Source organism: Crinia signifera, chromosome 1 (genome assembly GCF_055691185.1).
Source record: "Crinia signifera chromosome 1, ASM5569118v1, whole genome shotgun sequence".
In the NCBI taxonomy this organism is placed as follows: Eukaryota; Metazoa; Chordata; class Amphibia; order Anura; family Myobatrachidae; genus Crinia; species Crinia signifera.
The window spans coordinates 254,667,274-254,738,514 of NC_139217.1; the positions used below are offsets into that span (position 1 = coordinate 254,667,274).

Below are 71,241 nucleotides of genomic sequence, written 5' to 3' on the forward strand. Positions count from 1 at the left end.
TTCTTCCCCCTCTGGCAGCAGGGAGTGATGATGGTGGTAATGCACCAGAAACGGGTGACATTAGGACCCTATTGGTGGTAACTAGCTCCACCATAAGTTCATTATGGCGGAGGAGGAGTTCATTTTGCCCCAGGGCTTGATCAGCCAGCACCTGCAGGCTAGCAGCAATAGATTGCTGGCTGGCACTCATAGCCTGCAGGCTCGCAGCAATAGATTGCTGGCTGGCACTCATAGGCTGCAGGCTCGCAGCAATACTCTGCTGGCTGCTGGTCAAGCCCTGCAACACCTCCTCGGCCCTACGCACCCGCTCTGATGCCGACTCTCCCTGCTGCACAATATTTTCAAGCACATGCCCCCACGTGGCCAATTCAGCCGTGGACATTGGCGCCTGCTGCTGCACGGGCCTGCTACTGGGGCCAGGTGGCACAGACTCCACAACCTCCTCAAGAGATTGTTGCCCAAGCGGTGGGGATGCTGTTGAAAGAGAAAATTCCAATTACCACACATTCCATGCAAAATTCGAAACATCTACTTATGGCCTGGCAAATAATTACCTTCAAGCAAAGAAGCCATGACTTCCGCTGGGGCCTCGCTGTCCATGGTGCTCACCCCCCGGACCTCCTCCACTGCAATGCAGCACTCTGCCATCTGTTCCAGGGGGGTGAGCTTCAGCTTTGAAGGCATGGGGCCAGCCCCAGAGGTGTGGCTGTGTTCCCACCGCTGGGTCAATTTCTTTTTGAGGTTTGTTTGGAAGTCGTGCCACCTGCAATCAAAGTGTACATCTTAATACATGTCACTCCTCATGTTTGCTGTAGCACCCATTGCAATCTGAAACATAATAAAACATGTGCCTCCTGACACCAAAATTACATTATATTAATTTTTAAAAACAACCCTTAGAAGATACAATCACACTCACCCTACAATAACTATCAATTCAATGACATGGCAAACATGTCTGTGGCTTCAAGCAACGTCACCGGCCATTGGCCAACTCCATCTAATATCTAATGTAAACATTACTGGACTTGTACTGCTCAAATGTAACACACATGAACTTGCCTCTTCTTAACGTACTCCGCCTCACGAACTTGTGGAGCCACCGTATTAATCTCCGCCGTTATGTCCTCCCAGATCTTCCATCTCCTTGTGTGTGTCAACTTTTCCGGTGGGCACTCTATCAAATCCCGTGCCCGGGTCACCAGGATGGCAAGCTCCTGCGGTTCATATGCCATGTTTCTGGTGGTTGGTTCCTCTGTTGCCCGATTGCGGCCATGGCCACGACCACTGGCACCGCCACTGCCACTGGCACCGCCACTGGCACCACCACTGCCACGGCCCCGGCCACGGCCACCGGTTGCTGTACTTGAAGTGCTGGCCAGGCTACTCTGTTGGGAAGCCACCTGCTGTGTTCCCAATGATTCTGCTGATGCTGAGGATGGGCCAGCTGCCGATTGGCGTGATGTCGATGGCCCATCTGGCTGCTCTTCCCCCAATGGCTGGTCTGGGTTGAGGGGGACATAGGTGGTGTTGGACTCCATGCGGGCCAAGAGGTTCTGCACCACCTGTTCTTCCTCTGACTCTGAGCCAGCCATGTTTGCAACAACTTTTTGCCTTTCTAGCACAACTTTAAATACTATTTCTGTAATTGGCGTAAATCAGCTACAACCTGCGTTCCGTACGGCCGTGTTCCGTACGGCAGCGTCAACCGTGCGGTGCATAGGCCACGCCCCTTGCTGAGGAAAAATATTTCAAAAAAACCTGGCAAACTGAGTAAGTCTGATTTAGTAGGTAAATGCAGATTTGAACACCAATGACCAAATAAAACTGAGGTCACACATGAAATGTATATTTGAATGCACATCTGTACTGTGCACTTGTTTGGTATGTAGTACAACTGACAATACCCATTCCATATGTAAATCCAGTCCACCACTTAGGCACAAGTAATCAGTGCTAGCATCCAAATCACATGTGAAAGCTCTCCAAATTCAGCCTTGATGCTAGCTACTTTTCATTCCACCTCTCTAGTATGGCCCAGTAGAAGGTAAATGTACACATGGCAGCATGGCCTAATTTTGGGAAAAGGTCTGGCACTACTTGCTATGTTTCTGCTGCATAGCTTTCATTATAAAATAGCTGTTTAGTACCTTGTTGAGTTAGGTGTAAGTGTCTAGTGATGCAGACTATTTCACCTGTTCCCATCTTATTTGACACTGTCTGTTTAGGATGGTCTGCTAAACTATGCAAAGGTACAGCAAGTGTGGGTGTGCGATGCAATGGGTTAGCCGTCTGTTCGGGCGCATACACGCTGTTAGTGTAAAAATGAACAATAAAGTTAATACCAAATATCACTCTGATCAACCAATGACAGCACATGATTGCTTGATTTGTGCCATTGCTAAGATGGCGGCATATGGAAGAGCAGCACCCTTTTCTGCTGCGGAGCTCAGGACTCTGGTCTCCGTTATGGAATCCAGGCTGGGGTGGGCGGGCCCATTCATAACCAACCGCCAGAAGCGCAATGCGTATGCGGTGGCCCGCCGCCGCATATTCGCACGCACACAGGTGCGGCAGACCAGTGCTCAGCTGGAGCGGCGGTGGTCTGACCTGAGGCGTCGGCAGCCAGATTTGCTCCAGCAAATCAGGGGCAGTATTGCTAGATGTGAGTGTTTCTACAGTAAATGTACATTTGTACCTGATTGCTTACCTGACATTATTTAAGCCACTAAGGTCACCAGCCTGATCATGAGTTAAACATGGCATACACTATATGTGTGCTACTTCCTGTTTGACACCCTGTAATGGTCATAAAATATGTTATTGGGGAGGATTAATGCTTGTGATGCTTACAATGGGCCAAATGTCACAGCATACCTGCCATGTTACAGGCTGTGTTTTGTAAAGGCCACTAAGGAGCTGTTTGCCTGAACAATTATCAGTACTTATAACCTTTGCATTTATAACTTGATAAGGCTTAATACAAATGACCACTATTTGGCACTTTTTTGATTTTTCCCAAACACAGCACGTGATCGAGCAAGACAGGCCCGGGAGGAGGCAGAGGCGTCCCAGGCCCAGGAGGAGGCGGAGCCAGCTATGGCCGAGGAGGGTGAAAGGGAAGAAGGGGTGGTGGAGGAAGTCGAGCCAGAGGAAAGGGAGGAAGTGGTGGAGGATGTGTGGCCAGTGGAGGCGGAGGTGGTGCCTTTGGATGACGAGGTGGCAGCCAAGGAGGAGGTCGTGGCAGCCGAGGAGGGCCAGGAAGAGGGGGAGGATGAGGAGGCCTGTGAGGTGGAGCAGGCGGCCGAAAGTGGTATGTATACATAAAGAAACATTATTCCTTTTGTCATCTACTATTTGATATGTAGCACTGGTGATTCAATTGTGTTTGAAAATACTATAAAGTCAAACAACAAATTGGGTAGCAACAGACACACTTTGGGGTTAGATCGGTGGCCAAACCATCCCTTTCATCCTGGACACATATTAATGACACAGGTTGTGCAGATGGCTTTCAGGTTGATTTTAAGTGCCACTGAACCTGTGTAGTTAATCTGTATCCTGGAAGAAAGGGATGACTTGCTGATGTAAGGGTTACATGTCCCTGCTGCAAGCATACAATCTGTAGCCTCCTATAGGTGAGTAGAGTTTACTGGTGATTGATCTTTGTAAACTAGATTCAGTATGGCATAAATGGAGTATGGACAGGCGTGGCTTAGACTGGAGTAACAAGTGGTCAGTGCCCCTGGGCCCTCCTGTAGCTAACCACCCCCTGCGGTCTGCATGTATGTTTGGCACCATAATTGTTTGTTGATTTTGTGTTTGTAATGATTTTGTGCATGGGAGTGGGTTAGTGCTGCAGGTTCACCTACCTGGCATTATGACAATGATTTCTGGAGCAGACCATCAGCAGGCAAGCCATGCTTGATTGCACAAATGTACTGAGCATTCCTGAGAGTTGTGTAACTCCCCTGCCACGCTCCATCATATAACAGACTGAACTTTGTTTGCAGAATTGGGATTGGTGCAGCGCGTGACATGCTTCTCAGAGCTTAGTCATGGGTGGGTTTGGATTGAGAAGGAGCACTATGACTGTGAGGTGTTGTACAGAGTAAAGGGTAGAGGGGAAAAACAGGCTTTCCATGTAGTATGTATGCATGTATGTATAGCTGTGTGTGTCATATATATAGTTATATATGTGTCTATATACATATATATATATATATATATCTATATATATATATATATATATAGATATATATACACACACACACCTGTCACGGTGCATGTTTCAAATTTAGGTATGACTATGTAAAATGTATGCCTGAATATCATTAATAATTTTTCAATTTTGATTTGGTCCACAGATGAGCCAGCAGAAGCACAAGAGGGTCTCCGTGGGGCCCTCTTACGGATCAGAGGCCACGTGCGGCAGGTGCTGATAGAGCTGGACAAGCTCGTTGAGGGGGAGTTGTTCTAGTTAATGTTTTTGCACTTTAAACCTATAATTTGTATGTAAATAAATTGTTTATTACACTTCGAAGTTGTCTGTGTGTTTATTTAAAATGGGAAAGTATATGTGTAACTTGTTTAAAATCGTTTAAATAAGCAAAATGTAAATAGTGTATATAGATGTATGTTAGGGTCACATGCTGTAAGGGTTAATGTGTGTAATGAATGTACTAGGAATGTGGTTCAGTATAGATTAGGATTTAATTGATTCAAATAGTTAACAATCCCTTTTTAATGAGGTTGCCTAATTGCCTAAGTGGGTCATGTGATCGCTGTGTGTACTCAGTAAAAAAGTGTTGTATTGAGCGGAAATACTCCGCATCGGTGCGTACGGACAGCTTTCCGTCCGTTCTAACGCGGTAAGCCCGTGCTTACGCGGTAAGACCGTGCAGAATCTGTGCGTGTCCACAGCACACGCACGGTTTGTATGTCGTCCGTACACACGCCCTGTTCTTAAAGAGTGAGTCCGTCCGAATGCGGAGGACCCGTGGCGTTTCTACGGACGATGTCTGCACAACACCGCACAGCGTTGCGTGCGGACAGCACCGTAGAAATTCGTGAAAGTACGCACCGATCAGAATAAGGGCCAAAGTCCAGTAGCACTGCCATAAAGTCCAGTGGTACTGCAGTTAAGTCCTGTGTCCAGTGGTACTGCCATTAAGTCCAGTTGTAGTCGACAGCTATATAAGTCCAGTGACAGTCCAGTGGTACTGCCGTTAAGTCCTCAGAAAAAACTTGATAGTGTATAGATATAAAGTAAATTACACAGATAACCAGGATAAGTACAAGTAATTTAATTAAAATACAAAAAATCCATAAAGTGATAAATTACACAAACATTCTGGAACGAAGGGTGTCAGTGGGATAAATGTACAAAGGGGGTTATTCACATTTGTTCAGTCCTCCATGCATTCACACCTATGTTGCACGTCTGTGCATGCGCACGCCTATTTTCTGCGCATGTGCAGACACCCACAGCAAACTTTCGGTTTGCGGGGGGCGGAGAAGGGCGGGGGAGGGGGTGCTGGGCTGCCCCATTACCATTTGGCAACGCCCAGCGTTCCATGGGCGTTCCCATGAGTAATAAGGCGGTGACGCTGGTGTGGGAAGCGGGCAGCTGACATCATCGAATGTCAGCTGCCCGCCCATATCCGGGCCAGCGTGCACGCATATGTAAGTGACTTAAAAGTCACTTTTATATGCATGCACGCACCACATCTTTCGATGGTCGCCGATCATCGCAAGATGTGGGCGTTTACCCGAGGCATAAGAATGGATTTTTATGCAAAACATAATACTGCTACTAGTTCCCATACGCCGCAGGGACCCCCGCTGCTGACAGCATATCCGCTGCTGGGACCCCGCTGCCGTGGGTGCTCGGGCCACGGAGCACCCACGGTTTCGCCGCCTATGGCCACGAGGGTGTGCTAACATGGACATTAAATAATATAAAGTTCAAGGAAAGAAAAGAATGTCTGCTGCTGGTGCACCTCAAGAAATGATACATAAAATGTAACTTTTATTTTATTTGTTTAAAAGTTTTGCAAAATAATACAAACAATACACAATACAAACATATAACAACACACTAACTCAGTGGGACCCCAGTCTAATTTTTCCTTATAATAATATATCGGTGGATCTGATAGTCTTCTAAATCTCCTGGTGTGTAGGTGCAACAGAGTGTTGAAATTACATTTGAGAAATAAAAAATCGGTTAATACGCAATATTTCCGTGTCCCATGTTATCCTATGGGTAAACCATTGTAGCTTTGCCTGGCGGTACCTCAGGTTCCATGTTGGCTTGCGATACGGGGGCTAGGCTCGTTGGAAAGGCCCAGTCCTCAGCTAAAAAATGACAGAAATTACAAGGAGGGCACGTGCCCAGATGCCCCCCCTCTGAATCCGCTCATGGTCCTGTGCTAAACAGCTCAGCACCACCGCAACTGTCATTTCCAATAGCAGTGATAGGGATTCAATCCCAGATGGCAGGAAAACCATACAGTGTGTTTCATATTCAATCATTCCTCAGGTATTGATATCCGTACCTGAGGTATCTGAAATGCATAGCAAGGTTATCGTTACCCTCACACCCATTGTTTTATTTATAAATGTCTAATTTAGCCTATGTTTTTGGTTTAAATCATCTGTATGAACATAACCAAGAACATTTTACTATGTGTTCTTCCATTGCTTTATCAATGTTCGGTTACCTTTCTCCTGGGAAAATGACTTGTGAGCCAATAAACAATTGGCTAAGGCAGAGATATGCTAATAACCCAACGTCACTGGGAAATGAAGCATGTGTAGCTCTCTCCTCAGTAGTGTTCGGAGGTGGGAAAGTAATTTTGCTTTTAAAGAGGAATCAATGACTGCATTTACAGGAAGGGCTTTCATTCTATTTATAGTCATCGTTTTCTTTCATTTTTGCTAATGAAGCAGAAGCAAGTGTGCTGAAGCGAGCCTGGATATCATTGATTAGAGCCAAGTGAACAGAGTCAATCTGAGCAGGTGAGTGGAACACCACCACTAGTAAGGAATTAAACAGTGCACATAGAAAACAAAGTCATAAGTAATTGCACAGTATGAGGGGGAAAATGGGTCAGCATTTATGACAGTGGATCCGCTAATTGGAAATAACAAGGAATAACTGGAACAAAGCGTCTGCTTTTACCTTGTCTTATGTTACCATTGTCATGAGCTGAAACTGAATATCTTGCAAAGTTTATAAAGTAAATGTGCAACTCTTATTCCTGTGTTACCTAAATTATAAGCAAGGCTATACATATTTTAAAAGATTCACAGGTGGAGCTGATTATTTCACTTGTGATTCTGTGAGGAGACATGGAAAACATGCACTTTGTGGGGTCCTGAGGACCGAGTTTGAGAACCTGTGCATTATATTCACCTCAGTGTCTAAAATTGGCAATAAAGGAAGATTATTATCAGACTCATTACTAACCATATGTCATTTTCTGATAGTTAAAATAGAAAATTAAACTCCGTATAAACTGAAAACCCTCATTACCAGTGGCGATTTTTTACCTATGGGCTGCAGCCCCCCCAGGTAAAATCCGCCACAGTAGTGAAGCCAGATGCAGTCTGTGAGACTGCACTGGCTTCACTGTGACTGGCAGTGACTTCCTATTGGAAGTCCAATTGGTACTGCGCATGTGCAGGTCCCAGTGCCTGTCATTTATATTGTACAGGCGCCGTGACCAAGATTCCTTGGACTGTTGCCGAAGCAGCCCATAGAAGCTGGCCGCATGTGCAGTACATATGTTTGACAGGCGCCTATGATGACAGGTGCCGGGGACTGGGAGGAGAGCGGCAGTGGCAGCAGGGAGAGGGGGATGTCTGCATTGCGGTACCCACGCTGCGGGCAGAGACAGCCCCCCTCCCCCAAGAAGGTAGGAGCCGCCACTGCTCATTACAGTGCCCTTGATCTATTTACTTCTAAATATAAAATATAAATATACTGAAAACTTGACTTTTTAATAAATAGATTTAATTTAGTTTAACTTCCTTAGTTAGTATTATTCCTATATATTGTAAGCTTCTGAGAAGGGCCCTCCTACATCTATATCAGTCTGTTATTACCCAGTTTGTATTATAACTGTTGTTTCCAATTGTAAAGTGCAACAGAATATGCTGCGCTATATAAGAAACTGTAAATAAATAAATATAACCTCTATCAGTAGCTTAAGGAGGCCACACACGCACCGATGCGGGCGGTGCGATGCTGTACGATGGGGTGCGCGCTCTCGCGGCACCTCATCGTACAGTACAAAAAGTATATGCTGCACATACTTTTTGTACTAGCTTTTTCTAGCACAGCATCGCATCGCATGCACAAGGCATACGATGCGATGCTATGTGTGCTAGTTAAGCCCACAACGCACACCGGGATCGGTGCGTGTGTGGGCTGCATTAGTCTTTACTGTACCTTCATCTGCAATGGGGATTTAATATTTTATGCATATCATCATTTTTCCATTTCTGCAGGTATAAGTTAGTACATGGTAATTTCTCATGTAAAATTATTAATAAATTATTATTTTTTATTCCATAATTTAAGGTTAAGTTCATTTTAGTAACACCAGTAATAGTTAAAAGAAACCTTCCTAACAAACCTCATTGTGATTAATGAATCCTCTGGGATACATTGAGATCTGATGCAAGAGTTGTTTTACAGCACTTTCCTTACCATCTCCAGGTGAAGCTTTGATCAGGAGAAAGGGTCTCTGTATAGGATAAGACTGAAGATAACAGGGACGCACTAGCTCTCTTGTGTCTACATTAGTTTCTTGATGGCGTCTGTATATATTTCCCATTGGTGTGCAATTTCCTGCAGAATATATCAATAATATGTTTCAATAAAGTGCAATAGGCCTAGATTAAACAAATTTTGACACCTGTTTTATATACTTTTGCATACACGTGGTGAGATTTTGGCTATGCATTTCCCTTGAACTCCCTGGAGCCCAGAACAATCTGACTATATTTACTTGAGATTTTGACAATGGCCAATTTTGACTATGCTAGAACACTAGACTATACACATTGGGGTATGTTCAATGCAGCCAGCGATGGGATTTTTATGGCGAGGATGGCTTGCTTTCAGCAAGGATCAAAACAAGCCACCCTCACCGTTTAACCCCCTGGCCGACCGCTCACCCTATTGTATGTTCCGGGGAAATCCTGTTTATGGCCTACAAGTAACAAAGAATAATAAAAAAATGTAATACATTTTTATAAAATAGTTGCTTTAGTGAAATATATTCAAATTCATAAGATATGTGAAAATAAAATAGTGTGATCAAAATTAGGCTGTGTGTTGTTGCCTTAAGCTGTGTACACACGGGGTGATTTCAGCACATATCGCTGGCAATTTGGTCGCTGAGTGACCATATTGGCAGTGATTTGTAGTGCTGTGGGCGATAAATCGCCAGCTGTGCGCTCTCGTGTGTAGCCCCTAATGGTCGCTGGTCGGCTTCCCCCGGCACTGAACAGAAGTCAGCGGCAGATGGATAACCATGCCCCGGCGGAGGTCAACGGTGGATGGACACCCATCCCCGGCGGAGGTCAGCACTGGGCGGGTGAACGTACGGACCCCCCCCCTGCTGGCTGTGTCCCCCTTCGGCAGTGTCTCCTTATCATCGCTGATGTAAAGGAGACACTGAGCAATATGATTGCTGAGCAATATATTGCTAGCAGGTAACGGGCCGGGCCAGGCTATGAATACTGCGATGGGATCAGGCCAGCAGAGGATGACTGACAGGTTAGGCTGAGAGCAGCAACAGGCACTCGGAAAGTCAGGAATCTTCCCAAATGATGCAACCAGCTCAGAAGACTTTTTGCACTGACCCAGATCAGCCTAGGCAGATCCCATATATACTTATACCACTTTTACACCAGAATACCGGGTAGGACCCGGGAAATCGAACACGGGAAATTGTCAGGGCATGCCCTGCCTCAGACCCCATTTACACTGCAATTCAATCCGGGTTATTCCCGGGTAAGGCCCTTTCACACTGAAAACGGATCAGCCCTGTCTTTCCTTGCTGGTGTCATTAAAAATGGACCTTTGGGCTGTTTGAGATGAGGTCACAAGAAAGGGAAAAGGGAGGGAGTGGGTTCTGCTCCCAGCATTGCAGCAAAGATGGCAGACGGAGTAGCTGTGTTGCAGTTTGTGCTGTACTTTTCAGCAATTGAGAGTTTGAAGCAGCTTCCCACCCTGTGCTACTTGCTTCACACTTGGAGGAGGAGAGCACAATTCTTGGCTGAGAGGTCTAGATCTCGACACCAATATTTGTGCCGAAGGAGAGAGCGTGGTAACGCTGCTGCTGCGCTGCTACTGCGCTGCTACATGCGCCCTGTGCGGGTCTCCAGCAGACAACATCATCTGCCAGAGCCGCAGAAGCACCAATCAGCTCTTCGCGCCCCTCTACCCACCAAATAACCCGGATAATGACCATTTACACCACCCTGAGCCCCGGATAAGCCCCGTGTCCGACCCTGAACATTTGCCGGGTCAGATTCCCGGGGAACAGTACCCGTGTTATTTTTTTTTCAGCCCATTTACACCATGCCCTGCCCCGGACTGGAGCGGCAATATCCCGGGTCCAACCTCTGGTGTAAAAGGGGTATTAGTGGGTGGATGCCATTGACTGACAGGGCAGGCAGACAGGAAAGACCCTCACCTGGTCCCATAGCTCACTTGCCCTAAACCAAGATGGCGACACCAGCCTCACAGTGTCGTCAAGCAAAATCAGACTTCAGTGCTGCTCAACCTTCACCCTGCCACCGCTTCACAAGCCTGCTGACCCCCGCTGCCTCTCGCAGACCCTGGACCCCCGGTGGACACATGCTAGCCAACGGCAGACACGGACAGGTGAGTAGCGTGCCCACTGTGTACCGCTGCGGTGGAATGTGACACATTAGTTTGCAACACAAACTGTCTTTTGAAGACAGGAGCTTGCAAGCCACACTCTGTACATAAAGTTAGTCTTCAATCCTGCCAAGCACTTTCCACTGGTCTAGACCACATTATCTTGTCTGGGGACTGTTTTTAAGATATTCAGATAGTGGCAAAATCCCATATGAACCTGCGATAATATCCCACCAGACCAAGAAATGTCCTGAGTTGCGACATACATTTGGGGTTAGACCAAGTGAGGACTGTTTCTACCTTACTAGGCTGAGGTTTAACTTGTTTTCTGCCTACAATGTACCCCAAACACAGCTTTCACCGGGAAACGGTCATTTGATCGACCATAAGTTGGTAGACAGTCATAAGGTCGACACCACTAGGTTGACATGCTGAAAGGTCGACATGGGTCTAGGTCAAGCATTCGTTCGACATGGGCTAGGTTGACAGTCAAAAAGACACGATGCACTTAAAACTCATGTCACCATGCAGGATAAAAAATGAGACTTCCACACCGGTAGCTTTCCTTAAACAATGCTGAAAACAATTCTGACTTTATCACCAGAATGTCTTTATTTTTGTCATAAAAAACATGTTTTACATTTGAACTGTACAAATATTTCTCTACGGATTGTATCCAATTTTGATACTTGTACAACATCCTATATGATTGTGATGCATTTTCAGTGATGTCTCAATACAATAAAAAAAAAAAAACGCCTGTCAACATTTTGACTGTCCCATTTTGACCTAATGCTTGTGTCGGCCTTCCAACCCTGTAGACCTTAGCCATGTTGACATATTCCAGGTGTCGGCCCAATACATGTCGACCTAGTGACCATATCCCCATTAAATGATCCTGTGTTTGACTCTTTTCAGTTCTGCAAGGCTATACATATAAAAGTACAAAAACTCTAAATGGGTCGGAAGAAGATACAGATTGCCCGTATATTAGACCAGCGCAACAGACAGGTAAGACTGAACATAAACTTTGTGATTGGGTCAAGTTTTTATGCAACTGAGAGATATGTTTGCTGACCATTAGTAAATTTACTCTAGACCAGTGGTTCTCAAAGTTGGTCCTCAGGACCCCACACAGTTCACATTTTCCAGGTCACCTGACATTTGCACTCATTACTGACTGACACATTTTAAAAGATCTAATTATTTCACTTGTTTCTGTGTGGAGTCCTGAGGACTGACTTTGAGAACCTGTGCTCTAGACATTTTAACGTAAAGTAATTGGTGTTCCAAAAATAATGACTATCTTAATGTTATCTCTCTTTAATGGATTGTTGCACAGGTTACCTTCACAAAGAGAAAGTTTGGATTGATGAAGAAGGCGTACGAGTTAAGTGTACTGTGTGACTGTGAGATTGCACTCATTATCTTTAATGGATCTAATCGTCTATTTCAATATGCCAGCACTGACATGGATCGGTTACTCCTGAAGTATACAGAGTACACTGAGCCACATGAGAGCCGCACCAACTCTGATATCTTGGAGGTAAGTGGCTGGTAGTTGGTTGTGTTGGGCTAGACAGACAAAAATGGACAACCAGGATTCAAATTTGTGTACATTACTCCAAGGCCCTTATTCTGAATCGTGCGGTACGGCCCGCGTGCGGCCGTACCGCCGATGTTTTCAGTCTGCACATGCGCAGAGGTCAATCTGCGCATGTGCAGCCCAATTCGCCGCAGACGTAGTTCGTCCGCCGCAAAGGGGGCGTATAGGGGCGTGAGGGGCTTCATACCCTCATTTCCCTATGCATACGCCCCGCGTTTCATGGGTGTTCCCATGCAAACGCGGGGCGTATGCATGCTAATGAGGGTATGACGCCAGTGATGGGGGCGGGAAGCTGACGTCGCCGGATGTCAGCTCTCAGCCCCCATACAAGCTATCACACGGACGATTGTCCGTGTGGTCTCAGCTTGCGGGACCTGGTGGGGCGTGCGGCCCTGCCTTCGATGGTCGCCGACCATCGAATGCAGGGGGCAGCTCCCACCATGGTGGAGGCATACGCCCCACCATTTTCTTGCGGATCGCCAGCCATCCGTGTACGGACGGCCGTGGCGATCCGTATCGTGGGCGGGGATTGGTTTGTGCGGCCGGAGCACCGTGTGCGGCTCCGGCCGCACAGATCTGAATAAGGGCCCATGTGAGGCACAGTGACTTCAATTACTTCTGAGCAAATGTACATTGGGCATAATCAATATACATCACATGAATATAGCAAATGCCTGCTAGGAATTGTATTTACAGAAATAATAAGAACAGTATACAGTAATAAAAAGTCTAATATGTGGCTGCTGGGACACTAGGGGGGTATATAAAGTGATAGGTCTCTATGGGAGAGTAAAGCTGTGCCCCCTAGCTGTGCTGCACAGCTTTAACAGAGGTCACATGTCAGGGTGGGGCGATGTCACCACACATGGCTAAACTCCCTTGTTACAACAAGTTTTGTCAGCCCTGACTGCACATTAATCTTATGTGGAGTACAAACCAGGACGATATGGCCCAAAACGAGCCAATTTAGATACAATCTCGACCGATTGTATGTAAATCTGCAGTGTTTTGGGCCATTTCGCTGCCCTTTTGATGCGATCCCGATCCGATGCGCGGCCCCGCGGGTCGGTCTTTTCTGAGATCCTACCTGCTGCAGGTAGGATCTTAGAAACGACCATTGTAGTGGGTGGGGGTCGCGATCGGAGCATGTCACATTAGGGGCATTTTCGCGGCGGGTCGGCGGCGCCGTCAGCTCGTGAGCGGGTCGTATGTTCCTGTGACGACCCGCTTACGAGCACCATCATCCTGGTGTGTACCGGCATTAATCCAGAGCTGCCTACCTGACCCACTCCATGAGGGAGAAAATGCTCTGTCCTGGGCTTCCTTGGTAATGTATGATTACCATCACATGTGGAGAGCTAGGCAATTGGTAAGAAAGGTGCTTCACCGGATTCAGTATGAAATCCCGGCGGTCGAAATACAGACGCCGGAATCCCAACCGCCGAAATACCGAGAAGGGGGGGTGCCGTGGATCGCCCCCCTCCTTGCGGGCTCGCTGCGCTCGCTGCGCAGCGGGCCCAGTGCCTCGGTACGCTCGGCACACTATTTTATTCTCCGGTTTCACCACAGGTTATGCCAATCATCAGGGCCGGATTAAGGTTCGGTGGGGGCCCTGGACAACAAAATTGCCCCCCCCCAGTCCGGGACGGAGGCAGGTGGTACCTGGGTAGCATTAGGTCCAGGCAGTGGGGATCAGAGCAGATGGGCAGTCAGCGCCGGGGTCCCTGCGGAAACTAGTAGTGGTATTGGCGGGGCGGAAAGCGGCTGCTAAACGTGCTATATTTTGAGAAGACTGGTCAGCTGTTTACTGGCTGAGAGTTTTCTCTCAGCCAATCAGCGGCCTCCCATCTGACTGAGAGAATTCTCTCAGCCAATAAATGTCAGTCTTTTCAAAATATGGTTTTACATTCAGCAGCCACTTCCCACTCCACCAATACTGCCACTAGTTCCGATCTGCCGCAGGGACCCCGTCGCTGACTTCCCATCTGCCACAGGGACCCTGCCGCTGACTTCCCCTCCGCTGCAGGGACCCCGCTGCTGACTGCCCAGCCACCGCAGGGACCACCTGCCTGCCCCATCCGACCCCACTGCCTGCTACCCACCCGCCACTGCTGCAGCAGTGACGGTGTGTGGTCCCCTGATGTGTGAGGGCCCCGGGGTGCCCGCCCCGGTCGCACCGTAGTTAATCCGACCCTGGCAATTATCTCCCTGAAGGAGAGGGTCATGTAGGCAACCCTGCCTTAATCTCAGTAATAAATGAAAAACACATATACTGTATCATCAAATAAGGAGACAAATATATAACAAACAAATAAAGCAGAAAGGTTAAAGTTAATGCTCACATGCTCAATTAAAGCAACGTTAAAAACAGAACCAGAACTTTATGGGCCCCATAGCAACAGGCCTTTGTCCCAATGATTCTTGAAATACACCAAAGCGGCACTATTTGTGATGAAATTTGTCTGATGGAAAAAGTCAGTGAATAAAGGTATTTCTTGCTGCAAATAATATTGGTACATAGCTGTGCCTAAGTACAAAGCCTTGGAAAGAGATAAAGTGGAGGAAGATAAAGTACTGATCAACCAGCTCTTGTAATTTTTCATTAGACACTGATTCTATGGTACTTTGCGTGGGATGTTCTAACATCCGCTGGCCTGTATGGCCGGGCACCGCCTTCCTAATAACCGCATATGCTCTAACATATGCAGTTATTAACACAAGGGACTGCTCTTGCGATAAGAGCTGTCCCTTGCGATGCGGCCACGGCGCTAAACTTCTGGGTCTGAGACCCGGGAGTACGTCTGCGCATGCGCAGAGCACGGCACCGGCCACGGGGCATGCTGGGAGGGATCTGTGATGGATCCATCACACAGCGCTGCAGTAAGAAGCCCATAGGCTTCTGCAGGGAATCACAAGCTTTTGCTGGCGTTTAGAGAATCCAGAAATTTCTGGTTTAGAGCATCCCGCCCTTTATCTCCATACCTTTTATTTCTCTCCAGGAATTAGTGCATAGAACAGGGTTGCCGACTCTCCTGGAATGTCCGTGAGACTCCCGGAATCCTGTGACATCTCACGGACTCCCGGAATAGGGCCCCTTAACCCCGCAGCTGCCGCCTCGCTTGCGCGATATGAACTGCGCATGCGCTAGATGCCGACGTGATGACGCTGCATCTTCATCTGAGGAGAGAAGAAGAACAGCGTGTGTAAGGGGCGGGGTAAGTGTATTCACTGCTCTTCGTGCTTGCGCACTGTACTCACTTGCCCTCTGCCGGCACTGTCCCTGCGACTACTGCATTCCTTGCTCGGCCTCTCTCCCCTGACTCTCCTCTCAGGGCTGGGCAGGGGGGGGGGCAGTGTACCGCATGCCATTCCGGCCGCTACGATGTCACTGGGGCTGACTTCTTCTGCACCTTGTGGCTGGGAGACAGCTGGGCTGATTGCTGTGCTTTTTGGACCCCTGCAGCTATAACAGGTAGAAGGGGAGAGCCAGAGGGAAACTACCAGTGGTGCAAGGAAAAGGGTGAACAGCCTTGGACATTGCTTTTACAAATAAATTATTATAGGGGTGTGTGTTTGTGTGTGTGTGTGTGGGGGGGGGGGGCTGGGGGGGTTAATGGTGGCGGTGGGCTGATTCTTTGGGCGGTATTCAATGACCTGAATCGCTGGTCACAGCGATTCAGGTTTCACATTCGCCAGTCAATCGCCGGTTTTTTGACGGCGATTCGCCACGCGTAGGGATTCGTCGGAAGTCGCCGGGACTAGCTGTGTCACCCTATTCAACGTGGCTGAGAATCGCCGCCCCCAACGGCGATTCTCAGCCAATCCAGCGTATCTGGTGACTGGGTGGAGGGCGGGTGTATATATTCCCGCTCTTCCATCTAATATATAAGTGACTTCCCTGCTGCGCAGCTCTGCTATTAGCTTTCAGCAGGGGTGGAGTGAGTTGCTGCAGCTAATAGTTCTCCCTGAACACGTGCAGAGAGCAGAGAGCAGAGAGCAGAGAGCAGAGAGCAGTGCCTGGAGCCTGGAGCGTGGAGCGTGGAGTGCATATTTTCTTTTGCAGGTGAGTATTGTGATGTGTTTGTACTGCCATGCTATGGGGCTTTGTTGTATGGGGTGGGTGAGTGTTTGTTTGCAGTATGTGTGCCCCCCGTTTTTTGGGGGGGTTTTAAACTTTTTTTTGCTTGAGTGTTTTTTTTTTTTTTTTTACTGTGCTTGGTGCAATGTGCAGCCATGCTGCATGCTTGTTTGGGGTGCTGGAGTGTTGTGGTGGGCGCCCTTCATGCTTTGGGCGTGGTCGTGAGTCCCCATTTTAAAATGACTGCAGCCAAAAAAAAAAGGAAAAAAAAAAAAAAACCTGCAGCCATTTTAAAATGGGGGCCCTGGGTCACGAACATAGCATGTCGGGATCCCCCCCACTTCACCCCAGCATCCCTGACAAGCATGCCTGCACCTTGCACCCCACTTGGGTTCGCCTCGCCCCTAAGTGTCATTTTCTCAAAATTGCCTGTTTGGGGTTTTTTTTAGTGTGGATCATGTGTGGGTGCCATGTGCGGCCATGCTGCATGCTTGTTTGGGGTGCTGGAGTGTTGTGGTGGGCGCCCTTCATGCTTTGGGCGTGGTCGTGAGTCCCCATTTTAAAATGACTGCAGTCAAAAAAAAACGGAAAAAAAAAAAAACCTGCAGCCATTTTAAAATGGGGGCCCTGGGTCACGAACATAGCATGTCGGGATCCCCCCCACTACACCCCAGCATCCCTGACAAGCATGCCTGCACCTTGCACCCCACTTGGGTTCGCCTCGCCCCTAAGTGTCATTTTCTCAAAATTGCCTGTTTGGGGTTTTTTTTAGTGTGGATCATGTGTGGGTGCCATGTGCGGCCATGCTGCATGCTTGTTTGGGGTGCTGGAGTGTTGTGGTGGGCGCCCTTCATGCTTTGGGCGTGGTCGTGAGTCCCCATTTTAAAATGACTGCAGCCAAAAAAAAAAGGAAAAAAAAAAAAAACCTGCAGCCATTTTAAAATGGGGGCCCTGGGTCACGAACATAGCATGTCGGGATCCCCCCCACTACACCCCAGCATCCCTGACAAGCATGCCTGCACCTTGCACCCCACTTGGGTTCGCCTCACCCCTAAGTGTCATTTTCTCAAAATTGCCTGTTTGGGGTTTTTTTTAGTGTGGATCATGTGTGGGTGCCATGTGCGGCCATGCTGCATGCTTGTTTGGGGTGCTGGAGTGTTGTGGTGGGCGCCCTTCATGCTTTGGGCGTGGTCGTGAGTCCCCATTTTAAAATGACTGCAGCCAAAAAAAAAAGGAAAAAAAAAAAAAAACCTGCAGCCATTTTAAAATGGGGGCCCTGGGTCACGAACATAGCATGTCGGGATCCCCCCCACTACACCCCAGCATCCCTGACAAGCATGCCTGCACCTTGCACCCCACTTGGGTTCGCCTCGCCCCTAAGTGTCATTTTCTCAAAATTGCCTGTTTGGGGTTTTTTTTAGTGTGGATCATGTGTGGGTGCCATGTGCGGCCATGCTGCATGCTTCTTTGGGGTGCTGGAGTGTTGTGGTGGGTGCCCTTCATGCTTTGGGCGTGGTCGTGAGTCCCAATTTTAAAATGACTGCAGCCAAAAAAAAAAGGAAAAAAAAAAAAAACCTGCAGCCATTTTAAAATGGGGGCCCTGGGTCACGAACATAGCATGTCGGGATCCCCCCCACTACACCCCAGCATCCCTGACAAGCATGCCTGCACCTTGCACCCCACTTGGGTTCGCCTCGCCCCTAAGTGTCATTTTCTCAAAATTGCCTGTTTGGGGTTTTTTTTAGTGTGGATCATGTGTGGGTGCCATGTGCGGCCATGCTGCATGCTTGTTTGGGGTGCTGGAGTGTTGTGGTGGGCGCCCTTCATGCTTTGGGCGTGGTCGTGAGTCCCCATTTTAAAATGACTGCAGCCAAAAAAAAAAGGAAAAAAAAAAAAAACCTGCAGCCATTTTAAAATGGGGGCCCTGGGTCACGAACATAGCATGTCGGGATCCCCCCCACTTCACCCCAGCATCCCTGACAAGCATGCCTGCACCTTGCACCCCACTTGGGTTCGCCTCGCCCCTAAGTGTCATTTTCTCAAAATTGCCTGTTTGGGGTTTTTTTTAGTGTGGATCATGTGTGGGTGCCATGTGCGGCCATGCTGCATGCTTGTTTGGGGTGCTGGAGTGTTGTGGTGGGTGCCCTTCATGCTTTGGGCGTGGTCGTGAGTCCCCATTTTAAAATGACTGCAGCCAAAAAAAAAAGGAAAAAAAAAAAAAACCCTGCAGCCATTTTAAAATGGGGGCCCTGGGTCACGAACATAGCATGTCGGGATCCCCCCCACTACACCCCAGCATCCCTGACAAGCATGCCTGCACCTTGCACCCCACTTGGGTTCGCCTCGCCCCTAAGTGTCATTTTCACAAAATTGCCTGTTTGGGGTTTTTTTTAGTGTGGATCATGTGTGGGTGCCATGTGCGGCCATGCTGCATGCTTGTTTGGGGTGCTGGAGTGTTGTGGTGGGCGCCCTTCATGCTTTGGGCGTGGTCGTGAGTCCCCATTTTAAAATGACTGCAGCCAAAAAAAAAAGGAAAAAAAAAAAAAACCTGCAGCCATTTTAAAATGGGGGCCCTGGGTCACGAACATAGCATGTCGGGATCCCCCCCACTTCACCCCAGCATCCCTGACAAGCATGCCTGCACCTTGCACCCCACTTGGGTTCGCCTCGCCCCTAAGTGTCATTTTCTCAAAATTGCCTGTTTGGGGTTTTTTTTAGTGTGGATCATGTGTGGGTGCCATGTGCGGCCATGCTGCATGCTTGTTTGGGGTGCTGGAGTGTTGTGGTGGGTGCCCTTCATGCTTTGGGCGTGGTCGTGAGTCCCCATTTTAAAATGACTGCAGCCAAAAAAAAAAGAAAAAAAAAAAAAAACCTGCAGCCATTTTAAAATGGGGGCCCTGGGTCACGAACATAGCATGTCGGGATCCCCCCCACTACACCCCAGCATCCCTGACAAGCATGCCTGCACCTTGCACCCCACTTGGGTTCGCCTCGCCCCTAAGTGTCATTTTCACAAAATTGCCTGTTTGGGGTTTTTTTTAGTGTGGATCATGTGTGGGTGCCATGTGCGGCCATGCTGCATGCTTGTTTGGGGTGCTGGAGTGTTGTGGTGGGCGCCCTTCATGCTTTGGGCGTGGTCGTGAGTCCCCATTTTAAAATGACTGCAGCCAAAAAAAAAGGAAAAAAAAAAAAAAACCTGCAGCCATTTTAAAATGGGGGCCCTGGGTCACGAACATAGCATGTCGGGATCCCCCCCACTTCACCCCAGCATCCCTGACAAGCATGCCTGCACCTTGCACCCCACTTGGGTTCGCCTCGCCCCTAAGTGTCATTTTCACAAAGTTGCCTGTTTGGGGTTTTTTTTAGTGTGGATCATGTGTGGGTGCCATGTGCGGCCATGCTGCATGCTTGTTTGGGGTGCTGGAGTGTTGTGGTGGGCGCCCTTCATGCTTTGGGCGTGGTCGTGAGTCCCCATTTTAAAATGACTGCAGCCAAAAAAAACGGAAAAAAAAAAAAAAACCTGCAGCCATTTTAAAATGGGGGCCCTGGGTCACGAACATAGCATGTCGGGATCCCCCCCACTACACCCCAGCATCCCTGACAAGCATGCCTGCACCTTGCACCCCACTTGGGTTCGCCTCGCCCCTAAGTGTCATTTTCACAAAGTTGCCTGTTTGGGGTTTTTTTTAGTGTGGATCATGTGTGGGTGCCATGTGCGGCCATGCTGCATGCTTGTTTGGGGTGCTGGAGTGTTGTGGTGGGCGCCCTTCATGCTTTGGGCGTGGTCGTGAGTCCCCATTTTAAAATGACTGCAGCCAAAAAAAAAGGAAAAAAAAAAAAAAACCTGCAGCCATTTTAAAATGGGGGCCCTGGGTCACGAACATAGCATGTCGGGATCCCCCCCACTACACCCCAGCATCCCTGACAAGCATGCCTGCACCTTGCACCCCACTTGGGTTCGCCTCGCCCCTAAGTGTCATTTTCACAAAATTTTCTTAAGGTAGGTTAATTGCACAGTAAAGGTACAAAAATGTAAATTAATATTGCTTTATCTGTGTTTATATTCCACAGGAATGTCTCATCGGACAAGGACCGTGGAACCCCTTTCCCCTCTTCTTTCTAATTCAGGTGAGACGAGTCCAGTGGAGATGACTACAAGGGAGGAAGATGGTGATAGGATATCCACAAGTAACCCTGGCCGGCCGGTGCAGGACGACATGGAGCATGGAGATCGAGAAGGAACACCTCAATCAAGACAAACAACTAAAAGGAGAAGGACACAGGTAACTTCTTTAAAACTTGATGAATAGACAGGTTTCGCAACAACGCACTAGTGCGTATTTTACCCTAAAAGTGGGCGCCGGGACCCATTAAACAGTGGCCACCGGACGCCGATGACTGTAGGTTTTATATATTTTGCTGCTGCTGCGCATCACGAACCCTGCATGAGAGCAGGTTAACTTTTCAAACTCTGCATCCTAAGTCCGCTCTGTTGTTGAGAGCAGTGGGGGGGGGGGTGGGGACAGGATAGGATGCTGTAACAGCCGCTCTCAGCAGAGTAGATCTGCGCACTGTCAGGGTGGCGGGGTAAAGGATGATGCAAATTTGACTTAGATCAGCGTGTCAGCTGGTCCAGTCCCACCCCGCCGCGTTGATAGCCTGCTCACCTACTCTGCTGACCCCCCCCCCCCCCCCCCCCCCCCCCCCGGCAACCAGTGTGAAGATCCCGGGATCATGCAGCAGCGCAGCGCGACTTAAGCCTCACGCAGAGCCCCGGGGTCACTCCTAGTTCCAAAGATTGCACAGGAATAAACAATAGCAAAGATACCAAAGTATTACCTTTATTTTACACACGGGTTCTACATGTGAAATCAGCATTTAAAGTCTATATACATTATATACAGAAAGGTCATCAGTATTATTCACGTTATCAGAACCTTACCTTGTTATCCTTCAGATTAACATCAGATGGCCAGGACACGCTAGTCCACAACTCCCGGCGCTGACGCTCGGACACTTCTCTGCCTCTCTCTCCCTGCAAACACCCACTTAAATCCCAAAGGCACCCCTCTCCACCACCCTCTGGAATTTTTAACCCTTCCTATGCTGGGTGCGGTTGCATGATATATAAAGAGGCCCATTGATCCCAGAACCAAAAAATATACACAAACTAAACAGATTCTAATCTAAGCTTTTGGTCGCTTCTAACCGGACCATTTGACTCTAGATATACAGTTATATTCTTTAGGTATTAAGCATTCGGGAAGACTGCCATAATTAACTTCATTGTAGCAAATCCCTTATTCATGCTACCATCACAGTTTACTAACTACATAACCAGGAGGCAGTGACGTAACCACGGGCAACGCTTATCCTCCCAGTTTCTCTTGTGTTCAAAAAACGCTCTTCTTGCCTTCATATGCATATGTAGCAGTATGGGATACAGTATACAAAGCTTAGGGAACATAGTACCGCCATTTACATAACATACATACAGCCCTGTGATGTCCCCTATATACAGCAGTCTGGGGTTCCCAGCTCAGATATGAATACAGTCCGTGATAATTTCCGGTTATCGCCGGCATTTTGCAGTTCTCTTTGCTGAAACGCAGAAAGATGCAGGCGAACAACATATGACGGAAAGGGGCGTGGCCAAATACTTAATACATCATGAAGTTAATGTTTAATATATGCTAAATCTATGTGTAATTTTGCTGACACTGTTTGTTTTTTAAAGGCTACAGACAGAACACTGGACGAACAACCCAGTGGTTCTGGGGTCCAACCACCCGTAGCGAGAAAGAAACCTGGCAGGAAAAAAAAGGTTCCCCTAGACCAACTTGCCGAGGGAGAAGAAGAGAGCATCCCGTTCACTACTGCAGAAAGCAACGTGCTGGTTGAAATGGTCCACAAGTTCTATGACCAACTGTGTGGACAAAGAAGACAGGAAACGAGCGGTAAAGAGCGTAAAAGAATATGGGCCTCGATTGCAGAGAAGGTTCATTGCTTTTTTTTTATTAAAATAAATCCATTTAAAAAAGTGCATTATTTGATTGTTTATAATGTGATGTTTTGCATCTTAGATTACAGCAGTGAGTGGCAACGTCAGGTCGATCGACAAATGCCACAAACGATACAATGATTGTCGACGGCACACAAAACGGAAGATGGGCCAAGTCAGGCAACATCTAATTGGGACTGGAAGCGGACCACCATTACAAGTTTCATGGCAGCCGTGGGAACGAGCCATCCAGGAACACATGAATCCAATCATGGTGGAAGGTGTTCCAGGCTCTGTGGAGTCCAATGTCCGCAGAGCAGAAGTGTTGAACGCTATCGAAGCACAAATTCCACCTGCGCAACGAAGAAGACGGAAGACAACACCAGCAGAAACAGCACCTTCGCAAACTCAGGAGCAGGGTAATTATTTGTACTACTTTGCTCTCTCTAAAATTATTTTGCAATGTTCTAAAATGTATATTTTCATTTCAACAGTTGTCGTTGCTGAAGATCGGACAGAAGACACCCATGTAAGCCAACCGGCTGAAGAACAGTCAACACAGGAAGAGACCATCACCCTGGATCTGTACTCGATCAGTCAGTTTGAATCGTCCATTCAAACAGAAGACACCTCTCAAGGATTTGAAGACAGCAGCTTGCAAACCCCACTGGGTGAAGAAGGATCTACAGCAAGTGGAGGATTGGCCCATCAGCTTCCAAGTTATCATCATTCCATCCAGGACATCGAGGAAGTGTCTGAAGATGAGGAGGAGGTGGATCCCACCAGACCACCACTGATGGATTGTAAGCTTTTGCCATTTGTTTGTAACCTTGTGTTTTTTTTTTATTTTTTTAAAGATTACATGCAATGGATAAAATTTATTTATCTTGTCCTTTTTTTTTTATAGCCGGAATGCAGCTCGTGGAGGACATCCAGAGAGAACAGGCTCCAACGCGCGTCCATAGAGTCCGGCAATTGGCATCTGAAATAGAAGATCACCAGAACCAGTACCGGATCATGATGGAGCAGAGGATGACAGCCATGGAGAAGCATCTTGAAACACTGGCCACAACGATGTCCGACATCGAGCGAAGACGCCAGGAGGATTGGGCCGAAATAGAGCGAAGACGGCATGAAGACTGGGTGGAATCCGAACGCCGACGTCGAGAGGATAACCAGGTGATGATGACCGGGATCTACAAGTTGGTTGAGAATGCAGCGTGTCAACAGGAGACCCTGAGACAAATTTCCACCTGCCAGACACAAATTGCGGCAAGCTGCATGATGATCGCCAGTTCCCTGCAGCAGAGATACAATCCGGACAACGTGGGACAACCAGCGAGAGCCACCCCTTCACCGTGGATGCCACCATCTTCATCAAGTCGGCATCAGGAGCCTGCGCATCTCCAAACATCGTGGGCTGGATCTTCTCAGGCATACCAAGGCTACGCTGGAATGTATCCACCTCCTCCACCCTCCAGCCAAAGACCAAGGACGCCACCACATCGCACATCTCCTGCTCGAGCTTCAACCGCCCAAAGGCCGGGACCGGCGGAGGAGGACCCTGCACAGTGAACACGGTCGTATATTTCCATTTATTTTACATGTTGTTTGTTTTTATGTTAATATACAAAGCTTTCTTTTCTCCTACTTTCAGTTTGTCTTTTCTTATGATTATTTAACCCTTGCAAATTTTTCCTACAGCTGTGTTCACTAAGGAGTTGGGCGTAACAGTTATGCAATGCATGCGCGTGCATGCATTGATAATTGTTGGGAAATGATGAAAGCTCCTTACATATGGTGGATGTAATAATGGGCCATAAAAAGAGCAATCTGATCCCACATTTCTACCCTTGCAATGCAACCTTTAAACCATTTGTTCATATTTATCACAATTACACCCAGTGCAAACACCATTTTTTTTTTTTTTCAATTTTTCAGGGGCAGTGCATTGGAAATTGATTTTCAACTCCTAAAATCCAAAACGGGGAGAATGCCAAAGCTACATACCTATTGGTGAGTAATACCCAAGTGCACCCTCTAATCTATCTTGTCCCCAAATCTTGTCCCTTGTGCTAACGCACAGACCAGGCGCATTTGAAGTGTGGCTGGCTTGTGCGTTACCACAACGCTTACTCTGCATCCGGTGCCCACAACTTGCAAGTCACATCTTGTCCCTTGTGCTAACGCCCAGACCAGGCGCATTTGAAGTGTGGCTGGCTTGTGCGTTACCACAACGCTTACTCTGCATCCGGTGCCCACAACTTGCAACTCGCATCTTGTCCCTTGTGCTAACGCCCAGACCAGGCGCATTTGAAGTGTGGCTGGCTTGTGCGTTACCACAACGCTTACTCTGCATCCGGTGCCCACAACTTGCAAGTCACATCTTGTCCCTTGTGCTAACGCCCAGACCAGGCGCATTTGAAGTGTGGCTGGCTTGTGCGTTACCACAACGCTTACTCTGCATCCGGTGCCCACAACTTGCAAGTCACATCTTGTCCCTTGTGCTAACGCCCAGACCAGGCGCATTTGAAGTGTGGCTGGCTTGTGCGTTACCACAACGCTTACTCTGCATCCGGTGCCCACAACTTGCAACTCGCATCTTGTCCCTTGTGCTAACGCCCAGACCAGGCGCATTTGAAGTGTGGCTGGCTTGTGCGTTACCACAACGCTTACTCTGCATCCGGTGCCCACAACTTGCAACTCGCATCTTGTCCCTTGTGCTAACGCCCAGACCAGGCGCATTTGAAGTGTGGCTGGCTTGTGCGTTACCACAACGCTTACTCTGCATCCGGTGCCCACAACTTGCAACTCGCATCTTGTCCTTGTGCTAACGCCCAGACCAGGCGCATTTGAAGTGTGGCTGGCTTGTGCGTTACCACAACGCTTACTCTGCATCCGGTGCCCAAAGCTTGCAACTCGCATCTTTTCCCAAATAGGTTTTTGATACCAATTTCAAAACTTTGCTCTCCTTTTTTGCAGGTTATACCGACGGTAAGGATTAAGAATTGACACCGGGAAAGTCTTTACCATGGTATTAATTTATTTCGGAATTTAACATGTGAAAAAAAGTTAAATAAAGTTTTTCAAATATATTGACTGCTTTCTTGCTTCTGAATGTTATTAAAAAGGTATCAGATGAGTATTATTCCATTTTTCAGTTGTGAACCATTTTCTTTTGAAACGACTGAAAAAAATGATAAAGGGTCAGTGTCAGATAAATATTAAGGTTTTTTTTTTGTTTTACATGCATACAAGCTAGGAGTTTCCAGATTGGTGCCGGTTTACACCAAGTACTTTTTGGGTTTATATTTCACTGATACTCCTATTTCTAAGCTTTTCCTTAAATATGTCATTCTTGCCAAATACACCTAAATAGATTTCTGAAGGTGTCTCAGTGAAATATTGGGAGCAATCCCCACCGTCTCATAACAGTAGTGATTGATCCAAAAAGCGAATTTCTGGGCCTATTACAGGGTGATAGTTTCAGAAAGCAAATGATTTTGGGAGAGTGTTCCCATAGCTTAGATAACTTAGATTTGACCATATAATTGATTGATTTATCACTATTTTTAATAGTTTAAAAACTCTACCAAAATCAAACACAAACTCAAGCTAGCTATATTCCATTTGACATGAACTGGTTTCATGGACGAGAGGTGAATAAACATGTAAAATTTATTGATGAGAAACAACATTACTTAACACCTTGCACGCACATGACAGGTACAGCCTATGGACCTGCAGGTCTTTTTCACTTTAGGGGTTCACCCGCTGGAGACTTCCCCGTCCAGAGACCAGCAAAAGAAACTGCAAAGAAGAAAGAAGGGGTTAATGATCGGTGACTGTCTCCTATAGCCTCCCACCACCAGTCCCCCACGTAGTTCCATACTCACCCCAGATTTGGTTTTAATGAATGTGCTTGCACATGACAGGTACAGCCTATGGACCTGCAGGTCTTTTTCACTTTAGGGGTTCACCCGCTGGAGACTTCCCCGTCCAGAGACCAGCAAAAGAAACTGCAAAGAAGAAAGAAGGGGTTAATGATCGGTGACTGTCTCCTATAGCCTCCCACCACCAGTCCCCCACGTAGTTCCATACTCACCCCAGATTTGGTTTTAATGAATGTGCTCGCACATGACAGGTACAGCCTATGGACCTGCAGGTCTTTTTCACTTTAGGGGTTCACCCGCTGGAGACTTCCCCGTCCAGAGACCAGCAAAAGAAACTGCAAAGAAGAAAGAAGGGGTTAATGATCGGTGACTGTCTCCTATAGCCTCCCACCACCAGTCCCCCACGTAGTTCCATACTCACCCCAGATTTGGTTTTAATGAATCAGCTCGCACATGACAGGTACAGCCTTTGGTCCTGCAGGTCTTTTTCACTTTAGGGGTTCACCCGCTGGAGACTTCCCCGTCCAGAGACCAGCAAAAGAAACTGCAAAAAAGAAAGAAGGGGTTAATGATCGGTGACTGTCTCCTATAGCCTCCCACCACCAGTCCCCCACGTAGTTCCATACTCACCCCAGATTTGGTTTTAATGAATGTGCTCGCACATGACAGGTACAGCCTTTGGTCCTGCAGGTCTTTTTCACTTTAGGGGTTCACCCGCTGGAGACTTCCCCGTCCAGAGACCAGCAAAAGAAACTGCAAAGAAGAAAGAAGGGGTTAATGATCGGTGACTGTCTCCTATAGCCTCCCACCACCAGTCCCCCACGTAGTTCCATACTCACCCCAGATTTGGTTTTAATGAATGTGCTCGCACATGACAGGTACAGCCTTTGGTCCTGCAGGTCTTTTTCACTTTAGGGGTTCACCCGCTGGAGACTTCCCCGTCCAGAGACCAGCAAAAGAAACTGCAAAGAAGAAAGAAGGGGTTAATGATCGGTGACTGTCTCCTATAGCCTCCCACCACCAGTCCCCCACGTAGTTCCATACTCACCCCAGATTTGGTTTTAATGAATGTGCTCGCACATGACAGGTACAGCCTTTGGTCCTGCAGGTCTTTTTCACTTTAGGGGTTCACCCGCTGGAGACTTCCCCGTCCAGAGACCAGCAAAAGAAACTGCAAATCCCGCTGCTTATAGGTCCCTCCAGAAATTATCAAGCAGGAATAGGCTGCGGAAAATAAAAAGGGGTTAGTGACACCTCACAGGGCCCAAACCCTCCCCTCCTTCCCCCAGCGGGAGCGATACTCACCGGGTAACTGCACAGTAGCCCATGGGAAAGGCATCACGCACCCACACCTGCCAGCAGCCCTCATACATCAAGGGGTTCATCCGCTGCACACAGGATCCAGCTGCTTGTAGGTCCCTCCAGAAATTATCAAGCAGGAATAGGCTGCGGAAAATAAAAAGGGGTTATTGACACCTCACAGGGCCCAAACCCTCCCCTCCTTCCCCCAGCGGGAGCGATACTCACCGGGTAACTGCACAGTAGCCCATGGGAAAGGCATCACGCACCCACACCTGCCAGCAGCCCTCATACATCAAGGGGTTCATCCGCTGCACACAGGATCCAGCTGCTTGTAGGTCCCTCCAGAAATTATCAAGCAGGAATAGGCTGCGGAAAATAAAAAGGGGTTAGTGACACCTCACAGGGCCCAAACCCTCCCCTCCTTCCCCCAGCGGGAGCGATACTCACCGGGTAACTGCACAGTAGCCCATGGGAAAGGCATCACGCACCCACACCTGCCAGCAGCCCTCATACATCAAGGGGTTCATCCGCTGCACACAGGATCCAGCTGCTTGTAGGTCCCTCCAGAAATTATCAAGCAGGAATAGGCTGCGGAAAATAAAAAGGGGTTATTGACACCTCACAGGGCCCAAACCCTCCCCTCCTTCCCCCAGCGGGAGCGATACTCACCGGGTAACTGCACAGTAGCCCATGGGAAAGGCATCACGCACCCACACCTGCCAGCAGCCCTCATACATCAAGGGGTTCATCCGCTGCACACAGGATCCAGCTGCTTGTAGGTCCCTCCAGAAATTATCAAGCAGGAATAGGCTGCGGAAAATAAAAAGGGGTTATTGACACCTCACAGGGCCCAAACCCTCCCCTCCTTCCCCCAGCGGGAGCGATACTCACCGGGTAACTGCACAGTAGCCCATGGGAAAGGCATCACGCACCCACACCTGCCAGCAGCCCTCATACATCAAGGGGTTCATCCGCTGCACACAGGATCCAGCTGCTTGTAGGTCCCTCCAGAAATTATCAAGCAGGAATAGGCTGCGGAAAATAAAAAGGGGTTATTGACACCTCACAGGGCCCAAACCCTCCCCTCCTTCCCCCAGCGGGAGCGATACTCACCGGGTAACTGCACAGTAGCCCATGGGAAAGGCATCACGCACCCACACCTGCCAGCAGCCCTCATACATCAAGGGGTTCATCCGCTGCACACAGGATCCAGCTGCTTGTAGGTCCCTCCAGAAATTATCAAGCAGGAATAGGCTGCGGAAAATAAAAAGGGGTTATTGACACCTCACAGGGCCCAAACCCTCCCCTCCTTCCCCCAGCTGGAGCGATACTCACCGGGTAACTGCACAGTAGCCCATGGGAAAGGCATCACGCACCCACACCTGTCAGCAGCCCTCACACATCAGGGGTTCATCCGCTGCACACAGGATCCAGCTGCTTGTAGGTCCCCCCAGAAATTATCAAGCAGGAATAGGCTGCGGAAAATAAAAAAAAGGGGTTAGTGACACCTCACAGGGCCCAAACCCTCCCCTCCTTCCCCCAGCTGGAGCGATACTCACCGGGTAACTGCACAGTAGCCCATGGGAAAGGCATCACGCACCCACACCTGCCAGCAGCCCTCATACATCAAGGGGTTCATCCGCTGCACACAGGATCCAGCTGCTTGTAGGTCCCCCCAGAAATTATCAAGCAGGAATAGGCTGCGGAAAATAAAAAGGGGTTAGTGACACCTCACAGGGCCCAAACCCTCCCCTCCTTCCCCCAGCTGGAGCGATACTCACCGGGTAACTGCACAGTAGCCCATGGGAAAGGCATCACGCACCCACACCTGCCAGCAGCCCTCATACATCAAGGGGTTCATCCGCTGCACACAGGATCCAGCTGCTTGTAGGTCCCCCCAGAAATTATCAAGCAGGAATAGGCTGCGGAAAATAAAAAGGGGTTAGTGACACCTCACAGGGCCCAAACCCTCCCCTCCTTCCCCCAGCTGGAGCGATACTCACCGGGTAACTGCACAGTAGCCCATGGGAAAGGCATCACGCACCCACACCTGTCAGCAGCCCTCATACATCAAGGGGTTCATCCGCTGCACACAGGATCCAGCTGCTTGTAGGTCCCCCCAGAAATTATCAAGCAGGAATAGGCTGCGGAAAATAAAAAGGGGTTAGTGACACCTCACAGGGCCCAAACCCTCCCCTCCTTCCCCCAGCGGGAGCGATACTCACCGGGTAACTGCACAGTAGCCCATGGGAAAGGCATCACGCACCCACACCTGCCAGCAGCCCTCATACATCAAGGGGTTCATCCGCTGCACACAGGATCCAGCTGCTTGTAGGTCCCCCCAGAAATTATCAAGCAGGAATAGGCTGCGGAAAATAAAAAGGGGTTAGTGACACCTCACAGGGCCCAAACCCTCCCCTCCTTCCCCCAGCTGGAGCGATACTCACCGGGTAACTGCACAGTAGCCCATGGGAAAGGCATCACGCACCCACACCTGCCAGCAGCCCTCATACATCAAGGGGTTCATCCGCTGCACACAGGATCCAGCTGCTTGTAGGTCCCTCCAGAAATTATCAAGCAGGAATAGGCTGCGGAAAATAAAAAGGGGTTAGTGACACCTCACAGGGCCCAAACCCTCCCCTCCTTCCCCCAGCTGGAGCGATACTCACCGGGTAACTGCACAGTAGCCCATGGGAAAGGCATCACGCACCCACACCTGTCAGCAGCCCTCACACATCAGGGGTTCATCCGCTGCACACAGGATCCAGCTGCTTGTAGGTCCCTCCAGAAATTATCAAGCAGGAATAGGCTGCGGAAAATAAAAAAAAGGGGTTAGTGACACCTCACAGGGCCCAAACCCTCCCCTCCTTCCCCCAGCGGGAGCGATACTCACCGGGTAACTGCACAGTAGCCCATGGGAAAGGCATCACGCACCCACACCTGCCAGCAGCCCTCATACATCAAGGGGTTCATCCGCTGCACACAGGATCCAGCTGCTTGTAGGTCCCTCCAGAAATTATCAAGCAGGAATAGGCTGCGGAAAATAAAAAAAAGGGGTTAGTGACACCTCACAGGGCCCAAACCCTCCCCTCCTTCCCCCAGCGGGAGCGATACTCACCGGGTAACTGCACAGTAGCCCATGGGAAAGGCATCACGCACCCACACCTGCCAGCAGCCCTCATACATCAAGGGGTTCATCCGCTGCACACAGGATCCAGCTGCTTGTAGGTCCCTCCAGAAATTATCAAGCAGGAATAGGCTGCGGAAAATAAAAAAAAGGGGTTAGTGACACCTCACAGGGCCCAAACCCTCCCCTCCTTCCCCCAGCGGGAGCGATACTCACCGGGTAACTGCACAGTAGCCCATGGGAAAGGCATCACGCACCCACACCTGCCAGCAGCCCTCATACATCAAGGGGTTCATCCGCTGCACACAGGATCCAGCTGCTTGTAGGTCCCTCCAGAAATTATCAAGCAGGAATAGGCTGCGGAAAATAAAAAGGGGTTAGTGACACCTCACAGGGCCCAAACCCTCCCCTCCTTCCCCCAGCTGGAGCGATACTCACCGGGTAACTGCACAGTAGCCCATGGGAAAGGCATCACGCACCCACACCTGTCAGCAGCCCTCACACATCAGGGGTTCATCCGCTGCACACAGGATCCAGCTGCTTGTAGGGCCCTCCAGAAAGTATTAAGCAGGAATAGGCTGCGGAAAATAAAAAAAAGGGGTTAGTGACACCTCACAGGGCCCAAACCCTCCCCTCCTTCCCACAGGCGGAGCGCTACTCACGGGATAACTGAAACGTAGCCTTGGGATAGCAGCCACGCAACAACAGCGGCAAACAAAGAACCGTAGAAAACCGAAGGAACAACGGCAACAGGCCAAAACACTAACGTGCCCAAACAGAACTCTAGAAAACATAAATTAATGAAAAGTGTTAAATATCATATAACTAATCAAACAAGCCACAAACTTTGGACTACAAATACTCACATTGGGCAAAATATGACCGGATGAGTCGAGCTCTCGCATCCACTCGTTCATTCATACCGGCGAGCAAAGCTGTTGAAAGGTCCCCATGCCGGAAAACCGCAGCATCCACGGTCACCGGCAAACGGTTTGCAATGCAAATGTTGTGTAAAATACAACAAGCATTAATTATGCCGCAAACCTTTGCCGGTGAGTATAAAAGGGCTCCGCCGGTCATGTCTAAACATCTAAACCGGCTTTTAAGGACACCGAAGGTTCGCTCAATTACAGCCCTCGCTGTCGTGTGAGCCCTTTGGTACCTTTCAGCAGCTTCGCCCACAGGATCAGATAATGGGGTCAGGAGCCAGTCCTTATTGGGATAACCCGCATCACCTATGGAAACCAAAAAAAAAAATATTACATTATTAACAATGTCTGGATTTCAAGACAAATCAAAACCCCCCCCACAGCCAAAAAAAACATACTACTTACCTAACAGCCAGCCGTCCGGCATTTGGCCGTGCTCGAAATCGGCATACAGGGCGGACTGGCTTAAAATGAACGAGTCGTGGGTCGACCCAGGAAAACCCACAAGGAGGTTGGTTATTTTCATTTGGTGGTCGCAAACCACCTGAACGTTCATCGAGTGGAAGTGTTTTCGGTTCCGAAAACATTCCTCTGATGAACGCGGTGGTTTGAACGCCACATGGGTGCAGTCGATCGCGCCCAAAACACTGGGAAACTTCCATTTTGAGAAAAAGCCAAATTTGATCTCATTCCATTCGCTGTCTTGATCAGGAAATTTAATATACTGGGTCGTTAATTTGCGGAATGCCTTTATGACCTGTGCTATACAGCGGGAGAGGGTTGGCTGTGAATAACCGCATGTTTGGCTTAAAGTGGGCTGGAATGTGCCCGACGCAAAAAAATGCAACGCACCCAACAGTTTCTGGAAACCGGTGAGTGCGTGATTGCCCCGTTTCCGTGCTACCAGGTCTGGCTCCATGAGATCGTACAGCATATGGATTGCCGCAGACGAAAGGCGATAATTAGAAATCACCTCCGCCTCGGTGAGATCACCCAGTTCACGCCTAGTACGAAAGTGGCGTGGACGTGGGACTGAAACCCGCACCGACTCACCTAATGGAGCTATCGCCGGAATACTAGTGTCATGTTCCATCATATCTACCTCCTCCTCCACACTGGCATTCAGCATGAAAACAACAATAGTATCCCTGAACAGCTCCATTACTGTAGTCAGTGTTAAAGAAATTGCAGTGAAATGCAAAAAAACGCAAATTACCCTACAAAAACGTTTCCAAAACAGCAGACTGCAAAAGCTGTGTAATCTCCTCAAAGGCCAAACGAAGGAGTGAGGTGGGGAGGAGAATCATGGGTAAGTGAGGTGCACCATGGGTAAGAACAGTGCGTTGTGGGAGAAAAAAAAAATACCAGAAAAAAATAAATATATATTTGTATAGCACTTCTACGACCATCACATCACAACAGGGCAGCAAATAATAATACATTACACTTGCAGAGTTAAATTGAACACTTAAAACCAATTATTTCACAGGTTCCTTAAAAAGTTCACCATAAAAAGATGACGAGGGACACTCGGTGAGGAACGGCGATATGAAACAAGAAATAAGAATCGCCAACTTCACATTGAATACACTTTTGGCGATTCATGGGTGATTCCCGTCGACTACCGGCGAATCCCCATGAAAATCCCTATAGACAAATACCGGCGATTTGTAGAGAATCACATTTGGCGATTGGTGCTTCATTCACCGGTCGTCAGCGGCGAATAGACGACGTTGAATAGGGTGATTCGCTTATACAGCTCATAAAATCGCCGGCACACATGAAAAAAACACAGAATCGCCATAAAACTTGGCGATTCGGGCTCATTGAATACCGCCCTTTGTGCTGCCACCTGCGCTGAAAGTTACTAGCAAGCCCATGCCTCTGCCTGATCTCCCAGCACTGGACTTTCCCCACTAATTCCTTACCCTCCCCATGACTCCCCTCTGCCTGGTCTCCCAGCACTGTCCCCACTACACTACTCATTCCTTGCCCTCCCCCACTGCCTGTTTTCCCAGCACTGCCCCCACTACTCCTTCACTGACTCCCCTCTGCCTGGTCTCCCAGCACTGCCCCCACTACACTACTCATTCCTTGCCCTCCCCCACTGCCTGTTCTCCCAGCACTGCCCCCACTACTTCACTGACTCCCCTCTGCCTATTCTCCCAGCACTGCCCCCACTACTCCTTCACTGACTCCCCTCTGCCTGTTCTCCCAGCACTGCTCCAACTACTCCTTCACTGACTCCCCTCTGCCTGGTCTCCCAGCACTGTCCCCACTAGAAATCTGGCTACATGCTTATCAAAATACTTTAGGAACCCCTGGCGACGCAAGGCCCGCCCCTAGCGACACAAGGCCCGCCCCTAGCTGCACAAGGCCCGCCCCATAGTGACGCAAGGCCCGCCCCTTGGATTTTATATTTCTCCCTGAAATTATTTTTCAAAAGTAGGCAACCCTGACATAGAACCCTAATTTTGGTGTTCCATATCAAGGGTTGATCCTATTAGTTGCAATTTATTCACCAATGCAAATGATCACCCATCCTTTGCCCCAGATGGAGAGTCTGTGGGCGATATGGAGATGCAGTGGGTACCTGGAAGAGGCAGAGAGTTACCAGAAAGATAGGTGACTTTTGGAGGCAGTGGGTAATGGGGATTCATAGAATGGCAGGGGGCACGGGGGGGGGGGGGGGGGGGGGGGGGGGCAGTATGTGACAGGGAGCTAAACTTTTTCCTGTCACAGACTGCCAGTGGCTGTCCTCTCTCCAATTCTCCCCTCCTCTGACAGCAGCCCTCTCTCACCTTAGAAATGCTTAGATCAGCAGAGCAGAACGTGGTGCAGGCAGTGTCCAGGCTGCCCCTCCCTTCAGCTCTCTTCCTCTCCAAGGGTCCTGAGCCTGCCACTCACAGTAACAAGCTCCGCCCCCAGGCGGGACTACACACGAAGAGCTGCTGGCCTGCTGCTGCGCTGCTGGCCTGCTGCTACATGAGGCTCAGCCTAGATGGTGGTAATGTGTTATGTGATGGCTACTTGATGATAAGCATAAAAAATGTATGTATACTGTAATGTATGAGTGGTGTGTACTATATATGTACTGTGTGTGTTTATGTGGTGTAGTGTGTATATGTGGTTGGTGTGTGTGTATGTATTGTGTCCCTGTGTACTGTGTGTGTATATGCTATGTTATGCGTGTGTATGTAGTGTGCTGTGGGCCTGATTCAGACCTGCTCGCTAGGCTGCGTATACTCTGAGTATAGCGAGCAGGTTAATGCCACCCTGCCGAATGCACGCCATACCTGCGCATGCGTTGAGTGATGCGCGTGCCACCTGGGCTGCTAGGAGAGATCCGGTTGGATCCCTCCTAGCAGAGGAAGTGCAACGCTGGTTGCAAAGTTGCGTTGTCCACCGCATTCAAGCCCCAGAATGTACTGCATTCCAGGCTTGGTGCATATGGTGGATGCGGCCAAACCTCTGAAAACTGCATTTTTGGAGGTTTGCCGCATTTTTTACTTTGCTGTCTTGTACCCATAAAGCCTTTGGTACTTGTGTAGTTTCACGGCGCCAGCATGGCGCCGTGCATCTGAGTCCCCTTGCGGGGCTCGGTTCGCTCGCCCACGCTGCGGGCTCGGTGGCTCGCTACGCTCGCCACGCTATCTAAAATCAACTCCATGCCAACATGGATAGTGGGGGTATGAACTATCCATGTTGGCATGGAGTTAAGTTAGTTTATTTTAGATAGTTTGCTGAGCGTAAAAAACGGAAGTAGCACGGCGCCATGCTGGCGCCGTGAAACTACACAAGTACCAAGCCTTTTCTTCTCAATATCTGGGGGACTACAGAATTTCAGGTAGCTCTGTCTACTTCAAAGGAGAAATGAGTGGTGTAAAGTCTTTATGACCATATCTTAGTCATGCCGCTGATGCTGGACTAAAATTACTCAATTTATCCAACTATGCTGCTCTCACCTCCCAACTACACTGGATCTCTGGGATTTCCTGGATGGCTTTAATTAAAAATTTGTAATGTTAGTAAAATATTTGTATTTATACTATTACTTGCATTGTTACATGCTGAGGTCGGGCACTGTGACTACAGCTTTATAACAATGGCCCTTATTCAGATCTGATCGCAGTACAAATTTGTTCTCAAAATGGGCAAAACCATGTGCACTGCAGGTGGGGCAGATGTAACATGTGCAGAGAGAGTTAGATTTGGGTGGGGTGTGTTGAAACTGAAATCTAAATTGCAGTGTAAACATAATGCAGCCAGTATTTACCCTGTACAGAAACAAAATAACTCACACAAAATCTAACTCTCTCTGCACATTACATCTGCCCCACCTGCAGTGCACATGGTTTTGCCCATTTTGAGAACAAATTTGGGTACTCTTTACCTAGAAGGGCGCCCATCGCGGGCATCGCATGTATCAAAAAATCGGTCCCAATTGACCCGATTTTCCATAGGGAACAATGTTAAAAGGCCCACAGAGGCCAAATAGCCACCCTGAAGTGTGAAATGGCCCCCCCAATTGTTAACGCCACCCCACGATCAACGTCAACCCGAAACGTGGCGAGCGCAGCGAACCCGTGAGGGGCAGCGGTACGCGTCCTATGACCTTTTCATACCCCCACTATCCACGTCGGCGTGGAGTTGAGAATAGAAAGTGTGGCGAGCCACCGAGCCCGAAGCGTGGCGAGCGGACACCTGTGAAGCCCGCGAGGGGACGCGTATACCTGTGAAGGTGTCCGCGTCCCCTCGCGGGGCTCGCTGCGCTCGCCACGCTTCGGGCTCGGTGGCTCGCTGCGCTCGCCACACTTTATATTCTCAACTCCACGCCGACGTGGATAGTGGGGGTATGAAAAGGTCGTAGGACGCGTACCGCCGCCCCTCGCGGGCTCGCTGCGCTCGCCACGCTTCAGGTTGACATTGATCGTGGGGTGGCGTTAACAATTGGGGGGGGCATTTCACACTTCAGGGTGGCTATTTGGCCCCTGTCGGCCTTTTAACATTGTTCCCTATGGAAAATCGGGTCAATTGGGACATTTAACATTGTTCCCTATGGGAAATCGCGGTAATCGCGTCGGTCGCATCGCATGCGATTTTTTGGTCGCATGCGATGCGACCGACGCGATTTTTTTACCTTACGATGCCCAAGATCAAAATCGTGGGCGCCCTTCTAGGTAAAGAGTACCCAAATTTGTACTGCGATCAGATCTGAATAAGGGCCAATGACAGCAACTGCTCTTTCCTCAGCAGTCTCTAAAGCGTCGGAGGCTGGAGCTGGACACTGAGGACGTATTGAGGCAGGGAGAAAGGATGCAGAAGATGAGGCATGAGAAGGTCAGTCTGTCTTGTGTGTCTCCTGTGAGTAAACAAAGTAAAATGTAAACAGACATGATGACTTTTTGCTCCATTTATGACCTAGTAACTACATACATACTAAGCATAGGGTTTTTGTGTGATAAAATTATATAGGGTGGATTATACAGTGTTCACGATTTGTATCTATTCTATATCCATTGGACAGCTCCTTAATGTTGCCAAGTGGGATTGCACACACTGCTACTATTGGGTAAACAATGTAATAGGCATTACTGTGTGTGGCATTATATGTAATAGGCATTATTGTGTGTGGCATTATATGTAATAGGCATTACTGTGTGTGGCATTAGCGCGCACGCGCAAGGCCGTGCTGCGATAAATACTGCTACTATTGCTATACGCGTGCTGTTCTCAAGGTGATTGACAGGATTTGTGATGATTCCACGGACCTTGCAACTGTGTATATGCTCCAAAAGTGGAAAAGAATGGAACTCATCCCCTATAACATATGTTAAGTAGAGCATAGCTGAGCAGCACATTTAAATGATTGGATGTGTTTTTTATATTATTAATGGGTGAATCTTTGGGCAGTATTCAATGCATTTTGCAAGCTGTGACAGCGACCAGTGTTGATTGCTCGCTGTCAGTATTCAACTGATCCCCCTGCACACGCCATTTCCACCTTAATGGGTTTTTACAGTGATGTGGAAACAGCGAGGCTCACGGCTATATGCAGCAGGCTCCCTGCATTAGCCCCAAACCATGCAGTTGGGGGAATCCTCGCTGTCCTCTGACAGTGAGGATTCCCCTGGAATGTTTAATACGATGAGCGCCCAGCACGGGGGTTAAACATTGAGGGTCGCTTTTGGTTTCAGCAATCCTCGCCGTTTAACCCCCTTGCTGGCCGCATTGAATACTTCCCTTTGACTTGCTGGGCAACTTATCCAATATTAAGAAAATCAGAAAGTCAGAGGTGATGCATGGGTATCGGTGATTGCGTTGATCCAATTTAGTCGACATGGACACCGTCAAAGTGTACTACGTCCCTTGGCATGGCTTTTTGTGCTCACCGTGCTTTGGGCACGGTGCCTCGCTACGCTTGCACACTATTCTATTCTCCCTAGTAGATGGTAGGGCATGAAATACCACCTGTTGGCACATGTCGGCTCAAAAAAAAACGTAAAAAGCTCATGTCGACATTTTGATTGTGAACCTTGCTATTGTCAACTTAATGCTTGTGTTGACCTTCCAACCCTGTCGACCTTAGCCCTGTCGACCTATTTCAGGTGTCGACATGTAGTGGTCGATCCAATGAATATCGACCTAATGACCCTGATGCATAGAGCTCTTCTATGGGCTGGCCTAATAGCTCTGTATCCTCACACCAGCATTATATTATGCAATATCATTTACTCTATAAACCAACTAATAATTCTGTATGCCTTATTTGTCTTTTTTCCCCATCAGCCTTTGTTGTTAAGCCGTGGTTTAACAATAGATGTAAGAGGTATGGAGCGATCCCTACCATCCCCTCCAAGCATGTACCGTTCCTTCAAGTCTCCAGAACAGAATGGCAGCTCCTTATCTGAGCCCTTAGCACCAGGTATCCACTGCCAAATACTCTGTCATGCACAAAACACTTAGGGGGCTATTCAATGCGCCGCCGCTATTCCTGACGGGGGAAATAGCGGCGGCTCCCTATTCAATGCTGTCCTTAGTGACAGCATTGAAGCGGGTTCACGGTAGAACCAGCCCGACTTTAGAAGCTGTCGGGCCCGTTCTGCTGATAACGGATGTGGAATGTCGCGATATTGGCCGCAGATCGACAATCCACGGCCGTTTTCGCACCCACACCCCCTTTGCGCTAATCGGAAGGCGGGACATTGAATCCCACCTGTCGTTCAGCTGTCGGACTGACCGCAGATGGGCCAGGATCACAGCAGTCGGCATGGATCGACAGCCGTGATCCTAGATTGAATACCCGCCTATTATTGTGTCCATCACTGATTAGTGGCATCACATTGGATACTGTACTTAATCATATGTAGGAAATAGAAGTATGTCTACATACTCATACATGTACTTATACATGCGCAGTTGGAAATAGTCTTGCATATTCTAGATATGTTTAGTCTGATACATGAAGTCTCAAAACACCACGCTGAAGCCACCACGATCCACATTTCTGAGCAGAATGTGGTATGAAGAAAGGGAAGTAGTCGGAGGAGTGCATATACCAAAGTTTATTTGTAGACAATTTACAGATTATTTATATACCCATTGGGAACCACCCTAAACCATACCACCGAGTGTTCTATGCAACCATTTAGACCATGTAATAGCACAACACTTTTTTTAAATTTCGTAACTACACTCACAGTTATGCACTATGGAACACTTTGCTACTGTATTTTGCAGAACATTTATCATATATTCATGTATATATTTGTGAGCATGTATGTATATATTAATTACCTAGCAAAATACTCACAATTCACACATGTAAAAAATTAAAATTGAAACATCATTCTGTAAATTGTATTTTGCTTTGTAACATCACTTATGCATTTTTAATGTTGTCCTGACAATAAATTATTTGATTGATATACACACATAATTTTTTTATATTATATATGTACTGTCACATATGCAGCCATGTGGGTGTCTGTCTCTTATAGCATTGCACTCTTGTAGATACAAGCCATTCATTGGTGTCTCACAGCAATCATGCCAGGCAGACCAAAACCAGCTCTTCTCCTCATCAGGGAGGCAACACCCAGGGGACGGTGATGGGTAGCATCCAGGTGAGTGCTGAGAGCATAATGTTCTCCCTTTTCTCTTAAGCCTCATACACACTACAGGGCCGATATAGTTGCCCATATCGGCCACAGCCGAGATTGTCTATACACACTGAATGATATCAGCGGCCGATACCGTTTAGTGACATCACCGGGAACTGCTGAACGGGCATGTATTTTGCCTATATTGCCAAATTGACATGCATGTTCACTAGATATCACTAATTATTAACGACGTGCGAGAGCGTGCATTGTTATTATTGAGTGTCCACACTAGATGATATTGTGAAGATTGTCTGAGTGATATTGTTAACAATATTGTGGATGAGGCTTAAGATCCACATCTTTGTCAATCAGTAAAATACAATAAACAATATTAGTAAGGCACCCATATGCTCAGCATTCTGATGAAGAGGAGGTGAGGTTGTTTAATTTTTTATTGTTATTTTGACCAATCCAGCTGTTGTTGAACTACACATCACAGCATGCCCTGCTACATTTTTGCTATTTGGCCATGCTAAAACTGTTGCAGGGCATGCTGGGATGTGTAGTTCAACAACAGCTGTAGGGCCTAAGGTTCCCCATCCCTGCTTTAGAATATCCAATCCTGAAATTTACAATTCACTGTCTACTTTTTATGCTCTTACATATATTGTAACCAGCCCCAAATCATCTTTGGCTCTGTTGACTTCCACTGTGTCCCATTCTGACTTCATAAGAGTGGCTGAGACTGTGGGACTAATTCATGCAAGGAAGATGCTGTGCAAGTCCATGTAATTAAATGCAGCAGGAGGCATCCGTAGAAGATAGACTGCTCCTGCATACTTTTAGGCACCTTTAGGGCCCATAAGCTAAAGCTTACTTATGCTAGTTGTCTGATGTGGACACTCAGGTCCAGTAAGTCTGTGTCCAATGACAAAACAGATAGTCAAGTGTGGGGTATGTACCATGGGATATACTACATCACAGAAGCAATGCTTAGTACATCCTGCCCCCAAGACTAATGTGGCAGATTGTCACCAACAGACAGCCTCTTGGGATAAGGGAAGGGCTATCTCTCATGTGATGTGTGCATATTGTACTTAGGGAGCGTGGCATCTCTTGTAGGACAGGGGATTTCTGTACTGGGGTTTCCAAATGTTTAATTTAAGAGCAATGACACCAGCCCGTGAATGGTGCATTATTAACGTGTAACAAACATTAGGGAGATCCGCGCCGCTATTTCCGACGGGGGAAATAGCGGCGAGCGCCTATTCAGTGCTGTCTTGACCAACAGCACGGGCCTGACTTTAAAAGCTGTGGGGACCATTTTGCAGAGAACGGCCATGAATTGTTGCGATCACAGCCGGATCTCGACAATCCGCAGAGATGCCCCATTTTCGCCGATTGCCAGGGGGACATTGAATCCCGTCTGTTGATTTGTGGTCGAGCAAAACGGAAACGGGGCCAGGGTCACGGCTGTCGAGGCGTATCGACAGTCGTGACCCGGGATTGATTACCCCCATAGTCTGTCCCAAACAAACTGCTGTTTATGTATTACAATACTTCAGACATAGCCAGGCCCATTAATCTTGTTGAACAGTATGATCCACAGACACACAGCAGACTTGGGGGCGCATTTAGTATCCCCCAAATGTATTAAAGGGGGACCTGCTGCGATCCTCCCTGCAGCGCCGCCAGCCGCATCCCCCATAGGTTTCTATGGGGGATGCGAAGCTGCCCGATGTATCAACATCGGGCAGCCCGGCATCGCACCCCTGGGCTATCGCTATTGTAATGTGGCGATAGCCCATTGTAGCGTATGGCAGTGAGCCGGGTAGTGCGGTAAGAGAGGTCGGCGGGGGTCAGCGCATTACCATGCATGCGCTGACCTCCCGGCTTCCAGGTTAGGGCTTCGCAGGGACGGGCTCCTATCGGAGCCCTGTCCCTGCGCCCTTAAAAATGATACATCCCCCCCGATATGATCGCATTTTACAATGCGATCCTGGGAGGTAATATTCCGCCCAGATCGCATTGTAAATGCGATCATGATAAATGCGCCCCTCGGTAGGAAAATCTGATGCCTCTAGGCATGTGCAGCAGCTCCATACTGTAAAGTAGCCGCTGGCCAGACTGTGGAGAAGAGGAGTTTATGGGAAATGTGACCCCCCTTCCCCAAACCCCTATTAGCATATGCCTAATGAAGAATTGGGGTTATTTCATCATAACTCTGGGGTTTATTCTAGTTCATTCTTTCTGACAAAATCCTTCTTAGATGGACAAAACCATGTGCACTGCAGGGGGGCAGATGTAACATGTGCAGATAGAATTAGATTTGGGTGAGTTATTTTGTTTCTGTGCAGGGAAAATACTGACTGCATGATTTTACACTGCAATATAGATCTCACTTTGAAGAAAAACCCCACCCAAATCTAATTCTCTCTGCACAAGTTACATCTGCCCCACCCGCAGTGCACATGGTTTTGTCCATCTAAGAAGGATTTTGTCAGAAAGAATGAACTAGAATAACCCCCTCTGTATCAGCCACAATGACGTTTTTCAGAGGAATGGACCGCAGCAGGATAGATCTGGCCAAAGAGATGTACAATAAGTGTCAAATGATTGGCCAATATCCACAGTATGTCCTCCTGCGAGATCACAACAAATGGCCAGGCATTCTCTATAACAGGTATGTCCAACGTTTGCCCTCCAGATGTTGTTAAACTACACATCCCAGCATGCTTTGCCACAGTTTTGCTATTAGAGAATGCTAAAACTATTGCAAAGCATGCTGGGATGTGTAGTTTCACAACATCTGGAGGGCCAACGTTGGACATGCCTGCTCTATAACTTTAAACCTATAATACTTAAATAAAGCAGACATCATTTTTATTTTATCTGAAGGCAATCCTCACAATCACGAGCAGCAGGTGTCCGGCTTTCTTTCCAATTTCCCGCTATATGCTCTGACCCGTGTGTCTGTATAGACAGTCCTCCATTGCATTAAAGATTGTTACTTCTACTCTTGAATTCCTTTATACTGCACCTACACCCTGTATTCTGGTTACTTTAGTAATTATGGTATCTAAAGGGTTGTATGGGAAGGTATGATCCGGATAGCTGATAGACAACGTCTAGGTCAACAGTCAATAGGTTGACACGAAAAGATTGACATGCATAATGTTGGCATTGACAAAATGGTGACAAACGAAAAAGTCAACAAGAGTTTTTAGGGATTTTTTTTTACTTCATTTTAGGGATTTTTTCATACTTTACTTTCCACGAGAACTCTACGAGTTGACCTTTTAATGTGTTGATTTTTTTCTATTTCGTCATTTTGCTCATGTCGACTTTTTGATGTCAACCTAATGACTGTCAAACTAGACATTATCTGTTATACCATGCCCACTATGCTCATGGATACTGGGGGCAACCATATGCATAATATCTTTACTAGTATAATTAAATATATAACAATAACAAAAAAATAAATATTTTTGTCTCCTAGAAAAGACCTATGGGATTCCCGAGTCTCCCAACCAGATATGCCACCCTACCAACCCATGGCAATGGGAAATATCCACATGCAACGATGCATCACACAGGTCTGTGTCCAGTTACATTTGTATTTCAGCAGGAATGAATCCTGACAAAGGAAAAGTACAAATGCATTGGTGACTCTTTTTTTATTATTGTTTTTAACGTCAGATATAGCAAATCCATCCTTCCACCTACCCTCAGCTACTGTAGACTGTCAAGACCCACATCCCCCTTTTGGGCACATCCTCATTCATCAATGGCTCATGGTTACTCTCTTTTAAGGTGAGTAAGGAATTAAAGAATTCCCAAGTGTTTTTAAATGTTTTTTTTTTTTTTATTATTATTATTATTTTCCATAAATGTATTAAATAATGTGTTAAAATACAATATCCAAAATCCCCAGTTGATCTCTAGCAGACCTTACTAGTCAGCGGGGATCGACGTGGTGCCCGGGCCAGAGAAGGGTAAGTATAGACCAGCCATTTTACCCCCACTATCCGCATCATACCCCCACTACCCACGTCATACCCCCAGTATTCATGCCGGCGTGGAGTTGAGCACAGTGAGCCCGAAGCGTGGCGAGCGGACGCGTATCCGCATTGGGCATCGCCGCCTGCAGTTGTCAAAGTCGATAGCTGCAGACGGCGGAATGGTCAGCGATGCTGACTGTTCATAAATTAGGGGCATCGCCCACCTGAAGCTGTCGAAGTAGGGCATCGCCTGCCTGCAGCTGTCGAAGTCGATAGCTGCAGGCAGTGGAACGGTCAGCATCGCTGATTCATAAATTAGGCAGGAGGCAGGTGCGCAGTACAAAATATTGTCCCTGCGCTATGCATCCTGCCCCACACCGCCGCACGTTAGACACCCGCTCAGTGGGTGTCATAGATCAGGAGAAGCGCTATCCCCTGCCTTAACGCACGGGGATAGAGCATATTCTCCTGATCGAATGTTAATAAATCTACCCCTCTGTGAGAAGACCTATAAAACGTGCACTGTTGGGGGCACTTGAGGACCAGGGTTGAGAACCACTGATGTAGTATGTGTGTGGTTGTCGATGTCCATCATTTCTAGGGACATAACCTAGTCCTGAAGAACTCATATACTGTACATATTGTTGCTGTACTATACTATCACATATTCTAGCATCCGTGTGTATTTGGAAAGACTCAAGTCAAAATGCTGCAAAATTAATTGTTAGTGAAAATAAAAAAGAATCTGCTTATATTATAGTACTGAAATTATGATCAGCATTAGCTTATAATGTGTTATTTCAAACCTCAATAATAGTTGTACATTATATGGGGCAGGTTCAATTAGTTACAAGATCAGAACATTGCACTATGGGCCTGATTCAGACCGGCTCACTGGGCTGCTTATGTTCGCAGCCTAGCAAACAGGTAAACGCAGCCCGCCTGGAACAATGCCCCACCCACTGCGCGAATCCCCGCATTTGCATGTGAGGGGATGTGTACACTTACACATTCCTTTGCATGCATCCACACGGGTGAAAAATCATTGTAGACTGACTTATCTTGTCTGGAGAAAGCCGAACTCGGGGCAGGTGCTGTGACATCATCCGCCCACCCCGAGCAGGCATCACCACGCCTGCGTTCACAGGGGAAAGCCCAGCACTTTTATGGGCTCACCCATAAAATGCTGGGCGTTCCCTATGTTTCAGCCCCTTTCCCTCCCCTCACAGAACGAACGCCTGTGATACTCGCCGAAGCTGTTCACACAGGAGGTCTGCACATGTGCATATTTGTGCAGACCCCCATCATCGGCAAGGGGACCAAATTCGACCTGAACAGATCTGAATTACCCTCTGGGCGAGATTTAGTGGTTTGACCGTTTTTGAGAAAATGGTTTTTTTTTTCTCAAATCTCCCTATATTGCCGTTTTTTTAAATCGCATTTTTGCAGCGGATTCGCATATTTAATGAGGTGTGTATTCCGGCATAGAAAGTGCGATATAGGGCGATTTTCGGAATGAAAAAGTGTGATTTTTAGTCATGAAAAGGTGCGATTTTGCTGAAATGTGCGATTTTGTCATTTAAAAAAAAAAAAAAATGGCGTGAGGTCCCCCCTCCTGTACATAACCAGCCCCGGGCTCATTGAGCCGGACCTGGTTCCAAAAATACGGGGGACAAAAAGCGTAGGGTTCCCCCGTATTTCTGAAACCAGCCCCGGACTCTTGGACCAGTCCTGGTTCCAAAAATACGGGGGACAAAAAATCTGGGGGTCCCCCCTATTTTGAAACCAGCACCGGGCTCCAACAGCCCGCAGTGTCATGCCACAGCCGGGGGACATTTTTTACATAAGGTCCCCCGGCCGTACCATGAGCACCGTGGCTGGTCAGCCTTGGACGGGGTACCTGGAGGAGTGGGGACCCCCCCAAAAAAGGGGTCCCCCCCCCCCAGGCTTCACCCGTCCAGGGCTGAAGCCCGGGGCTGTCACCGGCGTCCCTGGTCATTGGACGCCGGCCTGATAGGGTTAAATTCACATTCCTAACATTGCTTAATACAGGAAAACTACAAGTGCCAGCAGACCTCCCCCGCATGCTGGGACTTGGAGAACCACAAGTCCCAGCATGCGGGGCATTAATGGGCCCGCTGGGACTTGTAGTCCACCTGTAAAAAGAATGTTAAAATAAAACACACAGAAAAGTAAAACTTTATTACATACACATCCACACACCTCATTTTTACAACAATATATTGTATTTTATATTGTATATTATATTGACCAGCGCTGGTCTCCCTTCTGCTGCAGAGCCGGCTCCCCCCGTACTGACAGCGGGGACAACCGGCTTTCTCCGATGCAGCTAACAGCTTCTGTCGCGTTGTCCCAGCGCAACAGAGGCTGAAAGCGTGATTGGGCGATGTGTTTCCATGGAGACGCATAGCTCAGCCCTGATTGGCTGAGCTATGCGTCTCCATGGAGACACATAAGCCGAAGACGCTCTCAGCCTCTGTTGCGCTGGGACAACGCGACAGAAGCTGTTAGCTGCATCGGAGAAAGCCGGTTGTCCCCGCTGTCAGTACGGTGCGATTTCGCAGCAAATCCCGCATCTCATTAATTATGCGAATTCTGGAAAAAGTGCGAAAACTGACGTTTTTGCAATAAAAATCGCCATAAACCCAACATCGACCTCTAATAAATGTCACCCTCTATGTGCAAGTATTAGAATGTCTGTGTACTACAGTAGGTAATTGTCACACTCCCCTCAGTGAGGCAGGGAAAGGCTTTTCTACACTAACATCCCCTGGCATGTCCTCACAAGGGGCCAATGGAATCTGCAATGTTGTGTGTCCTGTTTCTTCTTATGACTCATACATTTCCTTGTGAACTTACTCTAATTGGAAACTGTCCACTTCTGGTATTAACTAATTTATTGTGCTTTATTCTTCAAGGGCTGACAATAGGATCCATTATGGCAGAGAAACACATACACTTGCTGAAAAGCCTCCCCACCAAATGGATATAAACATTAAATTAGAACCCAACTCACTGGCACTAGGATGTCCTTCCTCTGCACACCCCCACTGCCTCGATTTGAAGTATAATGGTCCAATGGACCTCAGGCATCATCAACCTTTATTAGTACCTAGGACAATGTTAGATGAAAGTTCCAGCCTTTCCACCAGAGGCGAGCAGTTGCCAAGCGCCTGGCAAAGTTAATGCAGAGTTACAGTTATGTCATTACAATAAGAGCCTATTACTTTCTGTTTGTTTGCAAATGCAATTGCCATTTTCTAGACTACAGAGCTGCTAATGTTAGCAAGTGAAGCTGCTGGCCTGTAATAAAAATATACGCAACCAGAGCCGTCACAAACTTATTCTCAATTGTGTACATCGGAACATTGGAGCCAAAGCTTGGTTTATGGGTACACAGACTGGACACAGCAGTAGCAACTCAAATGCCATATTTTTACATGAATGAGCTCACACCCGTCAGCAGCTGTATGCCCCACAAATGGGCATGACACTCCTGTGTTTTACTATCCATTCCCCATAAACTCCCTGTGAACACCTCCAAATGGTAATTTCTGGTAATCACGGCACATGTACTGTCAGACTATAATTGCTCTATTGCATGGTATATTTAAAATCTACTATGTGTGTGGTCCTACAAGTGCACAGTTAGTATTTCTATACAAATGTTCCTGATGTTTATTACTTTGCCACTTTTTAAGGCCATAGGGAAAAGAGCTTCAGTTTAGTATATCGAAGCATCTTTCAAGAGGCTTTTATTTCTCAAAATGGATCAAATAAAGAAACAATAGAATATGAATGCACTATTTCTAGTACCTTTAACCTAGCGTTATACTATGTACAATAATTAACAGATAAGATGAAATTCAGGTATACAGATCTTACAGTTAGGGAGGTTTATCCCGGCTTATTTTTTCAATGCCGGGATTCGGGATTGAAAAACTGGTAATCCCAGGATTCCTGGGATTGGCCTCCTGATGTTAGGGAATGTGGTTGAAGGACTGGGGGGCCCACTGCAAAAGGACAGGTAACTTTGGGCAGACGTGGAGGGGTGAGGACAGTGCATGGCTGTGCAGCGTGTCCTCTAACATCACTGCTGGTGCTCAGTGCTGCCCAGGTGAAAGGGTTAAATTTGCATGCACATTTCAATCTCAAAATCCCGTGATTGGAGACTCCAATCCCAGGATTCAAATCCCGAACAAAAATGCCCTAAATCCCAGGATCCCACTGATCCCGATCCCAGAATTGGCATCCCTACAAACAACTGTGAGAGACAGAATGTGGGGGGTGAGGGGGGATACAGGAAATCACAATGTATGATTTTTAAACAATTTATTTGTATATTCTTGCGGAAAATTAATATTTGGACAACAACCAACCACCAAGATTTCTGGCTCTCACAGACCTGCTACTTATTTAAGAAGCTCTTCTATCCTCCACTTGTTAGCTGTATAAATGGCACTTGTTTGCACTGGTTATCTGTATAACACCTATCCACACCCACAAACAGTCAGACTGCAACCTCTCCACCATGGGCAAGAATAGAGAGCTGTCCAAGGACACCAGGGACAAAATTGTAGAGCTGCACAAGGCTGGGATGAGCTACTTGACAATAGGCTAGCAGCTTGGTGAGAAGAGATCAACTGTTGTTGCAATTATAAAAAAATGGAAGATATACAAGATCACTGACAATTTCCTTTGACCTGGGGCTCCATGCAAGATCTCCCCTCCTGGGGTATCAATGATCTTGAGAATGGTGAGGAATCAACCTAGAACTACACAGGGGGACCTGATCAATGTCCTCAAGAGAGCTGGGGCCACAGTCACAAAGGTTACCATTAGATTTAAATCCTGCAGTGCCTGAAAGATCCCCCTGCTTAAGCCAGTACATGTCCAGACCCATCTACGGTTTGCCATTGACCATCTGGATGATCCAGCGGAGGATTGGGAGAATGTCATGTGGTCAGATGAGATCAAAATAGAACTTTTTGGTATAAACTCCACTCGCCGTGTTTGGAGGGAGAAGAACGATGAGTGTCATTCCAAAAACACCATACCCACTGTGAAGCATGGGGGTGGAAACATCATGCTTTGGGGCTGCTTTTCTGCAAAGGGGACAGGATGACTGATCCGTGTTAAGGAGAGGATGATTGGGGCCATGTATCGTGAGATTTTGGCCAAAAACCACCTTCCCTCAGTAAGAGCATTGAAGATGGAACGTGGCTGGGTCTTCCAGCATGACAATGACCTCAAACACGCTGTCTGGGAAACTATGGAGTGGTCCGTACTAAGCATTTCAAGGTCCTGGAGTGGCCTAGCCAGTCTCCAGACCTCAACCCAATTGAAAATCTGTGGAGGGAGTTGAAAGTCCGTGTTGCCCGGTGACAGCCCCAAAACATCTAGAGAAGATCTGCATGAAAGAGTGGGCCAAAATACCTGCTACAGTGTGTGTGTGCAAACCTGGTCAAGAACTACAGGTAACATTTGACCTCTGTAATTGCCAATCTAGGTTATATTATAAAGTATTGAGTTTAATGGTATGTACACACGGTGAGATGTGCCTTGAGATGCGATCCCCAATATGATCAGATCGGATCGAAAGGGACATCCGATTTGCATACAATCTTGACTATATAGTGCAGATCTGCACTATATAGTCAAGGCAGCCAAGACTTTCTGGCTTGCGATACGTGAACGCGGATCGGGATCGCAAGTGTTAAAACCCTTGCGATCTGCATCCGATGCCGATCCGATGTTGACTATATCGTCAACATCGGAAGGCAAATTGTACCGTGTGTACACACTATAACTTTTTAATTGTCTAAATATTTATTTTCCACAAGAAAATACAAATAAATTGTTTAAAAATAATACAATGTGATTTCCTGTAAAAAAAAATGTCCACATTCTTTTCTCACAGTTGAAGTGTACCTATGATGGAAATTACAGACCTCTCTCATCTTTTTAATTGGGTCAACGTGCACAATCGGTGGCTGTCCAATTACTTTTTTGCCCCACTGTAACTGTACAGCAGCAATTTGTATCTGACCAGAGTACCCACATCTAATCATCACCATCAACTTATTTATCTGCAGGGATATTGCTCCTAACCAGCATATATTTGGCACAGCTACTTGTTCTGCATTAGACTCTTCAATTTATATGGTCCAATATGTTTCCTTAGTGAAACTAATTTATACCAACTGCGCCACCTATTGATGCAGCTAAACTTTTATTTTATATTAGAATTGTTTCTCTTGTCAGCATTTCAGGGATACAAGAGATCTGGTAATGTAAGTGATTACTGTTGCACTGCCCATGGGGAAAGCAACAATAAGTTTCTTTTCATGTATGGCTCTACACTCTTATTCAGTACACTGTGGTGTTGGGGGAATACCAAATGGTGATTATAATGTTAAATGAATATCTGTGTACAAGACTCCTGATTACATCTACTAAAACTGAAAGTGTACGCATTACTTATATCCAGGGCCGGTGTAAGGCTTCTCAGCACCCTAGGCAAAACTTCAACCTACTGCACTCCCCCCCCCTCCCTAAAATTCCGGAATGGCGGGGAGGCTCCTAAAAATGTGGGTGGTCCTCCCTGCCTCCCAGGAAGGAGGGCAGTCCCATGCTTTCTTTGGAGGCCTCCTTTCGCCACCTACAACAGAGTATAAGGAAGGGGAGCAGCAATTTAGGGAAGTATGCCTCAAGGAAAAGTATGGAGGTGAGGTCTTAGAAGTTCCACAGCAGCCATCTGCACTAAGTACAACAAGAATCCTCATAGACATCCCTTATTTTTTGATAAGCAGACTTGGTGCGCCCCCCCCAGATCCCTGCACCCTAGGCGGTTGCCTCAAGCTGCCTAATGGTAAAGCCGGCCCTGCTTATATCAGCCATTAACATTTGCATTTTTGTTTAGGTTTGTTGGGTTAGGTAGTGTAGAGTAACGAAGGTTGAGGCAGGTGGGGCAGTTTGGAGATCAGGAACAACGTAAGTTATTTTTATTGGTCTGATATGTCATTACTTGTTTGATTTTTATAGTCTGCAAAATTTCTACCTTAGTCTTTCTTTTCTGTTGTTTCCTTTGATATGTTCTCTACATATCCTAGTGAGTACTAGGTCAATGCATGTACTATATATAATGTATTTTCTTTTTACTTGTGCACTTTGTATTGCTGTCTTCATTTATGCCAGACCCTTGTAAAATTTTCTAATGCTGGACATGTTTGTCTTGTCTCAGTTTTATTGTATTTTTGTGGGTGTACATTTCCCCCCCCCCAAAAAATAATGTATTGCATTGCATGAGATCCCTAGAGACACAAGTGTGGGTCTTTCCCCTATAACAGCCACCCACTCTTCCCTACACACCAGTGCTTAGAATGCCACAGTTCTTAAACTTGGGGCTAATACAACTGGAGAACACCCGATAATTGGCCGGAATACGTTGGCACAGAATGACACAGCACTATACTGGATAGCCAAAAGGTAACGCACAAAAATTGTTTACTTGCAAGCTGACTTAGTCTTAGGCTGGAGGTAGTGGAAGCTAGCATAGAAGTCACTAAAGTGGAAGATAGTGAAGGAGGCGGGAGGCAATTGAGTTTTTTTAGCTTGCTGGAAGAGTAGTAAGGAAAAAAAACCCACTGGGAAATGCAACACAGAATAGCAAACTAAGGTGATTAGTAAAAGCCTGGGGCTGGGTTCCAAAACAGTAAAAGTTTCCAAAATGCAGACATAGCAGTGTTCTTGCAGGAAAACACCAGGAATCTGGAATCTATAAAACAGATCAGCGACTTACACTGAGGTATCAGCTATAACCAGGGGTGTCGACAGCTCTGCTGAGCCCTGCTAAAAATGACAGGGCATGGCCAATGTTCGTGGAAAACGTTCCATTTTTTGGGACATTCCCAAGTCCCGCTAGGGGCCGGCAGTGTCCCACGGATGGGGGGACAGTTCTGAGTGTCATTGTCCCATATCACAAATGAATAGATGTTGTGCGCATGCACACAGTGTCTATTCCTGAAGCCAGAGGGGCTGGGGGCATAGCCAGCAGCTCACGGAGCTGCTGGGCATGCCCCCACAGTGGCGAAAATGCAGCGCAGCAAGTACAGGCCACGCCCCATTCCCACTAGACCACATCCCCCAAAATTTTGTTGCGCACACTGTCCCTCCTTGAAGGCATCAAATGTTTGGAGGTATGGTGTTACTACAATATTAGTACTATTAGTCAGTTGTGAGTAGTAGCAGGAGTTGGATATCAAGATATCGATAGGGCGCTTTGGGGAATAAGCGGTTTAACCCAAGCAGCAGCAATTTATCAGGGGTGTCAAGCCCTTAAACAGAAATGCAAAACAAAGAAAGAAGGTGGTATGCTGCGCTTAACAGTTGAAAAATATATACTGTAGATGGTAGTTAAAAATAAATAAACATTTAATAAACATGTATAGAAAACTATGAACATAGCATGCTTAATTGATTAAAAATAAAATATATTGATAAGAAGGTGCATATTAAGAGTGTGTAATAGCCACCCATGACCTTTGATCCTGAATTGTCCAATAAGCAATAAATGGAATCCAAATGGGGGGGCGGGGGTTTGTGCAAAAGTCTGTTGGTACCAATGGGATACAAATGCCTCCGATAAATGGCGAGGTGGCGTTCCTCCGTTGAGATGGCAGAGGCTGTATGGTTGCAGCAAGCTGCAAATTGCCGGTCTCTCTTTGTGCCAATGAATGAGGGCACGGTCCTGATGGTGCTATGGATTCAATTGAACTCTGTAGCAGTCAGCAGAGGATAACGGTATATCCTACATATTTTTCAACTGTTAAGCGCAGCACACCACCTTCTTTCTTTGTTTTGCATTTCAGTTGTGAGTAGGCCATAATTGCACTTATATTAATACACCACCCCAATGGCTGGTATAATTCCATTCCCATGGCTAAAATTTTGTAGCATGATAAGGGAATACAGATACTGCGTATTGAACTAATGGGTCACATCTGCTACTAATATTATTAATTATTGCTAGTAACTGTCCTTGTAGATAAACTCATAAACCTTGTTTGATCACTTCAGTGTGATTGTGTCCTATGGTGAGCCACATCTGCTTTCTCTATTAATCTATACCGCAAGATATGACTTATTTCCTTAGTAACTCTGAACAGCTTTGCAGAACTAAAGTGCTAGTCACAGTAACGCAGTAATAATGGACATTTGTGAAAAAAATACTAAAAGGAGGTTAAAGAGATTCATTGCCTTCTATGTAAAGTCTGATGATCATTCTTGCCCTTGAAAGACCCCTGCTCACATTTTTCCCTCAGGCCTTTCACTTTCACATACATCAATCTGGCTTTATTCTGGGAGGGTGGAGAAAACATTTCTCATACAAATTCAAGAATGTTTAACAGTTTCTATTGTAAGCTCATTGTTTTGTGTCACTAGCAACTGACATTAATGATATATTTTTGTTGCAATTGTTACGTATTCATTTTTCATTCCGTCCAGTGATTTTATAGAATTTGTGTTACATGCAGGACCACCAAGAGAACAGCCAGTCTATGACACTAAGGGACATTGCTATGCCGAAAAGATGGCAGTTTTCAACATGAATAGATCGGAAGGGGTTCCAATCTATTCAATCCAAGCTGTCTTTTTGCGGCAGGTCGAAATGTTCCTATCTACCAAAAACCAGGTGGATTGACGGAATAGCTGCTAATCCACCTGTTTTTGTCGGAAACACAGCCAAAACCAAAAACATGCTGGACTGAGTCAGGGAGAATGGCGCCAGGTGAGCAGCAGCAGCTTACACGCCACCGTACTCCTGTCCGCCACCGGCCGCCACCTCCTGTACCTTCCAGCCGCCTCCCATCGCTGCCCATATCTGGCACGCCACACTCACAAACCCCGGCCCAGTCCAGCCTTCTGCCGCTTCCCATCGCTGTGCTCACCCGGTCGCTGCATTAGCCAGGTGAGCATCAATCAGCGACCAAATCTGACATCCGGATTTGGCCGTTGATTGAATAATGGATGCTGGATCCATTCCAGAAAAAGAACGTTGGAATGGATCCGGCATCAATTGAATATACCGGATATGTAAAAAATGTTAGCTCACATGTTATCTTGTGTTTATTGGTAACACTGGTTTTAAATGAAATAACGCATATCACACTGTGTGTTTACAAATGTAATGCTATGTGGAGTTTGTTGCCACTGTTAATAAAAATACTTACAGACCCCAAACTGTAAATTATCAGTCCCTATAGCAGTAGTGACATTGAATTGTAGAAATGTCAGATTTCTAAACCTTAGTCAGCAATACCAGGCCATAGTTAATTTCAAATTTACCCTAAGTCTTCCATGGTTACTGTATGTACAAATCAATTCTCCCGAACAAGTGAGAGACTGAAGGAGGGTAGGAAGATCTCCAGAGGCAAGGGTTAACTGCACTTGCAACTTTCACGTGGTATTTAAGGAACAGCTTCTTATATATTGAAATGGGTAAATCCATTAGACTTAAGCTGTCCATACATTTGGGCCCTTTTACCAAATTCGGGCCAAGAAACCAGGATTCAGCAGGATCTAGCAGCACTTGCTGGTGGTCGGCAGTTGCAGAGGTATTGCTTGCGTAGCTGCATTTGATACCTCGGATTAGTGTAATTGGGGTTTTAGAATTCAACCCTTAGGAGTAGAAGGGTGAGGAGATCCTTATTATTTCAGGAATCTTTAGCACAAGCACCAGAGTCTCGCAAAAAGAAAGGCACGACCACCATTTATGAGAGCATGGACCCTAATTGAAGTAAGGCAGGAAGACATATTAGTTGAATACAAAGAAGGGGGGTTTGGATCCGCACAGACTTTATTAGTAGATTAGAACATTCTAGAAAAACATCTATTTGGACCAAAATGTTGGACTACTTTTGTAAATTTTTGTAGTCTCAGATTGGTGGTGCGCCCAACATTTGTCTTACCATTTGCCTCTTGCAAACAAACCCCCTTCTTTTCATATTAGTTGAATAGTAATATCTCTTTAACCTACAACTTAATAGCTTATGACGGAGTAAGAGCAAACATTGAAAAATACAACTCCACCAGTCCTTGTTAATATCAATGCTTTGTTCCCTGTAAGTTAAAGGTGACGGAGGGATGAAAACACATATCTACACAAATTATAGAATTAAAATATCATGTATTGAGGATGATTCTTTTGTAGAGGGACATCAATGGTGCCCTACTTTGTGTATAGTGCTTGGAGAGCGAATGATGACATAGTTTAATATAAAACCAAACAAATGGGAATAACAGTTTTGATCCCTCTCAAGTCACTTCAACATTTTTAACTGAGTATCAATGTATTTAGGTTGTATGGCTTAACATTTTTCAAACTCAGTTATAAATCCTGACAGCCTCCATTGTCTGTGATGGGATTAACAGCTCTCCTATGGAGTTTCATGAAAACAAGAACCAGCACTGGAGGGGCCGCAAGCCTTTGAAGATACATGGAATACAGGTGAAGAAGTATGAAGCCTGGTAAAGTAATAAAGTGGAAGGTGATAGTGCACCAGCCAATCAACTCTGTTATTTTTGAAACATAGCTGATTGGCTGGTACTTTATGACCTTTCAATTTATCACTTTACCAGGGGTAATACACCTGCCCCATTGTCTCAAGCTGCTGGCAGAAAACAGCCAAGTGCAAGCTGCAGTGAATAAGGTAATGGGCAGAATTATAAAGGGCCTTGCAGAGGAATAGCTCCAGTCAGCAACCTCCTCCAATTGAGGGGGTGTGGGGAGAGAGGCACCCTGCTGTATGAATGCTATAAGCGCCTGTGAGGGGTGTGAAGATGCTGATGGTGCAGAAACAGGAGCTGCATATGCCACTCTAATAGGCCACTGAATCATGTCTATGTAAGTAGGAAGAGCCAATGAGCTGCTAGTGGGAGCTGTGCTGAGAATAGTGGTACTAGGAGTAAAATTTAAAAAATCACCGATGGCAGTGGGGTGCCTGATCAGCTGAGGGCAGTTGTGCTATGTATAAATAAAACTGATGTAAGGAGGTCATTCAAGATCAACCTGAAAACACTCATAGCATCAGGGCCAGATTAACAATGGGCCTGATGGAGCTGTAGCTCCAGGCCCACTCTTCAACTAGGCCCATTTTGTAGCTGAGGGCCAGGGCTTTCCAATGTCACTAGCCCCCCCCGGAACCGGAGATACCGCCGGGAAAACCTGGAACATTTTCCCTATTGGATAACATGGGACCCGCTAATTCGGATGGCTGACAGGTCCCCCTCCGGCATCACAGAAGCTCGAGGTTGATCTTAGTCGAACCCAAATCGCTGGACCATCAATCTGATACCAGGCTGGTCCATATGGGTTAATTGGTTACCAGTAAACAGAATTTTACATTTCTGAATAGTAATTTCATGGCTGTTCATGTTATTTGAGGGCAGATTTTTCTGGAACCAAACGGCCCAGTTTCAAAATCTCATTTGAAGCCCACTCAACAGATATGATACTAGTCTCATGGAAGTGGGTCAGTTGGTTCCGAAGATATAGGCGGTTAAACGATATAGCTGGTTAAAGGGGGGGGGGGGGTTTCTCTCCTCATCACGACAAAAAATGCAGGGACAAGGCTGGTTTGAAAGGGGCCATCCCGGAAATGTCCCTGGATGATCATGGGACCACATTCCTGGGTAAGTCCCTGCATTTTCTGGTGTGAAAGGGGTATTATTTCAAATAGCCAGGACCTGCCCGGCTGTCAATGGCTGTCACTTCTGCCGGGCGGCTGTCCCCCAGTTACTGTGTGCATGTACACCCCCATGGCTATGAGCATGTAATCCCACATGGCAACGAGCATGGAACATCTGGTAAAGAGCATGTAGGTAAGCAGCACTTATGTAGCATCATTTTTAATAGGCATTATGGTGTTTGGCATAATACGTAATGGAAATGAAGGTGTGTGGCTTAACATGTAATGGGCATTGTGGTGTCATTTTTTAATGCACGCCCACATGGCAACGAGCATGGAACCCCTGGTAAAGAGCATGTAGGTAAGCAGCACTTATGTAGCATCATTTTTAATAGGCATAATGGTGTTTGGCATAATACGTATTGGAAATGATGGTGTCATTTTTTAATGCATGTCTTTGGCGCGCAATGCCCCTGTTTATGAAGCATATTGTGAATTTTTGTTCAATCTGTTTGGTATAGTGTGTATTTTGGCTCAATCCATGTGAATTTAGCCTTAATCTGTGTGGCATAACATGAATTTTGACTCAATCCGCGTGCCATAGTGAGAATTTTGGCTCAGTCAGTGTGAATTTTGGCTCCTTCCATGTGGCATAATGTGTAAGAGGTACATTATGAGGGGGTTAGTATTGTGTTGCATGATTTGTATAAGGGGTATATGGTGTGGTAAACTTAGGTGACCACATAAAAGGTGCTGAAGTGTTGTCTACCAAGTTTTGGCTTTCAGTATTTTTACCTTGAAAATGGGGTCCAGGAACCACGAAACGTTGGACACAATAAAAGCACTTTAAAAAAATCCTGTGAGTGCCGCTGCCTGCTAGCCTGCTGTATACTACAGATTCTCTCCAGAGGGCACCCGGGTTGCTGCAATCTCATTTAAGTGAGTGCCGGGCTGAAGATTTCAAGTATATATATATATATCAACACAAAAATCTCTAAAATTGCGCTATTTAGTTTATACTTTTATCGGTCGCTGTTAACACTCAGTCCCCTACTAGTAGGACTGTAAACACCTTCTATACCACACAATAGTGTCTTCAGCGCCCTGTTTTTGTAATGTCCATACACCATATACAGTAAAATATGCAATAAAACAGTGATAAAATTAAATACACTTCTGAAGTAGTTCTTTTGAAGAAATTTTTCTTTTTATTTTGAAAACGTGATCAAATACCCAACGCGTTTCGCCTCAGTAAGAAGCTTCATCAGGGGTTTGTGATCTATAATAGTATACATACAATCACATTTTAGGACATTACATACATAAAAAAATACATAAAAAAGATTTTTTTGCATAGGAAGTATATACAAAAAATTATATATACATATAATATTACAGCAGCAATGACATATATATATACACATAGATGGGAGGAACAGGCTTATGGATAGTCTATTATGATATTTTGATATTTTCTTCTTTGATTGGCTCATTATACTTATTTCTTTATAGAATTTATTAGAATTCATATATACATACACATATATACATATATATATATATATATACACAGAATTGTATACTTGGTTCTTCATATATTTATATGGTACATACCTTTTTGTTAAGAATGTAACGTTAAACACCCTTCCGAGTCGGGACTTATTAGATAGTAGACGGAACCGGGTTTATCTGTGTAGGCCCAATGGTTTTTTTTACCCAGATGGAACCTGGTGGGTTTGTACAGAGATAATAGTCTTTTTATATATATAGTGTCAGAATAGTATATATATATATATATACATAAACACACACATATACATATATATATATATATATATATATATAGATGCATACACAGACGCATATACATACACATACATACAGATAAGGTCCTATTAAATGTTATATTCATTGTACATACCTTATTTATACATAGACATTATATGAGGTAGTAAATTCCCTTCAGAAGAACATCTTTAAAATACGGTGGACTTTCTGAAGAAAACATAATGTGGGGTTCATTTTTTAATTATACAAGTATATCTTATTTAGATCTAAAATACTGGGCCCATTCTCTATTACATACCTCCTAGAACTTAATAGGTAGCATGTCCAATGTTAAAATCAAATTTCATTAGATCCACAGAGTAATCTGATCCATAGGTTTAGATTTTCAACCATAAGGTCATAAAACAACAAAAAGACATATATATATATATATGTAACATAAAATTGTATTTATAGCTGGTACTGCATTTTGCAATTTACTTAGAACTAAAAAATAAAAATTAAAAAATAATTATTGGTATCTTACCCTTAAGTATGGGACATGTGTGCTCTCCTGAGGATCCAAGTGGCAAGTGAGTGGATGCTAGTTAGATCAGAGTATATATAGGGGACTGCCTATGACATCATTTCCCCTTAGTCCAATCAATTCAAGTGATTTCATTTTTTATTTATATTTATATATATATTTTTCTTATATTAATTTCTTATATATTAGTTTAGTATGTGAATAAGCAATTGTGTGTGAATTAGGTGATTTAATTTATTAAGTGGTGTAAGAATATACATATATTTTCAAAAACGCCCCATAATGCATTGCGTTTCGTTATTTTTTAAAATATTCTTTTTTATGGCTTTAGAGGTATCTTAGAGTTGTATGACCAGGAGTGAGGGAGCCATTATTAAGTCCGCACATTATCTATTTTAATTATTCCCTAATAGGGTTCTTAAATCATTTAGTTTGTATTAGATAAGCGGTTTGCGTTCCACTCGATGCGGGGTGGAACGCACCGCCATCTTACCCGGAAGTCACATACGGAAGTATGTGATCCGCCGGTTATATTAGTCGTGCGTCGCTGGGGATTGTTTGTACTTTCTATGTGTTCCATCCACCTCTAGTGGGGACACATCTCTCATGTCTGGCTCTACAATAGTTATCTAAAGGGGCTATATTTACCTATTATCAGTTGTAACGCTATGCCATATTTTTAAAGTTAACCTAATTTTTTGTATATATATATTTATATATTAGTGTAATATTTAACAGTGGTGTGAATTTTAATATAAATTTAAGCTGATTGCAAAATTCCAGTCTCAACTTTACAAATAATGATAATACATTGTTTCCACATAAATTAACAATAACAAAAATAGTTTTTTACATAGAAAAAATAAATAATACATAAAGAATCGTATAAATACATAAATAATACCAAATCATTATATATAAAAAAATTCATTAGTTAATGAAAAGACAGTGATCCATAGATAAAAAATCATGACACATTGGAAAATAATTTCATGACCCATAATAATACGTATTGGAATAGTTCATTAGTTGGTATATACAAATTTATAATGCAATTCATACAGGTATTTAGCAGGAATAATTTCATACATAATATTAAAATTTACATACATCCTATAAAAGGAATCCAAGAGATGTATGTACATCTCTCATATAGTATATCCAATTTTTAAAGATAGAATAATATGACCATTTTTTAATAAATTTTAACAAGATGCAAAAGCTATTTATAATACAGGTTGAGTATCCCGTATCCAAAATGCTCGGGACCAGGAGAATTTTGGATAATGGATTATTCCGTATTTCGGAATATTTTAATATTTCAATGATGTATTTTGAAGTATCTTGCATTTATGCTGTATAAACACATAATATACACACAAATATATTTTATTACCACATAAAATACACACAAACATATTTTAATTGTTCAAAAAACAAGGTTTCAAAACGTGAAACAAAATGTGTGTACTATCTCAGCACTGAATTTGAATGCCAAGCAATCATTGTCTTGCACATATATAGTGCCAGTTACATATCATGTCCCCAGTGATGCTGTTACATATGTCCCCAGTGAGTTTTTAGTAAAAAAAAAATTTTTTGTCACTTTCTGGAATGTCCGTATTTCGGAATAATTCGGATAACGGATATTCGGATACGGGATACTCGACCTGTACTTATAGGAAGGCTGTCACTTCAATATTCTCATTGAGCCCCTTAGGGACTAAAGTGTCCAATGTGAAAATCCAGTAGGACTCTCTCATAGCCAGGGTGCGGTCTTTATCGCCACCCCTGGGATCGTCTTTGACATGTTCCAAGACTGAAAAACGGAATGTACATACTTCTGAGTTATGCTCTTGTTCAAAATGTCTAGGGACACTGTGATTTCGTACTTTATTTTTTATATTTCTTAAATGCTCTTGGATGCGAATTTTTAGGCATCTTTTTGTTTTACCCACATACCATTTATTACAGCCACATTTGGCTAAATAGACTACGTATGTTGATTCACATGTCACAATCCCACTGAATCTACACTCCTTTTTCAAATTTTCAGGAATCTTCGGACCTTGTTTTTCTATGTATTTACAGCAAATACACCTATTGCATGGGTATAGGCCTTTTCTTTTAGGGAATATGGAGATGGTAGGGACTAAATTGGTTTTTGTTATTCCCGTACTACTTAATTTGCTCGGTGCTAATATACTTTTGAAGTTTTTTGCCTTCTTAAAGACAATATCCGGTTTATCCGGCAAATGAGGTCCCAAAACAGGGTCTAGTTTAAGCAAATACCAGTGTTTATTTAAACATTTTTTTATTTTATTATGTTCTTGACTGAATTGGGTGATAAATGGCCTAATTTTCGTTTCGTTAGGACGGTTCTCTTTTTCTTTTATGAGATCCATTCTAATAGCCAATGAAGCTTTTTTCTGATCCTGTCTGATGTTATTTTCCTTATAACCCCTTTCCAGGAATCTGTTAACCAGAATTTCAGATTGGTCCCAATAGTTCTTAATATTACTACAATTTTTGCGCATCCTCAAGAATTGGGCATATGGAACATTATTCTTCCATGTGTTTAGATGGCAACTATCTGCTGGAATATAACTATTGGCATCAGTTTGCTTAAAAAAAAGTTTTTGTAGAAATAATTTTTTCATTCGGGTTGACAGAAATTACAATATCCAGAAAATCTATTTCGATTGTATGATCCTTATAAGTAAACTTTAGGTTATAGTCATTAGTCTGTAGAGTAAGTAGTAAATCATCTAGACTGGTTTTATCTCCATTCCAAACTAGCAGGATATCGTCTATGTACCGTTTATAGAATTTTATTCTGTCATCTTTATATCCCTCAGTTGTATATAAGGTTTTATTTTCCCAGTTATCCATATAGATATTCGCATAGGAAGGCGCAAATTTTGTGCCCATAGCAGTCCCCTGCTTTTGAACATAATGGTCCCCTTTAAATTCGAAATGGTTGTGTTCTAAGATAAATTGAACTCCATTCACTAGGAAAGTCACTTCGTTTTCCATTATTTTAGTGTCTAGTTGAAGAATTTCTTTTATAGTTTGGATGCCTTTGTGGTGGGGTATGGAAGTATACAATGCTTGCACATCTACTGTAGCCCACCTGTAAGTGGATTCCCACACCAGGTTTTGGATTTCTCTTAGTACCTGTGTGGAGTCCTAAAATGTGATTGTATGTATACTATTATAGATCACAAACCCCTGATGAAGCTTCTTACTGAGGCGAAACGCGTTGGGTATTTGATCACGTTTTCAAAATAAAAAGAAAAATTTCTTCAAAAGAACTACTTCAGAAGTGTATTTAATTTTATCACTGTTTTATTGCATATTTTACTGTATATGGTGTATGGACATTACAAAAACAGGGCGCTGAAGACACTATTGTGTGGTGTATATATGTATATATATATATATATATATATATATAGGGTACTCTTTACCTAGAAGGGCGCCCGTCGCGGGCATCGCGGGTACATTTATGTATGGCCGCGACGCGACCGACGCGATGCCCGCGATTTCCCATTGAAACCAATGTTAAACATGGAAATCGTGTCGGTCGCGTCGCGGCCGGCCATAAATGTACCCGCGATGCCCGCGACGCGATGCTCACGATTTCCCATAGGAATCAATGTTAAAAGCCGCGATGGACCCGATTTTACTGTTAAATGGCTCAATCCACCCGATTTGGCCATAGGAATCAATGTTAAATGGGCCACAGAGCCCATTAACCCTTAAACGTCCCCCCAAATTTTTAACGCCACCCCACGATCCACGCGAACCCGAAGCGTGGCGAGCGCAGCGAGCCCGCAAGGGGCGGCGGTACGCGTCCTCCGACCTTTTCATGCCCTACTATCCACTAGGGCGTGGTGTGAGAATATAATAATGTGGCGAGCGCAGCGAGCCACCGAGCCCGAAGCGTGGCGAGCGCAGCGAGCCCCGCGAGGGGACGCGGATACCTTCACAGATATGCGCGTCCCCTCGCGGGCTTCACAGGTGTCCGTGGCGAGGTGGACACCTGTGAAGCCCGCGAGGGGACGCGTCTACCTGTGAAGGTATCCGCGTTCCCTCGCGGGGCTCGCTGCGCTCGCCACGCTTCGGGCTCGGTGGCTCGCTGCGCTCGCCACACTATTATATTCTCACACCACGCCCTAGTGGATAGTAGGGCATGAAAAGGTCGGAGGACGCGTACCGCCGCCCCTCGCGGGCTCTCTGCGCTCGCCACGCTTCGGGTTGGCTTGGATCGTGGGGTGGCGTTAAAAATTTGGGGGGACATTTAAGGGTTAATTTGGCCTATTTGGCCCCAAATCGGGTCCATTGAGGCATTTAACAGTAAAATCGCGGTCAATCTGCCGTTTTAACATTGTTCCCTATGGGAAAATCGCGGTGATCGCGGGCATCGCGGCCATCCCGATTTACCCGCGATGCCCGCGATGACCGCGATGACCGCGATTTTTACCCCCGACGACCGCGATTTCAATCGCTGGCGCCCTTCTAGGTAAAGAGTACCATATATAGATACATTAAACTACACCAGCACTTTTCTTAATAAGTTTGAAACCTTTTGCGTGCCACCTACTTTCCTGCGACCATATAGAATGGACTCACCCCTAAGGAGGTAACCCAGATTTGGGTTGGCAGGTGTGTGCATGTGTGTGTGTGTGTATGTATGTGTGTGTGTGTGTGTGTGTATATATAAGTGACTTGAAAACAGTTAATAAACTGAAACGTCGACAGATGGAGTGCCGCACCTCTACCTTGGCTATTTATATATGCCATTGCACTCTGGCTGTATATATATATGGTCCGATGCTCTCAGTGCTGGTGATACATGGTCTGCACGGCAGCCCAAAGTCTGCAGCCGCCGCTGGACGGTAAGTATATCTGCAGCTTTTATTTTCCCTCTTTTCTGTGCCAGGCTCTTGCATATGCCACCTCTTTGCCATATTCCACCCTATACTAATCCCTTTGCATATTTCCTATGCCAGCCCCCTGTCTTTTCCAGGCATATATAATTAGTTGAAAGTATTTACACAAATAGGGACACACCCATGAGCAGACCACCCAACCAGAACACGTGCAGCCCCCACATTATTAGGTGCTGGCCACTACCCCTATTATTGCGCATAATAGGCCCTTGATCATTTTTTAGATCCAGGCCCATTTATACCTTAATCTGGCACTGCACAGCATTTAATTAAAACAAAGGAAAAAAATGTACCAGTCTAAAGCATTGCAGTTCAGAGACATCAGGGCCAGCTGCCCATTTGGGAGTTTATGCAAATAAGCTAAAACTCCTTCCTTGGTGTACAGTATATTCATGCAGCTGAATGCGTAAGGACTGAGACACCCACTTTTAGCTCCCGTATGTTCCAATGTCATAGACCCTCCTCAAAAACACCAGAGTACACCTGCGTTTTTTTTCACCACACCCAGAAAATGGCAGGTATGGATGAGAAAGAAAGAAAGAGATTTGTACTGGTGCACTCTGAGGATTATATTGCTAGGGTTCCTTGAAGAAAAATATGGTAAAAATTTACTTTTACTAGTTCCCATAAAATTCCCATGTCGAAATGTAATTATTTATTTAAGTGCAAGAAAGTGTTGAATGGGTTTTGAGATGATATCACAAGCGGCATTGAGTAGCTACTCCATGCCACTTGTGATATAGGGGGAAATTTACTAAGAAAAAATTGCGGAAAACAATTTGACTGTTTCAGTCGTATGCAAAGTCGTGATCCGGAGGGGGATTTACAAAGCAGTCATATACGACTGCTTTGTAACCCTCCGATGTCATACTAATTCGTATTAACTGGCCATATATACGGCCGCTAATACGAATTAGTAGAGGCAGTCTGCACGGATCAGTCAGATCCGTGCAGGCTGCAGTGTAAAAAAAAAAAAGAATAAATAATAAAAAAAAAAATTTAAAACGGTGTGGGGTCCCCCCCACAGCCGTAACCAGCACCAGGCTGAAGGAGCCGGGGCCGGTAATTAAAAATCAGGGAACCCGACAAATAGGGGTTCCCCGATTTTTAACAACCAGCCCCAGGCTCCAGGTCCAGGGCTGGTTCCCAAAATACGGGGGACAAAATGACTAGGGGTCCCCCGTATTTTAAGAACCAGCTCCAGGCCAAACCAGCCAGCAGGGTAATGCCACAGCCGGGGGACACTTATTATATAAGGTCCCGCGGCCAAAGCATTAACCCCCTGACCGGTCAGCCTGGCCAGGGGCCCTGGGGGAGTGGGGACCCCCCCAATAAAGGGGTCCCCCCCCTCCAGGACTTACCTGCCCAGGCTGAAGTCTGGTGCTGTCCCCGGTGACCCTGGGCTGTGGTCACCGGGCTGATTTCAGTGTAAAAGAATAGATGAATAAACTATTGTTTAAAACTGTGGAACTATGAGTCCCAGCAAGCCTCCCCTGCAAGCTGGGACTTAAAGAACCACAAGTCCCAGCCTGCGGGGCATTAAAGGGCCCGCTGGCTCTTGTAGTTCCACAGTAATAAAAATAGTACAATAAATACACACTGACACAATGAAAATAAAACTTTAATACATCCATATTAAAGCCACCTAGCGGCCAATCAGGAGCCGACTTTCTTGGCTCCTGATTGGCCGCTAGGCGGCCAATAGAATCATTCTGAGAAGAGGCGCCGAGTATGAAATATCTCAGCATCTCTCCTCAGTGCGATCCGGGGAGCGCCGGCAGCATGAAGATTACCTGGACTACGGCGGACCAAGAGAAGACATCTTCACCACAGGACCAGGTGAGTAGGATTTCCTTCCACAGCTCCACCATGGATTACTTCGGACCCAGACACCGTCATGGACCTGGAGGACGACACGGACCACCGACATGGACCTGGAGGACGACACCGGACACCAGGACAGAGGGCTACCTACGGGATCAAGATAGGTAAGTATCAGTATGTGTGTGTAATGGATGTATTAAAGTTTTATTTTCATTGTGTCAGTGTGTATTTATTGTACTATTTTTATTACTGTGGAACTACAAGTGCCAGCGGGCCCTTTAATGCCCTGCAGGCTGGGACTTGTGGTTCTCCAAGTCCCAGCTTGCGGGGGAGGCTTGCTGTTACTCATAGTTCCACAGTTTTAAACAATAGTTTATTCATCTATTCTTTTACACTGAAATCAGCCCGGTGACCACAGCCCAGGGTCACCGGGGAAAGCACCAGGCTTCAGCCTGGTCAGGTAAGTCCTGGAGGGGGGGGGGGCCTTTATTGGGGGGGTCCCCACTCCCACAGAGCCCCTGGCCAGGCTGACCGGTCAGGAGGTTAATGTTTTGACCGCGGGACCTTATGTAATAAGTGTCCCCCGGCTGTGACATTACCCTGATGGCTGGTTTGGCCTGGGGCTGGTTCTTAAAATACTGGGGACCCCTAGTCATTTTGTCCCCCGTATTTTGGGAACCGGACCTGGAGCCTGGGGCTGGTTGTTAAAAATTGGGGAACCCCTATTTGTCAGGTTCCCTGATTTTTAATTACCGGCCCCGGCTCCTTCAGCCTGGTGCTGGTTACAGCTGTGGGGGGGACCCCACGCTGTTTTTTTTTAATATTTATTTATTTTTCAATTTTTTTACACTAAAGCCTGCACGGATCTGACTGATCCATGCAAGCTTAAAGCAAATACGACAGGACAATCAAGGTGTATTTTCCTGTCAAATTTTCGTGGCTGTTTCACGCCAATTAGCAGCCGTATTATCAATACGGCTGCTTAGTAAATCAGGAACCACCATTCTTTTGAATGGTGATTCCTGTCGTATTCTATCGATGGTGTAGACATTCGTATTTGTAAATACAAATACGAATGTCCCATCTTTAGGAATACGAATTGCTGTATTTTTGGGATAGTAAATCCCAAAAATACAAATGTGTAAAAAATAGGTGTATTTCTGCCTACGAATACACCTATTTTTTTACGAATTCATATTAGTAAATTTCCCCCATAATCTCAGAGTGCACCAGTAATGGGGGGAGATTCTCTAAGAATCTGCGACCCCCTTCGCCGCCCATCGCAATTATAATTATCGCATATGTTCTAACATATGCGATAATTATAACAAAGGACAGCTCTTGTGTTAAGAGCTGTCCTTTGGTGTGAGTGTCGCCGGGTCCCAGCAGGTCCCGGCGGCTCCCACACCCGGCGCTGCTGCGCCGGGCTCTCCTCCTCCCTGCACCCGGAAGATGATCAGTGCAGGGAGGAGGTCACAGGTCTGGGCAGCACAGCTCTGTGCTGCCCGGACACAGGTGAGGGAGGAAGGGGCAATGCGGGGGTCCGTGCGGGGGGTCGTTGCGGGGCGGCGGTGGGATGCGGTAGAAGCCCATTGGCTTCTATGGGGCATCGCCAGATTTTTATGGCGATGCCCCCCGCTGCGGTAACCCGGCGGGGGATGCTTACAGCATCCCAAAATGCGGTAAAAACCCTGATAACAGGGTTTTTACCGCATTTTTAGCTTAGAGAATCTCCCCCCAAGTCTCTTTCTTTCTTTGGTCTTTCTCCTTTGGATTATGAATGAGATCAGGCATTTGAGAAAGGGGAGTCTTATTCTCTTAGTACAGTATGCCTATCGTTTAACTCATTATGCTACAGTTTCAACCAAAAAGTTGAAATTTCAGTTTATAGTTTATCCTAATCTCAGGAACCAGCCTTAAATCAAATAAAACCTGACAGGAAAAGGTCTGCGGTGGGGCTTAGTGTGACACCTGAAATAGGTTGACGTGGCTAAGTTTGAAAGGGTTGGAAGGTCAACACAAGCATTAGGTCGACAGTCAAAAGGTCGACATGGGTTTTTCGCGTTTTCTATAATGAGTCCTGATTTCTATAATGAAAAAGTTAGGAGGTATGTACACATCATTATAGTGTTGCTTTTGGCTCAGGCTCAGCCAGCAAATAGGTCGGTATCCCCATCCTCTCCTGTCCACTAACAACCTCTTCACTGGCACTAGTGCAGGTGGTGGGCAGCTTTCCAGAAGGTGGCACCCCTAGGCACCTGCCTCATGGACCCAATGAAAGTAGAATGGAGACTCAGTCAATTATGTTAAAATCTAAAAAAGTTTATTTATTGTAATAATTCACACAAAAAAATTGTGATGTCATGTGACTACATTAGTATTTTTTTTCTTACATATCACAGAAATAGGCTCCGGTTTATGCATGTTATTTATTCGTGACTAATGAGTGACCTCACAAAGAGCCATACTTTAGCTTTCAAAAGAGGAAAAACCCTCTAGGGAAACCTCTAGGGAACCATGGCTTTAGGATCACCCTTCCCTCTGAGCATTATGAGGTACATGGAGTGGCCCAGTACCAGGGACGTGCAGTCAGGGGAGGCAGTGCCTCACCTGTCAAATTATTTAAAAAAAATACAAACATGATATTTATAACACATACAGGGGGTCATTCTTGTTTGTTCGGACAGGGTCGAATTCAGCCCCATTCTGATGGATGGTGGACCACGTATGCGCATGGTCTTTTGTGCGCTTGTGTAGGTCCACTGTGCAAATGTCCGTCAGCCAACCACCCTGTCTTTGGCCGGAAGCCCATTATGCTTTGGCGGCGGACATATCAGGAATTGGCAACGGGGGTAGTAGACATTGTCAGCGGGGGGGGGGGGGGGGGTAGCGGGTCTGGAATCAGAGAATTTTTTTTATTGAAATTTCAAAATGGCCGCAGCCAGCCAATCACAATTGCCCACGTCATCGCACCCTAGTAGCCAGTGCGAGAAACTGGGGGGGAGGGGTGGTAGCAGTCTGAAAGCCGAGGAGGAGTAGAGAAGAGCTCCTGAAGGCTCAGAAGTCCTGGGAGGCAACAGCCATGCAAAAGTGCTTAAAAGAACACCGCCCCCAGATGAAGACACCTCAAAAGCCCCAGCCCCAGATGCTGTTTAATAAAAAATAAAAAAAAAAACTGTTTTTCATTTTAAGATTTCCTTTACAGGGGGGGGGGGGGAGCTATAGGTACCAGTGGGCCTTTAATGCACCATATGCTCGTACCTGCAAGTGGGGCAGGCTTGCTGGGACCTATAGTCCAACTGTAAAGGACAGTAACTTTTTTAAACCAGCTATTAACCCCACGCCAAGGGGTGTGCTTCAGTCCAAGCATAGGACTGATTTGGGGGTCCCCACCTCCTCAAGAACTCCCGGCCTGAGCTGAGTAGTTGGGGTGGGTAATGTTTTGGCCACAGGACCCCGTTAAACGTGTCCCCTGGCTATGGCATTACACCCCCTGTTAGTGGAGCCTGATACTGGTTCTTAAAATATGGGGGACCCTTACTCATTTTTTCCCCTGTATTTTGGGAAACGGCTGGCTCCAGAGCCTAGTGCTGGTTCCTAAAATACGAGGAACCCCTACTCATTTTGTCTCCGATACTTTGTGAACCAGGTCCAGCTCAAGAACCCGGTGCTGGTTTCTAATTTACAAGGAACCCCTACTCACTTTGTTTGGGAACCGGAGCCAGCTCCAAAAAGGTGTGGGGGGGTGGATGCTGGTGCCTCACCAGCCACTGACTTCAATGCACATCACTGGCCAATACTTACCTGCTGTGTAGACAAAGGGAAATAGGACGATAGAACATTGGGTACTTATGTAATATCTGGGCTCCCGTTTTTCTTATGAGACCGCGTCCGCTCGCCACGCTTCGGGCACGGTGGCTCGCTGCGCTCGCCACACTATATAAAATCAACTCCATGCGTAGTTGGATAGTAGGGGTATGAAAAAATGGGGTTCATTTAACATGGGAGCCCAGATAATACATAAGTATCGAACATTGTTAGTGGATTAACAAGCAGGGAGACAAACTGTAATACTGATGTAACAATCACTCTATATAAATAGTTACATTTAACTATTAAAGACATTAAAAATGGCCAAAATAAGGAAAATGAACCAAAAAGGACATGTCATCCGTCCACAAGGGAATGGCAACTGTGAGGGCGTGGCTTCATGGTATGACTGTTAGGAGTCCCAGTGGACTGCAAGACTAGAAGTAATAATACTTGCTGGAGGAACAGACGGATTCAGTATGAAATCCCGGCGGTCGGGATCCCGGCGTTCAAAATCCCGACGCCGGAATCCCGACTGCCGAAATCCCGACAAGGGGGGGACGTGGATGGCCCCCCCCTTGCGGGCTCGCTGCGCTCGCCACGCAGGGGGCCCGGTGCCTCGCTACGCTCGGCATGCTAATTTATTCTCCCTCCAGGGGTGTCGTGGACACCCACGGGGGGAGAAAGTATCCGGATTTCGGCGGTCGGGATTTCTGCGTCGGGATTCTGAACGCCGGGATTTAAACTGCATCCTGAACAGAGGCAGGACGGATGTGAAATCACTGTATTCACAGGATCAGGAACCAGGTACAGGTATAAGGATTCAACATCAGCAAACAGGAGCAAGTACAGGAACATGCAAGGTAGAGCATTACAGACAAGGCTAGTAAGACTATAACTGGCCCTGAAGCTCTGGGAAAACACAGCTTTAAAGCCAGAACATGCCAATCCCTGCAGCACAAGCAGACAGGCCCCTCAATCTTCTGCACTAAAGTGGGGCACCACTGTGGAAGGAATCCACCAGCTTCTACCCTATAAAAGCTTATGGACTTCTCATCCATCACGGATCCCTCTCAGCATTCCCTGCGGCTGGGGCCGTCACTCTGCACATGTGCAGCTGGACTCCCAGGTCTCAAAAAGAAGTGTGTGTATGTGTTATGAAACCCATATTATTGTGTCTATTGTGTTTACCCTTTTTATTTTGTACACCCCACCACCACCATATTTGTGGAAAATGTAATAAACATATTGAAAAAAAAAAACCACATGATTTACAGAATTCTATGGTACTTGTTTCCTAGCACGGCGCCACTGATTTTAATTGTATACAATCTGGTTGCAAAAATCGGGCCAATCGCATCGCATGCAATCAAATCGCATGTGATCGACCCGAACGACCCGATTTTTAACATTGGAACCAATGTTAAATTGTCCCCGAGACCTGATGTTACATTGGCCCCAATGTTAAATGCCCCCCCCCCCGACCCCATTTTTCATTGTATGCCCCCCCCCCCCATTGTTAACAGCACGCCACGATCAACGTGAACTCGAAGCGTGGCGAGTGCATCGAGCCCACGAGCGGCGGCAGTACGCGTCCTCCGACCTTTTCATACCCCCACTATCCATGTCGGCGTGGAGTAGATTTTATATAGTGTGGCGAGCGCAGCGAACCACCGAGCC

The 71,241-nt window shown here is 46.3% G+C and overlaps 3 protein-coding genes and 3 long non-coding RNA genes across 9 annotated transcripts; 2 read left to right on the forward strand and 4 right to left on the reverse strand.

Moving 5' to 3' along the window:
• The first annotated feature begins 10,786 nt into the window (after positions 1-10,786).
• On the forward strand, positions 10,787-47,822 carry MEF2B (myocyte enhancer factor 2B). The gene is made up of 9 exons (XM_083158286.1): positions 10,787-10,906; positions 11,822-11,914; positions 12,246-12,449; positions 37,096-37,179; positions 38,629-38,764; positions 39,856-39,965; positions 43,447-43,543; positions 43,647-43,760; positions 46,888-47,822. Exons 2-8 carry the CDS (start codon positions 11,861-11,863, stop codon positions 43,757-43,759), a joined length of 798 nt encoding a protein of 265 aa, XP_083014412.1. The 5' UTR covers positions 10,787-10,906; positions 11,822-11,860; the 3' UTR covers position 43,760; positions 46,888-47,822.
• Positions 22,812-25,683, forward strand: LOC146073239 (uncharacterized). Of its 3 annotated transcripts, none has more exons than XR_014473271.1 (3): positions 22,812-23,391; positions 23,496-24,604; positions 25,571-25,683. XR_014473271.1 is itself a non-coding variant. In XM_083180441.1 (3 exons), the coding sequence occupies exons 1-3, from the start codon at positions 22,848-22,850 to the stop codon at positions 24,161-24,163; spliced, it is 1,137 nt and encodes a 378-aa protein (XP_083036567.1). In that variant the 5' UTR covers positions 22,812-22,847; the 3' UTR covers positions 24,164-24,730. The 3 variants fall into 3 exon arrangements, 2 of the variants coding, with proteins under 2 accessions (XP_083036567.1, XP_083036557.1); XM_083180441.1 differs by lacking the exon at positions 25,571-25,683 and having other exon boundaries at positions 22,812-23,007; positions 23,083-23,391; positions 23,496-24,730; XM_083180431.1 differs by lacking the exon at positions 25,571-25,683 and having other exon boundaries at positions 23,496-24,730.
• On the reverse strand, positions 25,611-26,745 carry LOC146073257 (uncharacterized). 2 transcript variants are annotated; one of them, XR_014473273.1, is made up of 4 exons: positions 26,694-26,745; positions 26,485-26,607; positions 26,308-26,398; positions 25,611-25,775 (listed from the first exon to the last, which is right to left on the reverse strand). It is a non-coding gene; the product is annotated as an uncharacterized LOC146073257 (long non-coding RNA). The 2 variants fall into 2 exon arrangements; XR_014473272.1 differs by lacking the exons at positions 26,485-26,607; positions 26,694-26,745 and having other exon boundaries at positions 26,297-26,471.
• Positions 26,931-27,723, reverse strand: LOC146027892 (uncharacterized). Its single transcript, XR_014455161.1, has 4 exons — positions 27,530-27,723; positions 27,321-27,443; positions 27,112-27,234; positions 26,931-27,025 (listed from the first exon to the last, which is right to left on the reverse strand). It is a non-coding gene; the product is annotated as an uncharacterized LOC146027892 (long non-coding RNA).
• Positions 27,783-29,922, reverse strand: LOC146027961 (uncharacterized). The gene is made up of 9 exons (XM_083158288.1): positions 29,787-29,922; positions 29,565-29,705; positions 29,343-29,483; positions 28,897-29,037; positions 28,675-28,815; positions 28,453-28,593; positions 28,231-28,371; positions 28,009-28,149; positions 27,783-27,927 (listed from the first exon to the last, which is right to left on the reverse strand). Exons 1-9 carry the CDS (start codon positions 29,807-29,809, stop codon positions 27,783-27,785), a joined length of 1,155 nt encoding a protein of 384 aa, XP_083014414.1. The 5' UTR covers positions 29,810-29,922.
• On the reverse strand, positions 31,371-32,244 carry LOC146073268 (uncharacterized). Its single transcript, XR_014473274.1, has 3 exons — positions 31,777-32,244; positions 31,573-31,693; positions 31,371-31,488 (listed from the first exon to the last, which is right to left on the reverse strand). It is a non-coding gene; the product is annotated as an uncharacterized LOC146073268 (long non-coding RNA).
• Positions 47,823-71,241: the final 23,419 nt, after the last annotated feature.

What these genes read in the sequence shown, in the direction of transcription:
- MEF2B (XM_083158286.1), top strand. Translation starts at nt 11,861, where the DNA reads ATGGGTCGGAAGAAGATACAGATTGCCCGTATATTAGACCAGCGCAAC. An exon ending in AGAAGATGAGGCATGAGAAG is followed by an intron (nt 37,180 to 38,628) that starts GTCAGTCTGTCT and finishes TTTCCCCATCAG; the next exon opens with CCTTTGTTGTTAAGCCGTGG. An exon ending in ATCTGAGCCCTTAGCACCAG is followed by an intron (nt 38,765 to 39,855) that starts GTATCCACTGCC and finishes GCACTCTTGTAG; the next exon opens with ATACAAGCCATTCATTGGTG.
- LOC146027961 (XM_083158288.1), bottom strand. Translation starts at nt 29,809, where the DNA reads ATGGGCTACTGTGCAGTTACCCG. An exon ending in GGCTACTGTGCAGTTACCCG is followed by an intron (nt 29,038 to 29,342) that starts GTGAGTATCGCT and finishes TATTTTCCGCAG; the next exon opens with CCTATTCCTGCTTGATAATT. An exon ending in GGCTACTGTGCAGTTACCCG is followed by an intron (nt 28,372 to 28,452) that starts GTGAGTATCGCT and finishes TATTTTCCGCAG; the next exon opens with CCTATTCCTGCTTGATAATT.
- LOC146073239 (XM_083180431.1), top strand. Translation starts at nt 22,848, where the DNA reads ATGAATCCAATCATGGTGGAAGGTGTTCCAGGCTCTGTGGAGTCCAAT. An exon ending in CAGACCACCACTGATGGATT is followed by an intron (nt 23,392 to 23,495) that starts GTAAGCTTTTGC and finishes TTTTTTTTATAG; the next exon opens with CCGGAATGCAGCTCGTGGAG.